The following is a 72,089-nucleotide window of genomic DNA, read 5'->3' as shown; positions in this document are numbered from 1 at the left end:
TAAAGTATTGACTTCTAGAAGTCCAGCTGTTTTCTGGATACATGTCAAAGCTAGTGAGAGCATGAGTGTTATGCTAATAATCATCATGTTAGTGGGAGCATGATAATTATGATAAGTATTGCAAGTTAGCAATGTTAATTATAGAAAACAAAAGTTTCAATTCGTGAGGTTGCAGGGGTTGAAAAAGTTGTTTTGCTATAATTAAGGGAGAAGATATTATACTTCATGTCAATTCTAAAAGGCTTAGAGTGAGATTTTAAGCTTAGATTGAGATTTTAATCATCTTTAGTCAAGAATTATATATATATATATATATATATATATATATATATATATATATATATATATATATATATATATATATATATATATGAATTTCATGTTGGATTGGTTCAACTTAAGGAAATTCTATATATTGCGTTCTCAAAATTCGATTATGATTACGACATCCCTGTTCATAGTCAAATTTTGAGAATATGGCAAACAAAAAATTATTATGGCAAAAGACTAGAACCATGTCTTTATGTGAAACATCATGAATCGTGTCCCATTTACTTTGGGTACAAGATCGATTACATGTGCTATAATATTTACCCTTTCTGAATTTTCCAAATGCCTTGGGGAATTAAGGGGAACAATGTCTAGAATTAGATATGACTAAAGTGATTAAGCAATTGTCGAGGACAATCTAAGGTTTACCAAAGATTGGTTGCTCAAGGACAGTTGGAAGTATACTGTTTAATATTGGAAGGACCATATTGACATAGTCTGAAAAGAGGCAACTCTTGTTCAGAAGCGGTAGTCAAAATGGGAATATTGAGTTGTCTTCATAGGTGGAAGCAATCTGTGTAAGGTTAAAGAAACTTAATGCAAGAAGCATGTTCAAAGCAATGCGCTTTGAGTTTGAGACATCGTTTCCATGGAATTGATCTCCATTGGGATACTCTGTAATGATTGTTGCCAAGCCTTTGTAGCTTTGTGCATAATCATTACAAGAGGAACATTGCATATAAGTTTAAAATCTAAACAGATTTCGATAAATGATAGGAATTTGGAATTCTTACATTTAAGACAAGGATTTGGGAGTGTGAAAAGAGAATCATTGAAATTATGTTCAATTGATCTAGTTCACAAAGAAAAGGATCATAGACAAACATAGAGTTCATACTTGGTGTATGGCAAAGCTATTGTTTAAGAAAAACATAGTGTACATGCTTGGTGCATGGGACAACTAGTGTTTTTAATTCAAGTATAAAGTTGATAAAATCGAAACAATGAATAATGAGTAATCGGTATGGTGATAAATAAAAGTGTTTATTTATATTCATAGGGTTTGATACCATATTTGATTCATTTATTCTTGTGTTTCACTTTGCATGTTTTGACTTCCAGAATAACTAAGTCGCTCTTCCTGAATGATTAAGTTATTCAAACCATCCACAGTCGGTCATATGTTGGAAGTAGATATGAATCAAGACTGTCATGGGTTGGTTTGTAGAGGTCCAAGTTGGTGGACAAAGTGGTGCTACAACACTCATGAGTGCTCATAAGTTCTGAGTATTGGATTCAACCCACACTCATTTGAATCACTTCATGGATTTTATCACGAGTGATCATGAGACGATAATATCTTATATTCTTCAAACCTAGAGATATGAGTTGTTACTATGAGTTGGTTATACATTGATTGCACGAAAACGCATTTGGTAACTCGATGCTATAAAACGTGCCTTTGTGTATGATTCAACAAGTAGTAGAACAAGCCATATGAGTCGAAGTTTATCCATTCCTTTTACCTTCGGGATAAAAGCGATATCTGTGGGCCCCTCGATGATTTAGCGATGACACATGTGAGTGCTTGGCCAAGCCATGACTGATTTGATTTGTTCAATCAGTCAGTCATCATAAATCGAAAATCAGGAAACAACAAATGGACAGAGAGAATGATTATAATCCATGTCTCAGTCCATATGATATCTAGAATGGAGGAATATATGATCCCTTATCTAATGGACAAGTCATTGACAAGGTCAGAGTTCGACAGCGGCTTTAAGAGCTACGATTGCCAGTTAGGTTTTGAAGTCATACTCAATAATAGTTTTAGACTTATCCAAGTGGGAGACTGTTGGATTAATGTCTAAGTCCATAACTATATTTGGTATGTACTTGACCCGACCCGGCATGGTCCATTTGGGTTGCACTTCACCGGCACAATTTATATGGATAGTCTTTTGAGAATAGTATATTTATGATTTATATTAATATATTATAAGTTCTAATATATTAATATGGAATCATATTATTTAATTAGTATTGATCAAGAATTAATTTAGAATTAATTAAGCGATAAAAAAGAACTAATTAAATATGGACTCTTATATATATGGAATGGGCCAAGTTCATTTAGGTTGGGCTAAGCTTTCATGGATGGTCCATGGAGCTTTTAACCCATGGATCCTATGTAAATGAAAGGTCATGGGTATTAGGGTTTACATGGATGTAACCTTAATCCTCCATAATATATAAAGGGGTCCTTGGCTCACAAAATTGGACAAGTGTGTGAAAATAAGAGTGAGCCGATTTTAGTGTGCATACATATTCTCTCAAGTTCTTCCAAGTTGTTTTGGTGATTTGTGATTCCATTTGAGGCTTCCACACTATTGGGGCTAAGCTCTTAAAGCTTGAAGACATCAAGCTACATCAAAAGGTATGTCATCTAACTAGAACTTTGTAGTATAGCTGCTTCATAATATGCTAGTTAGGATGAAACCTTGGAATATTTAATATTTGCATGTATAATAGAGAAAACATAGATCCAAGGTTTTTAGGGTTGCATGTACACCATAGGAGTGTTAGAATGCTCAAAACACAACAGAGGTTGCTGCTATGTTCCGGGCTCAGTTTCCGGAGATGTTTGGGTCTATCAAGACCGCTATGGTGGAGTACTTTGATAATCGATATGCAACCCTCACTGTGGCGGCTGCCGCAACAGCTGTATCGGCGGCAGGGTTAGGAACCGGTCGGGCTTTTCAGTGTCGGGACTTCGACAACACGAAGCCCCCTACTTTTGATAGGACTCAGGATCCCATCAAGGCTATGAGGTGGTTATTTGATGTGGAGGGGTGTTTTCTTCACATGTTTATGTCCTACTGACAGAAGGTCAGATGTGCCCTCAACCTACTGAGGTCTGGGGCAAAGGACTGGTGGAGGTTGATGACTGGGTCTTACACTGATGATCAGAGAGCTGCGGTTACTTGGGAGCAGTTCAGGGATATGTTTCGCGCTCGTTACATTCCACGAGTCGAGCGGGAACAATTAGCTTAGGATTTTCTGGATTTGAGATAGGATCGGGAGACGGTGACGTAGATCACCTGCATGTTCACCGAGAGGGCGATGTTCTGCTCGGAGTTTGCTTCTGAGCAAGCTTAGATGACTCATTATCTGAGCATGCTCAAGACGGATATTCGACAGTTTGTGGCAACCCAGCGTTGTGATACACTTCTGGATTTACAGGAGGCCGCCAGGAAGAGGGAGCTTAAGATTGAGCTACAACTGAGAGAGCAGGGTCGGGCCCCGGCATAGACACAGATGGCGCCAAAGCGGTCTAAGACCGCTGATTCCAGGTCTGGGGGACATCAGGGCCACACTTTTGGCAAGTGCGGGAAAGGGCATTCAGGGGTTTGTAGGTCTGGTAGTAGATGCCGCAAATGCGGCCAGGAGGGGCATTTTGCGAGGGATTGTCAACAGAAGGCCCCGGTTCAGGATATGAGGATCTGCAACCACTGTCATCAGGTTGGTCACGTGAAGACCAACTGTCCACAGCTTGCAGCCAGACCGTCACAGGCTCCAGCATTGGCTACATTGAGGAGTACTGACGGGAGTCAGGGTCGAGCAGTGCCCCCGAGGGCCCAGGGACGCGCCTTCCAGCTTACAGCCGAGGAGGCCAGAGCAGCACTGGATGTGGTTGTTGGCATGTTTCTATCCCTTCTCGTATTGATTATATTTGTTTTATGCTTATATGTTGTACCTGTGATTAGGTACGTTTTTAGTGAACTCCTTACCTGCTTTGGTATTATTTGACTCGGGGGCGAGTCGGTCGTTTGTTTCTCAGACTTTTAGTAGGGAGTTCGGGTTACCAGTGGGAGAGTTAGAGTGTCCGTTGCGAGTCTCCATCGCCAACGAACATGGAATTTTCGCTTCTTCGGTCTATCGGGGTTGCGTATTGGAGATTTTCGGAGTATCCTTCCCGATAGACCTGATTCTGATTCCCATGGGGGATGCATGTGTGATCGTGGGTATGGACTGGCTTAGTCATTTCGGTGCCATGATCGACTGCGAGGGTCAGCGAGTTGTAGTTCGAACCCCAAGTGGGGGAGAACGGATTGTTTATGGCGAGCGCACCAGGTTGGGATCAGGGTTTTGTTCAGCTGCCAGGGCTCGGCAGTACATTCAACACGGGTGTGCGGGTTATCTAGCGTACGTGGTGGATACGCGGGCCAGAGATCAGGTTTCAGTTTCAGAGGTTCCGATGGTCAGGGAGTTTGCTGATGTGTTCCCGGAGGAGTTACCCGGAGTACCTTCGGAGAGGCAGGTCGAGTTTAGGATCGACCTAGTGCCAGGTGCGGCCCCTATCGCCAAGGCGCCGTACCGGTTGGCACCGCCAGAGATGTAGGAGCTGTCATCACAGCTGCTGGGAAAGTAGTTCATTCATCCAAGCAGTTCCCCATGGGGAGCGCCGATACTCTTCGTCAGGAAGAAGGATGTTTCACACTGGATGTGCATTGATCAACGGGAATTGAACAAGTTAACGGTGAAAAACCGTTATCCATTCCCAAGGATAGATGATCTTTTCGATCAGTTGCAGGGAGCATCTTGGTTCTCCAAGATAGACCTGAGGTCTGGGTACCATCAAGTCAGGGTTAGGGAGGAGGACGAGGAGAAGACCACGTTCCGAACTCGTTATGGACATTACGAGTTCGTGGTGATGTTGTTTGGGCTCACCAACGCGCTAGCAATATTTATGGACCTGATGAATCAGATATGCAGACCGATGATCGATCGCTCGGTCATAGTGTTCATAGACGATATCTTGGTGTATTCCAAGACCCGAGAGCAGCATGAGGAGCATCTGCGGGAGTTATTGGGAGTTCTGAGTCGAGAACGGCTTTATGCCAAGTTCTCGAAATGCGAGTTTTGGTTACGAGAGGTCCAGTTCCTGGGACACCTCGTTAACCAGGAGGGGATTTTGGTCGATCCGGCCAAAATCGAGGCGGTTATGCAGTGGGAGGTTTTGAAATCTCCCTCAGACATCAGGAGCTTCTTGGGATTAGCAGGGTACTACCGGAGATTCATACAGGATTTCTCCAAGATTGCAATACCTCTCACTCGTTTAACGAGGAAGGGGGTGGATTTTCGGTGGGGCCCCGAGCAGTAGAGGGCGTTTGAGACCCTCAGACAGCGACTATGTGAGGCTTCAGTATTGACTCTTCTGGAGGGAGTTGAGGATTTTGTGGTGTTCTATGATACATCCATCACGTGACTAGCACCCCGTTCCCGAGTTCAACTTAACGAGAGAAAGGAAAGGAAATGAGTGGAAATGAGAAGAAAATAAAAGAAATTGGTGTTCCCGAGTTTCATTAAATGAGGGAAGTGGAAGGAAATGGAGAGAAATGGGAGGATCACTTTCCCTCCTAACTTTCCTTTCGATTTGGGAGGATTTGGAAAGAAAGAACAAAATGATTCATTTTCCTTCCACTTCTCTCCGACTCGGGAACACAAAAGAAAAATTTGTTTTCCTTTCCTTTCTCTTCTTTTCTCTTCTTTTCTCTTCTTTTCTCTTCTTTTCTCTTGTGACTTTCTTTTCTCTTCTCTTATGTTCTTTTGTTAAACTCGGGAACGAGGCGTAGGAGCGGTCCTCATGTAGAGGGGACGGGTGATAGCCTATGCATCGCAGCAGTTGAAGCCGCATGAGACGAGATACCCTACTCATGATCTGGAGTTGGGAGCGGTGGTATTCACTTTCAAGATTTGGAGACATTACCTCTATGGGGTCTGTTGTACCGTCTATACGGAACATAAGAGCCTGAGACACATCATGGATCAGCCGAAACCGAACATGAGACAGCGCAGATGGTTAGATGTCGTCAAGGACTACGATTGTGAGATCGTTTACCACCCAGGTAAAGAGAATGTGGTTGCGGACGCTCTGAGCCGCAAGTCAGCTGGATCTTCTATTCCAGTGACATGAATGAGGATTTCAGTAGATTCTCCACTTGTGGGCTTGATCAGGGAAGCCCAGACTAAGGGTATACGTCAGGAGAACTGGAAACTTGAGAGGATCAAGGGTGAGAACACCCGGTTTGTGCAGGATGGTCGGGGATTATTGACCCGTTGCGGTCGGGTCTAGGTTCCGATGTCTGGTGGGGTCAGACAGACTATATTGGAGGAGGCTCATAAGTCTCGCTTCTCTATTCACCCGGGGGCCACCAAGATGTACCGGGAATTGCGATTGAGTTACTGGTGGTCGTGCATGAAGCGAGAAATCATTTGGTATGTTGAGAGGTCCTTGACCTGCAGGATGGTCAAGGCCGAGCACCAGAGGCCGCATGGCAAGCTGCAGCCTCTGGAGATTCCCATGTGGAAATGGGAACAGATCACGATGGACTTCATCACCAAGCTACCGAGAACGACGAAGGGGTTCGACACTATTTGGGTCATCGTGGATCGATTGACCAAGAGTGCTAATTTTATGCCCATTCGAGAGAGCTCATCGGCCGAGAAGCTGGTTGATGTGTATATACGCGAGGTTGTCGCTCGCCATGGGGTTCTGTTGTCTATCGTCTCAGACCGTGATGTTCGTTTTACCTCCCGATTTTCGCAGAAATTCCACGAGGAACTGGGCACACAGCTGCACTTCATTACAGCCTATCATCCGCAGACGGACGGCCAGAGCGAGCGGACTATACAGACTCTTGAGGACATGTTGAGAGCCTGTGTTATTGACTTCGGTGGGAGCTGGGACTCCTACCTACCCTTTGCAGAGTTCTCCTACAACAACAACTTTCACTCCAGCATTGGTGCTCCACCGTATGAGTTGTTGTATGGGCGGAGGTGTCGCACCCCAGTCTGTTGGGGCGAGGTGGGTCACAGGGTGATGGGTCGGACGGAGGTAGTCCTGCAGACTACCAATATAATTCAGCAGATTTGTGACAACCCGAAACTTTTCCCGTTATCCTTACCCAGTTTCCGTTAATAAAATTTGGGTTTTTATTTAATTCCGTCAAATTTCTTAATTTGGGAAGGACCTTAAGTTTTAAATAAATAATATGTATTTTATACGATTCGGAATAAACTGGGAATCATGCGAAAAACTTGAAACTTCCTCGAAAATCACCGAGTTCACGGTCAGGACGAGTTTACGACCGTAAACTCGTGTAGACCGTAAACCCGTTTACGGTCAGGACCCTTGAGTTTACGGTCAGGGTGACCGTAAACTCCCTCCTATATATATATATATATATATATATATATATATATATATATATATATATATATATATATATATATATATATATATATATATATATAGGAGGGAGTTTACGGTCACCCTGACCGTAAACTCAAGGGTCCTGACCGTAAACGGGTTTACGGTCTACACGAGTTTACGGTCGTAAACTCGTATATATATATATATATATATATATATATATATATGTATATATATATATATATATATATATATATATATATATATATATATATATCATGATCATTTTTTATCATTTCTTCCATTTCAAGCCTAGAATCTCGAAAACTCTCTCAAGTATCACATGATCTTCTTGCAAATCCCCGAAAATGTAAGTGTTTCCTTCCCTTTTTGAGTTAATACATCTCTTCTTCTTGATTCACTCTTGAATTCATCCACAAATCTCATCTTTTGAGTCTAGATCTTCAAGATCCTCAAGAACATCAAGAACACTTAGGTGTTTTTGGGCCGAAAACACCCCCATTTGCCTCCAAATCGTAAGTACCATCCTCCTTTACATCTATCTAGTTACAATCCTTCATTTTGGACTTAAGATCATCACTCTTTGCATGAACAAAAGAGCTTACGGTCCTATGAATCTTCATAGACCGTAAACCCTTATAAAGGGTGTTCTTATAGCCTTTACCCTTCCTAAGGCTAAGCATGGTCCCTAGAATCCGATGCCTTTGAATGAAGCCCTTGAAAACCATCATTTGTGCAAGATTGATGAGTTTACGGTTGAATCTCCTTAGACCGTACACCCTTCAATGACCGTATATTCATGGACCGTAAACCCATGGACCGTAAACGTTATGACCGTAAGGTCAATGGACTGTAAACCCATTGAACCGTAAACACATAGGACCGTGAACCACTCTGACCGTAAACTCTTATGGTCATGCCACTTGGACCGTAAACTCCTATGTGAGGCCATACTTCCCTTAAATGCAACCCTATGTGGTGTAACACTTCATTGCAAGTGTTTCCTAGTCCCTAAGGTGGTTTCCTTCCATAACAAATAGTGTTATGCCTTTACTTAATACATGTATGTGCAACCATATATTAAATAGGATCCAATTGTGTCCGAGGCTTCAATTGACACTCAACATTACTATCGACCTACATCCAAATCCCACGTCAAACTGTGAGTTCATACCCATACGCTTTTTCCGAGTTTTTCATGTTTTCAGGGGGGGAATACAAGCAAAAGTACAAGGAAACTTGTGCTCAAAATATATTATTTTGTTTAAGATAATTATATTTCTAGTATGCTTTTAACATGGAAAACAGTTTTTACCAAACGATTAAGAAATCAACTCGTGAAAACAGTTTTCAAAACTAGAGCAATGAACTTATGAATCACGTAGTAAAATGTATCATTTTATAAAGAATTTATGTTAATCATAAAAGGATTTTTGTTTATATTATTACTTGTAAATTTGTTAGTCTAAGTTGGAGACACGTCCTTGGTAACACTCCCACAGAATCAGAGTGTAGGACTAGCACTTGTAACCAGAGTCTCTTGTAGGGAGAGCGTGACTGTTATGTATAGATCTATACGGGACTGACAATCCCGCACCTTGCTGCTAGCTACAGTCGGACCGGCAGGTCTACGGGTGACAAAGTCATTAAGGATATCGGCCGTTGCGGGCCATATCCAGTCAGTTATGGTCATGACACTCACAATGTAGATAACAGAGATTTGCTTTTGTAATAATGAATCAAGTGAACTAACCTCAAAGTAATAACCGATTTAATTACTGGAGGGTATTAATAATAATATCTTTAGGACTTAGTTCATCACGGTTTTCTTTTATTTAGTTTTTAAAGCTAATGTACCTCTCTGGGTGTAAACAGGGTTTTTAAAAGAAAACTGCTTTTATTAATACGAGTATGGTAGATACTTGCATACCTCAGTTTAAAACGAATAATCAACCATCAACCTTTAGGGAAAATATAGGATTTTCCCGGGATCAACCGGCTATTCAAAACGGATTTTTTTATCATGTAATCAACGGATATTCATATTCATTCCACGACACCTTGAATTGTACGTATCTTGGTACGAATCTGGACGTCATGGAAGGAATGGGTTTTCAAACATGTTTTTATTAAGAAAATATAGGATTTTCTTGAGGAGCACTTTTCAAAAGGATCAAAGAACATTTTCCACCAAAAACTAAACGCTTATGAACTCACCAGCTTTATACTGATATTCTTTCAAAACTACTTGTATTCTCAGGGGATTAGTAGACAGATACTTCCAGGAATTTGGAGAAGTCGGAGCGTTAGAGTCACGTCTTTCCATTTTACTTTTGATATGATCAAAACTATGTATTAAACAATGTAAACCTTTTTCATATATGTATTCAATGTCTGGTTGTGATTACTATGCTTGTTATGATACAATTGTTGTGATACTACGCATGACGTCAACCACCCCCAAACGTTTCCGCCGTTCCGGTTTGGGGGTGTGACAGATTGGTATTAGAGCCCTTGTTTATAGCGAACTAAGTATACCGAACCATACATGGTATACAACTATAAATACTAAGGGGCCTAAGTGCTCTAAACTAAAAGTATACTTTCAAAAATATAAGTATTTTATTAAAAAGTATACGAACATATATACATAACAGAACCAGAGTCGTAGGTAGAACAACACAAAAGTATTTGGATGTTGGGACACTGCGGTTAAACCTGGGCAGTTATGTAATCATGTCTAGGATCAATATAGCCTGATCAACTATATTCATTCGAGACATGACCAACATGTGCTTGGGAGTGACTGTGGTGTTGCAGCAAGCCTAAAACTTACCTAGATACCAGAAGAGTTCTTGAACTGAACATAAGGATTTAAATACTATAGGAGTATTTTAGGATGAAATAACGACCGAACCGGAAACTTACCCAGGAGAATCAATCATGTAACTATAATACATTGGAAGTATTATAGATTCGATGCCTATTAACTATCCCTTTACCATCACCTCGCGTAGATAGCATGGTTGGATTCCATCTTCCTGGCGACCCGTACTTTCCCAACCAAGGAGATGATGGATGGATCGAGTCCGAGCCAGAAGGGAACCATGAAATTCCTTTGGATGATGACTTTGCCGAACCATTTCCTGAAGAGACTGACTCGGAACCCAAAGTCGAGAACCTACCTCAGGAGGCCCCAATACCAAATCCTAACCCTCGAGTTGGATTCCAAGGTCCAACGCTAATGTGGGTCGAGAGTTTGAATAGGTGGAGCCACGAGCAAGACCAACCCCTCCCATACGACGGAAACCGCAACTTCTTCAATTTGAACGAAGGAGGCCCCGCGGACAGGGCCCTTCTAATCCTGATACGCCGAGTGACTCGCAATGAGGAGCTGGTTATGGCAACCCTTCAGCGAACTATGGAGCTCGAAGCGGATTCGGACACCAGCACAGATCGCATTCGCCTCCTCGAGATTGCTCATGCAAGAGCTGCAAGGCACAATGAAGCTCTGCAACGAGAATTAGCTACGACCCAAGCCGAAGTCACAGAGCTCCGAGCACGTCAGTCAGGGTACGAGAGACGCCTGCTTGGTGTGGAACGCCAGCTGGCCGAATTAAGGTTTCACTTGAGGAGTACCCGTCGCCGATAAAGGAATACTCTACTCGTTCTTCCGTTTTGGTCTAAGGAATAACTTTCATATGTATGTTCTAAGTAGCTCTTTTCCGTAAACATCTCTGTCCTTCATGTTGCCAAGATTCTTTCTCGGTTAGAATGACTTAGACATATTTTAGGTTAAGGGTTCGGGAATATGGGTAATCTCAGTTTCAGTTATGATGGCAACAATCGTATTTCAGTTAAAGATTAGCATTGTCAGAAGTATACCTTAAGTCGATAGCATGCAAATTAAGCAACTTTATCAAGGTCCTATCACTGTTTTGTCTTCAAACATGTATCATATGATGTACTTCGACGATCATTCCTTTTCCCCATCGAATTCATATCAGTCTTCATGAAAAACTTCGATGTCATAATCGGCATGAGATGGTTGAGCCCCAAATCGTGCTGATGTCCTTTGCTCCGAGAAAGCGATTCGTCGTAATCTTCCCTCTAACGAAGTCCTCACTGGTTACAGTGGTAAAAATTTATTCGAACCTTCGTAGCATTTCATGCGTCAATACCCAGAAGTATCTGCGAAACAGATGCTATGCATTCCCGGCACAATTGTCAATGTGACGCAAAAAGTTACAGACCTCGAGAGCATCTCCAAAGTCTGCAACTTTCCTGATGTCTTTCCCAGAGACATTCCAGGAATTTCTCCCGAGCGTCAAGTTGAATCCTGTGTCGACTTGATCCCCAGAACTACCCTTATAGCTAAACCTCTATATCGTCTAGAGTCGACGAAAATGTGAGAGTTATCCAGCCAGCGCAATGAGCTGAACAACGAGGAGTTCGTAAGTTTTTTTTTGTATGTGAACATTATTGCATTCAAATATTTTTCTAATCATGCTAAGACCACATCCTGGGGATGTGGGTCGAATCAATGAGAGTCAGATAGCAAAACGGGAAATCTTATTGCATATATAAACATTTAGGATACATCCAGAGGCAACCATAGTTGCTCACAAGCTTCTTTTCTTGACGTGTAGCAGATCATGCCTCCGAAGAAACGTAACCAACCCACCGGTAAGACACCAATCCTCCAGATGGACTCAGCTATGTTCCAAGCTACCGTCACAGCAGCGGTGACAGCCGCCCTAGCTGTTCTTAACGCTAACAACACAAATGTGGGTGGAAGGGTTAATGGAAATTCAAATCTTGGTGTTAACCAATCTCAACAACAAGTGACTACTAGAAAGGTCACACCTGATCTCCAACCTAACATCCTGAAACGAAAGTTCCAAGGAAGTTGCTCAACCCAAGGACCCACTGAAAGGCAACGAATTGGGGCATTTAACACCCCAACCAACCTTGCTGTTCCAACACCAACCACACCCTACTTTGGAAATCTTCCGCACTGCAGCAAATGCAATTACCACCATCAAGGAGTCTGCCGAGAGATGCATTGCACTAGATGCAACAGGAAGGGGCACACCTCCCGCAGTTGTAGGACCCTAGTCAAGTTCATCACTCCGACTACAAAATTTGGGACAAGTCCAACATGTTACCTCTGTGGTAGTGTAGGACATTTCAAAAGAAATTGTCTAAAGGCTAAGGATGGCCAGGAAGCTCGCTTTGCGAAGACCCCAACCCAACACATCACTTCCACTACCGATTCTAGCATAGTTCAAGTGTGCGGTGCATGTGGCGAAACGGGACATTTCAAAAGAGACTGCCCAACAGAGAAGAACAATGAGGAAACAGGAGGAGTCTGACCCCAGAGGATGAGGAAGTGTCGAAGGACCCTGCCATGTTTTGGTACGTTTTCGAAAACCTCAATAATTGTTCATAACTGTGATTACTTTCTCGTCGGAATTAAATCACGAAATCCTTATAAGGTTTAAGGTCCTAATGAACAAATTATGATAACTTAGTGAATACATTAGGGTCAGTTGTAGTTATGCCTGGCTTGTATACACCGAACGATCATAGAGGGATCTAGTAAGAGCCATTTCATAAAAGTTCATGGTTTCAAAACATCAGAACCCTCGTGTTAGTAGTACCCATTAACTTCGAATCAAACGCAGAAAACACTAGATACTTTCATCTAGGGATACCAATGTGCTAACAAAACGATCCTCCTGGATTAACATAACGCACGATTCTACGACGTCACCCTGTTTAGTCCGACTAAGTCTACGATATACCAAATCCTTTGGCCTTAAACCGTTCAATCACAAAACTCTCGTCGCTCGTATCGACGAGCTAGATGTGAACTTCGAAAATTCATCTCTTTTCGAAACCTGAAAGTATTCAAGCGAAGAGTATCATCCACAAAGAAATGGACAAAGTAAAAGAACAATCCGGACAATTGTAAATACGTCGTGGGACACTCATCTACCCTTAGTGGAACTTTCTTGCAACAACGGCGACCTTTCTAGCATCAAGGCTGCGCCGTTCGAAGCCCTCTATGGCCATAAGTATAGACCCCTTTATGCTGGGCTGAGGTGGGCGACACGCAACTAGACAAGAGTCAAGTCCCCGACAGCACCCTCACAAGTCCTGAAACCATCCGAGAGACGACTGAAAAGGATCGTCCAAAAGGGGCTACGCCGATAAGAGACAAAAACCATTGGAGTTCCAGATTGGAGGACGTGTTCTTTGCAGGTCTCACCCTGGAAAGGCCTGATGCGTTTCTGAAAGCGTAGAAAGCTAAATCCAAGATACGCTGGACCATCTGAGATCCTTGCTAGGATCGGTCCTGTAGCGTACAAACTCCAGTTACCTTGAGCGCTTAGCAACGTTCATCCCGTCTTCCTCGTGTCGAACCGAAGGAAGTGTCTGTCCAATGAGACACCTGCGATTTCCCCTTGACAACCTCGAGTTAGACGAGAGTCTACACTTTGTGTGAGAATCATCTGAACTCACAGATTGAGAAATCAAACGAACGAAACAAAGTCCGATCCCGATAGTGAAGGTTCGCTGGAATGCCAAGCGGGGACCTGAAATCACTTGGGAGCGCGAAGATCAGATGAAACAGAAGTATCCGCATCTATTTCCTAATTCATGATTTGTATTCTATGTTCGAATTTCGGGACGAAATTCCCTCTAACGGGGGGATGATGTGACAACCCGAAACTTTTCCCGTTATCCTTACCCAGTTTCCGTTAATAAAATTTGGGTTTTTATTTAATTCCGTCAAATTTCTTAATTTGGGAAGGACCTTAAGTTTTAAATAAATAATATGTATTTTATACGATTCGGAATAAACTGGGAATCACGCGAAAAACTTGAACCTTCCTCGAAAATCACCAAGTTCACGGTCAGGACGAGTTTACGACCGTAAACTCGTGTACACCGTAAACCCGTTTACGGTCAGGACCCTTGAGTTTACGGTCAGGGTGACCGTAAACTCCCTCCTATATATATATTTCATGATCATTTTTGATCATTTCTTCCATTTCAAGCCTAGAATCTCGAAAACTCTTTCAAGTATCATAGAATCTTCTTGCAAATCCCCGAAAATGTAAGTGTTTCCTTCCCTTTTTGAGTTAATACATCTCCTCTTCTTGATTCACTCTTGAATTCATCCACAAATCTCATCTTTTGAGTCTAGATATTCAAGATCCTCAAGAACATCAAGAACACTTAAGTGTTTTTGGGCCGAAAACACCCCCATTTGCCTCCAAATCGTAAGTACCATCCTCCTTTACATCTATCTAGTTACAATCCTTCATTTTGGACTTAAGATCATCACTCTTTGCATGAACAAAAGAGTTTACGGTCCTATGAATCTTCATAGACCGTAAACCCTTATAAAGGGTGTTCGTATAGCCTTTACCCTTCCTAAGGCTAAGCATGGTCCCTAGAATCCGATGCCTTTGAATGAAGCCCTTGAAAACCATCATTTGTTCAAGATTGATGAGTTTACGGTTGAATCTCCTTAGACCGTACACCCTTCAATGACCGTATATTCATGGACCGTAAACCTTATGACCGTAAGGTGAATGGACCGTAAACCCATTGAACCGTAAACACATAGGACTGTGAACCACTTTGACCGTAAACTCTTATGGTCATGCCACTTGGACCGTAAACTCCTATGTGAGGCCATACTTCCCTTATATGCAACCCTATGTGGTGTAACACTTCATTGCAAGTGTTTCCTAGTCCCTAAGGTGGTTTCCTTCCATAACAAATAGTGTTATGCCTTTACCTAATACATGTATGTGCAACCATATATTAAATAGGATCCAATTGTGTCCGAGACTTCAATTGACACTCAACATTACTATCGACCTACATCCAAATCCCACGTCAAACTGTGAGTTCATACCCCTACGCTTTTTCTGAGTTTTTCATGTTTTCAGGGGGGAATACAAGCAAAAGTACAAGGAAACTTGTGCTCAAAATATATTATTTTGTTTAAGATAATTATATTTCTAGTATGCTTTTAACATGGAAAACAGTTTTTACCAAACGATTAAGAAATCAACTCGTAGAAACAGTTTTCAAAACTAGAGCAATGAACTTATGAATCACGTAGTAAAATGTATCATTTTATAAAGAATTTATGTTAATCATAAAAGGATTTTTGTTTATATTATTACTTGTAAATTTGTTAGTCTAAGTTGGAGACACGTCCTTGGTAACACTCCCACAGAATCAGAGTGTAGGACTAGCACTTGTCACCAGAGTCTCTTGTAGGGAGAGCGTGACTGTTGTGTATAGATCTATCCGGGACTGACAATCCCGCACCTTGCTGCTAGCTACAGTCGGACCGGCAGGTCTACGGGTGACAAAGTCATTAAGGATATCGGCCGTTGCGGGCCATATCCAGTCAGTTATGGTCATGACACTCACAATGTAGATAACAGAGATTTACTTTTGTAATAATGAATCAAGTGAACTAACATCAAAGTAATAACCGATTTAATTACTGGAGGGTATTAATAATAATATCTTCAGGACTTAGTTCATCACGGTTTTCTTTTATTTAGTTTTTAAAGCTAATGTACCTCTCTGGGTGTAACCAGGGTTTTTAAAAGAAAACTGCTTTTATTAATACGAGTATGGTAGATACTTGCATATCTCAGTTTAAAACGAATAATCAACCATCAACCTTTAGGGAAAATATAGGATTTTCCCGGGATCAACCGGCTATTCAAAACGGATTTGTTTATCATGTAATCAACAGATATTCATATTCATTCCACGACACCTTGAATTGTACGTATCTTGGTACGAATCTGGACGTCATGGAAGGAATGAGTTTTCAAACATGTTTTTATTAAGAAAATATAGGATTTTCTTGAGGAGCACTTTTCAAAAGGATCAAAGAACATTTTCCACCAAAAACTAAACGCTTATGAACTCACCAGCTTTATGCTGATATTCTTTCAAAACTGCTTGTATTCTCAGGGGATTAGTAGACAGGTACTTCCAGGAATTTGGAGAAGTCAGAGCGTTAGAGTCACGTCTTTCCATTGTACTTTTGATATGAAAAAAACTATGTATTAAACAATGTAAACCTTTTTCATATATGTATTCAATGTCTGGTTGTGTTTACTATGCTTGCTATGATACAATTGTTGTGATACTACACATGACGTCAACCGCCCCCGAACGTTTCCGCCGTTCCGGTTTGGGGGTGTGACAAGATTAGACAGCGGCTGCAGACCGCACAGAGTCGGAAGAAGAGCTACGCCGACCGACGTCGATCTGAGTTGGAGTTTCATGTCGGTGACATGGTACTCCTGAAGGTCTCACCACGGAAGGGTGTGATCCGCTTTAGGAAGAGGGGGAAATTGGGTCCCCGATACATTGGATCGTTTCGAATTATTGCCAGGGTTGGCAAAGTGGCATATATACTCGAGCTACCAGAGGAGCTTAGTCAGATCCACAGTACTTTTCACATTTCGTAATTGCGGAAGTGCGTTCTGGACGAGGAGGCAGTGGTGTCATTAGATGATATTCAGGTCGATGAGCGCCTGAATAATGTAGAGAGGCCGGTAGCCGTTCTGGAAAGGAAAGTGAAGGTTCTACGAAACAAGGAAGTTCCTTTGGTAAAGGTATAATGGGAGCATCGAAGGGGATCTGAGTGGACGTGGGAGCCGGAGGCTGAGATGCGGGAGCATTATCCGGAGTTATTCACCACAGCAGACTTCGAGGACGATGTCTAGTTCAAGTAGGGGAGAATTGTAACACCGCGACTCTCAGGTACAACTTTTAGTCTTATATTTCCATTGAAAATGGTCGACTCGACGAGTGGGATGCCCTGACTCGTCGAGTAGGCATGGTTTTGGTCGCGAGTCTTAAGTGACCGACTCGACGAGTCGGAATACGGACTCGGCGAGTTGGAGCTGGAATGAGAAACCCTAATCCTCGGGGGTTTTCACCCTATTTAAAGGATCCTTTGCCCCTTAGCCTCCCCCTTACAACCCTTGTGAGTCCAGAAACCCTAAATCGTCGTTTTTCTCTCTTTTTGTATGATATTAAGCCTTGTGGTGAAGTGTGGAAGGAAAATCTTGAAGTACTGATAGTTTCATTTTATTTACTTCTTTTTATAGTTTATTTTAACATATTTCATTCATAATTTAGTTAATTTTCATGCATATTTTCCTTTTTGTTATTTTATGACCATTTCGGGTACTTTCTAGTTTCGTGAGCTTTATTGCAGATTTCATGGAGATTAGTGGAGCGGGAATGTTTGGGACCTATGGAAAGGGATTGGAATAAGAGGACATCGAGGATTTTGGGCTTGATGTGTAGTGAAGATGATGCATGGAGCGAGCTTGATGATTATTTGAAGGCTTGGAGAGAAATAAACTTTAAATTTGCAAGATGCGGGAGAATATTCAAGCGTGCGTAGATTATTAATCGGGCAAGTTTACAAGCTATGGAGGATTTAGAGAAGCCAAATTGGGCTTAAAATGAAGAAAACTTGAAGAAAAATGGGCTAGGAGCTGATTGGACTCGAATTGGGCCAAGTGGGCTAAGCTATGGAGACCCAAACCTCAAAGAGGCCACATTCAGGAACCATCCACGCAACCCACCCGTGCAACAGCACGCGGGTCGCGCACACACTGCAGGGGCAAATTCGGAATTCATTTGGAAGGCTATTTGAGGAAGGTTGGTGCCCATCTTTTGGAGACTCTTGGACATACGATTTTGGAGCATTCTCTATGGAGTTTTGAAGACTTTTGAAGGCCAAGAACACCTCAAGAACATCATCTTTTCATCTCTTGAATCTTGTAAAATGTTTGGTAAAATCTTTTCTAACTTTGTTTCTTTGAGTTTAGCCATGCTTGGCTAAACAAAACTTGGTTGACTTTTGTTGAATCCTTTGAACTATTGTTGAATGTTGAAGAATCCATGAACTTGTTCTTAAATCTTTATGGGAATGTTTTGTGTTTTAACATCTTATCACTACTTGTATATTTTTATTCATGAGTTTAAATGTGTTTGTGGTGATTAGTTGGCTAATTTCTTGATTAAGTAAAGGATCCTCAAATTAGCAAGCAACAAATGATTTTTGTGTTGTTTTTGCTTCACACAATCATAAAAACATTTCCTCCGACATGGTAGTGAAAGCATTTGACTCCTCTTGGATTTGGTGACTTTTTGGTTCTTAATGCTAGTTGACTTTCACTAATTACATGCTTCATGGAAATTGTGACTTTGACTAAGGAAATTGTTATGAGCTTCTCTAACCATTTTAACAACTAAGAAAAGTCTAGGTAATCTCAAGCTTCTTGGATTACTATAGCCAAATTTAGGATTTAAAACAAGTATTGCACCATTGGATTCTAATGATATGTTCATCAAAAGTCAAAGTGAGGAAACCTTAAGTCAACCATCCTTCCCTTATTGATTTTACATCAAACTCTTATTTTTGTTGAAATTGTCTATTTAAATCTTAGTTTAATTCTATTTTATTTCAAATATTTAAAAAGACCAACCCCCACCCCCACCCCCCATTTTTAATTTATTGTTATTTTACAAGTATTTTTACAAAGAGATTTTTCATAGAGTTATAAAATTGAACCAATCTCCGTGGATTCGATCTCTTTACCACTATACACTATTTTAGTGTGTAATATTTAGGGTTATTAATTTTGTTGGCCTCGACAACCACCAAATTTTGCCCCTTAGCCTCCCCCTTACAACCCTTGTGAGTCCAGAAACCCTAAATCTCTGTTTTTCTCTCTTTTTGTGTGATATTAAGCCTTGTGGTGAAGTGTGGAAGGAAGATCTTGAAGTACTCAAGCTTGGAACAAGAGGAAGGCTGTGGATCCGAGTTCTACTTTATCTCAGCATCACTTGGAAGGTAACAAGTTGTTACCTTGGCTTTCCATTAGATAGATCTCTTGTTTCATGGGTTTAGAACCCTTTTTAGGGTATTGTGGTGGTATTTTGGATTTGGGGCAAGATCTGAGGTTTCAACTTCAGACCTGGACCCCTTTAGCCCCTTATTGTCATAAAGTCTCAGCCTTTGTCAAGCTATGGCCCTTCTATTGTCTTAAGCTTCTTCTTTAGCTTGGTTTTGACTCTTGAGACTTTACATGCACGTAAAGTTTGCAACTTTATGTGATAACTAGGCCCTATGAGGCTAGATCTACTATTTGGAGCTTTGGAATGGCTCAAAATCATCTGGACAAGAAATGAACTTTATGAACTCGACGAGTCGGATAAGGGACTCGATGAGTTAGGAAGGGTTTTTCCGTTGTTTGGTTTCTGCATGGACTCGGCGAGTCAGCAGAGGACTCGACGAGTCACTTAGTGTTTCCCCGACTTCTGAACATGCATAAACTCGGCGAGTTGGTCGGAAACTCGGCGAGTCAGTGAGGGTTTTATGAACTTCTGAACTCTTAAGGAACTCGACGAGTTGCTAGCTGCACTCGACGAGTTGGGTCAACATGGACTCTTGACTTGGACAGTTGACTTTGACTTGGACCAAGGGTTGACCAGTTTAACCTCTGGGGGGTATTTTGGTAATTTGGAAATGTATGGAAATGGTTTTATGGTAACTATAGGTGGTGGAGTTCGTGTCGGTGATTCGAGAGTTTGAGCTTATCACTTCAGTGCGACATTTTTGAGGTGAGTTCTCCTCACTATATCAACAGGGTCTACGGCACCAAGGCCGACCCTTTATGATTTACATCCTGGTTTAGGATGGTTGTTATGTTATTGGTATGTTTGATTTCATCCTAGTTTTAGGATGGTTACTATGCTAGTAATATGTTAGATTGATATCCTGGTTGTAGGATGGTTGCTATATTGGAGATAGGTTAGATCGGTATCCTGGTTATGGGATGGTTGCCATGATAGTGATCTGTTAGATCTGTATGACTATCTGTTATTGCATGCTAGCGTATGATATTTATGTGCACATTTTTATTGGTTTGGGGAAAGGGTTGAGGCAGGTCCTGCTGTGTGCAGTAAGGCAAGACACCCTGGGAGGACCGGGTAGACTGCAGACCCGGGCCAGGCAAATCTAGTCAGGGCGAAGACCCAACAAGCGGTCCGGATAGGCTGAGGCCCCGAGGAGGGCGGTCCAGACGTGCCGAGGGTTCGGAGAGCGGTCCAGATAGACTGAGGATCGGGATTCGGTCCAGTTAGACTGATGGCTCATTATGCATGTTGTTTGCTTATATGTTTATGTGATATGGTTATGATTATATGGCGTTGGTATTTTGGGGATAACTCACTAAGCCTTCGAGCTTACATTTATCGATTATTGTTTCAGGTACTTCTGATGATCGCAAGAAGGCGAAGGCGTGATCGTACTGGGATACTCTGACGATATACTATTTTGAAAACAAGTTTTGTAATAATCATGGGTTTTGAAATGTTTTTAAAAGTTTAAATTTTGCATGATTTTTACGGATGTTACACTTATTGCTCACGCCGTGAGCAGCGACAAAACAAAACCAGGTTTCTTTTTCGATTCACCAATTTTCAAATACATGAAAGAAAGCCATATACTTTGATACCACTGATGGGTTATTAGGGTTACAACTACAATGCTCTAAGCGGAAAAACATTTAAACAATTATATGATTAGGGCACATGCAACCTAATAAGGATCTATTTCTATCACATATAGGCAACATACTATGTATTATCAACCTACAAAACTTTCTTATGAAAAACTAATTCATAAGAACAAGAAACTTACCTTGAAGATTGTTATAGCAAACAATCTTGAATTCCTTCTTCAAAACTTTTGGCAGCAAGCACCACAAGTGTCGTGCCTCTGATGGTTCACACCCTAACCCTAGCAACCAAGGAGCTTGAAGAGAGAGATGTGAGAGGTGGAAATTTCAGCCAAATCTTCTTAGGGAAAGGAGTGCCAAAAATATGAAGGGTATGGTCCTTTATATAGTTGAGTTAGCTTAGTGCCAAAGCTAGGGTTTAAGGAGGAAACCCTAATCCCTTTGCGTGGGGACCAAGCAACCCATTCCCTCCTCATTCAAGGGCTTAGACGAAAACTCATTGGGCTTGCCCAATTGATTTTCGTCCACCTCATCCAACGAGGTCCATGAGCTCCTTTCCTCAACTTTCAATAAATAACCAAACAGACCCTGCATTTTTAATTAATCCAATTAATACCAAAATTAATTCCAATTAATTTCTGATTAATTATTAATTAAATAATACTATTTCCAATTAATATATTATTCTCATAATATATTAACAAATTATTTATTTTGATTTCTAATTAATTTATTAACCATATAATAAATTAATAAACCAGTCTCTCTCTCTCTCTAAAGGCTATCCTATTCAATTGCTCAGTTTGAGGGCAGCCCAAAAGGATTGTGCTATTATCAATTCAAGTATATACCGATTATAGTTATGGGCTTAGACACCTAATCCAATAGATAATTGTATATCAAAAGATCTTTGGGATGAACTGGACAAATTTTTCCTCAACAACAAAATGTCTCACATGCTTCAGTTGCAAGATCAATTCAGAAATACAAAGAAGGGCGCCTCCTCCATCACATAATTCTGTCACACATTGAAGAATCTTGCTAATGCATTGTTTGATGTCGATTATGAAATCACAAAAATAGAGCTTGTTATGCAGATATTAAGCCAACTACCGCCTTCATATCACAACATTGTGGATGTCATCACCAAAACAAAGCCATTCCCATATTTTCTAGAAGCCAAAAATTTGTTATTACTCCATGAGGCTCGTGAAGAAACTACTGATGTTACTCTTGATAATTCCACCACATCTAATGCAGCTCTCTACTCAACATCGACTAGTTCTGGAAAATCTAAAAGTAAATGGAATAACAATCAGGTTGCTTCTTGGGGGGGGGGGGGTAATTCTAGTTCGTATGTTAATATTAATCATGTTGTGGGAAATGTTACGGGTCAACAATCTCATTATGCAGGTGTTCTTAGACAACAACCATCAAATCATAATTTTTTTCAAGCTCCTCAACAAGCATATGTCTTCAGCACTGCACCGTACCAACAACGTCCTTGTTCAGTCCAGCAGCCTATGGAGCGCCTCAAGCCTAGCCGATGTTCATTCCTCCTGGACCAACGTCCTATCTACAGCCGGCTCGGCCCATGCATTCGGCCCAATTTATTTTCTCGGTCCACAACAGCCTCTTGGTCAACCCAGCTTCGCTCACAACATGCCAGCTGCCTTCGGCAATATCTCACTTCTACTCGTCCAAATATTGCATATGTAGTTCAACAAATATGTCTTTATATGCATGTTCCTCGTGAACCTCATTTCTTTGCTCTCAAGCATATTCTTCGCTACCTTCATGGTACCATGTCTCGTGGTCTTTACATACGTTCGTCTCATTTCGATCGTTTGGTTTCTTATTATGATGTTGATTAGGCGGGTTATCCTCAAACTCGTCGTTCCACTTATGCGCTTTGTGTCTATCTTGGTGATAATCTTATCTCTTGGTCTTCCAAGCATCAACACGCTGTTTCTCGATCTAGTGTTGAAGCTGAGTACAGGGGGTAACTAATGTTGTTACAAAATCTGTGTGGCTTCGTGAACCTCCTTCTTGAACTGTCATGTCCCCTATCTCGTAATATAGTCATCTTCTGTGACAATGTCAGTGTTGTGTACGTGTCTTCTAACCCAATTCAGCACCAACGAACCAAACATGTGGAAATAGACTTGCATTTTGTTAGGGGACACGTTGCTATTGGTCAAGTGTATGTGTTATATGTTCCATCTGCTCATCAATTTGCTGATATTTTTACAAAAGGACTTCCTACACAGTTATTTCTAGACTATATAACAGTTTAAGTATTAGTGACCACCCTGCTTAAACAAAGGGAGAGTGTTAGTTTATGTTTATTTATTTATCTTGTATAGTATATGGTCCTTATTGTAAATACCATATACTCGGTTGTACTATTTATATAGATGGAATACACAGAAACTCAAAACGGGTATTTTCACTATCAAACAATCACGTTAGTTTCGTAGGTTTTTTTTGTTGTTAACAATATTTTAAAAATAGTCTAAAATGAAAACTCCATTAAAACGCAAAAAACTTGTCTAAAGCAGATTCAATTTTAGGTTTAAAAACTTAAAATATGTTTTTCTTAGGTGTTCTAATGTTGTTAGGGTATATTCGTTGTTTGTTGCATGTGCTTTATTGTTTAATTGCTAAATACATACTATGCAACGTGATTTTCATACGTTGAAAGTTGAATTAATCTAAAATTCGAGTACCTAGTTTGAAACATGAATTTGTACCGGTTCTTGGTGAAGTCTGAAATCCACAACCAATAAAGTCAAAATGAAATTAAGAAAGAAACCATAAAGGACGATGAGAATTAAATCGAGAAGATATACAACTCCTGAAATTGGGTTTGGTTTCACCTTTGAAAAGGCAATTATTTCATACTAGTGAATAGTTAATGCTATGTTTTGCGTAGAACATTCGGTCTTCAAATTAATAGAAACCAAACCTTTGTTATCCACATGTTCATAGACGAAATCTTTTATGATAAATTCCATGTGGGTTTGTAGACAGATAACCTTTAGTCTTAAATTAGTATACGCAAAAACATTTATATAAATCTATCCGAGTTAGCTAATTGAAGAACCTTTCTTTTTCATATTAGCAAACACATATACAAAATTGAACCTCCACCAAGAACACCATAACAATAGCAAGAACATGAACAAACGAATTATGAAGCTAAAACGGAAAATTTTGGTCCAAAATAAACTTTTTGTCAAATATAAGGGTCTTTTTGAAAATGAATGTTCAAACTTTCAACTAAGAGAAAACATCAAGAAGCACATAAGAGTACATAGCAAGGTCATTTTAGACCCAAATGTTTGTCTAAAAGTATAATAACAAACACAAAAGCATCAAGATTACTTAAGAAATGTTCAATTTGGTACAAAATAAGTGATCAATCTCCACTAGCACAGCCTTTGCACCCACAATGCACACACTCTATCACCTTTTCCTCCCTCAGATGCTTAGGCACTCTACAAACACACGTTGTTTGAAAGTTGTGATCACGTGGTTGAATGCATCTTAAACAGCAAAGTCTTTCATATCCAGCCTGAAATCATGCATTATCATTGTGGTTACAAAAATAACATGCATAGATAGATTTTAAGAAGGGTATCATATAAAATCATGAAAAGCGAAGGAAAAAACTAAATAGAAAATCAGTTATCTTTCTTGCCTTTTTCCATTTTGCAATAATGTTACGATCAGCATACCCTTGATCCAAGCAAAATTCATACAATTCTGGAGAAATTTCCTTCCTACGATGATAAAGATCAAAGATATAGCGACTTTTCTGGTGTGCAATTTTGAAGATTGGCCACAGGGTCTCACATTTTCTCTTCCCATCATGTGGATCATTCTCAGCTGTTCATATAAAAAGGGAAGAAAAAGAAGATATTGTTGTTAAGACTTTAAGAGCATTATAGCCTTTTGGAATTTGCAGAAAGTGAAGTAGTTGCATATCAATGTGATCAGATAATGAAATTACTGCTATTTTCGAGGGAGTTTTACCTTCTCTCATTTTTGCCTGTAATTCGAGAAGAGTTGGCTCTATGAGTTCCCAGCCCTCGGGGTATTTCACGCGGTTTGTCTTCACTTTAGGCATGTTTCTGACTGCAATGATTATTCAATACCATAAGTAAACACAACGGATTCCATAACTAAGATACCAGAAGAATTTACTATTTATCTAATGTGGGTTACAGACAAAAAGCAATTGGGGGTTTCAGATTCACACTTAGGGTTTTCAGCAATCAGCTTCAAATTCAGTGTAACAAGTTTAAAATAACATATAACTTAAATTTTGAATAGCAAGATTCTAATTTATAGATCAGGAATAAATAATCGGGAAACGTTGGAGGAATCGACATTGTAGAAGTTCTCGAAAGATTGGGAGGAATTAAGAATTACTTGTTATTGGAAGAGGAGACGTTGGGTGGAAGCAGAGGAAAGAACCTTCACCGGAGAATGTAGAATCGGAGCTGCAGTTGTGGTCGTGGTCGACTCACCAGACTGTGTTATAGGCGATCTTGAAGATGAGAATCAATACATGCGGATTGAGGAGAAGAGAGTAAAGGCGGTTTATGTTCAATTTCAAAACCCAAACTTTGAATAACGTTTTAACTTTTAATGGATTGACCCGTTGATCCATACAATGGCCCCGTTTATTACAAATTTTGAGACTTGAGTCAGTAATTTTTTTATAGAATCATATAATTTATTTTTAATGAATGATCACTGTAACCCTATGTATTCTATTTTGGTTCAATAATAATCGGGTTTTTTTTAATTCGACTGAACTGAAGACATGATGGATTTCTCGTTCAACCAGTTGAACCCACCGATCCAACCTTGTTTTCAAAATGGAATATAAACATGATGAAAAACTTCTACCATTAAATCTCAAGATTCCCGGATGGATAATATAAGGTTGGCCCATTAACTTTTTATTAACGTATGTTGATATTTAATAATATCATTCGTTATGGACATTTTTATTGACCCGTTTATTTTTTTTATTTTTTTCCGACATATTATATTAGGTAAACTTTCTAAACCAAAAAGAAAAAAAAAATAGACTTCAGTTATCATTAATTTGATCAGAATCGTTATCATTTTATAAATAAACTTTGTCCTTTACTTAGTTCGAAAACAATGATATTTGAGTAATTGTTAAGAGGCTTCTAATTTAGCATTTTACAAAATATTGTTTTACATTTGATTTCATAGATCAAATATCTAGTTTTTTTTTGTTCTTTTTAAATCGTGAAGATGGTGGAACTGGATGCAAATGGGTCTGAAATTTCATAATTCTAAGCAATAGTTTGTACAAGTGCGCCGATTATCGATTACAAAACTCGGGCAATAACTTTTTTAACTTCCACAATCTTAAAATAACTCAAACTCCAGACCCCCTCCAGAACCCCCATTATAATCCAAATACTTTTTCGCTTTCTCTAACGCCGCCGCCTTAGACACCGCCACGTCATACGCCTCCGGCAACTCTGGTGGAGACGCACACCGTATCAAAGCCCAATTCAGCCCATCAAAAAACGGATGCTGTTTAATCTCCGCCGCCCCTCTATGAAACCCCAACCGATTCTCCGGCTCTTTCGCCAACAACCCTTTAATCAAATCCCTCGCCTGAAAACTAACCAGCGGCGTTTCCGGAAACCTAAGACTCTCCAAAACAACATTCGCCAACGTCTGATCGTTCCCTGGACCTTTAAACGGCGTTCTCCCGTACAAAAGCTCGTACAGAAAAATCCCAAACGTCCACCAATCAACCGCACTTCCATGTCCGTCTCCTTTTATAATTTCAGGCGCCAAATACTCATGGGTCCCGACAAAGGAATTTGACCGAGCCTCCGTCGGCTCAGCCACCATCTGTGGAAGTTTCCGGCGTTCTCCGGCGAGGTCTTGTTTTGTTTTCCGACCTTTTGGTGGCCGGAAACATGAGACTTGAACTTGACAGGTGGGTTTCATACAGAAAGGATCAATACAGCTGGAACCAGCGCATGGGCCCGACATCCTAGGTGCCTCTGTGGGTCCCGGACCCGTAGAAGGGGATCGGAGGAGAACCGGGTTCACGGAGCACCGAAGAGAAAGGTCAAAATCAGTCACCATGATGTGACCATCTTCTCTGACTAAAATGTTTTCGGGTTTTAAATCTCGATAAACGATCCCAAGCATATGAAGGTATTCAAGAGCAAGAAGGACTTCAGCAACATAGAATCTACATTCAATTTCAATGTCTATTTTAGTAAAACTGGTAAAATAAATCATGTTAAATTGAAATTGCACAATGCTATAATTTGCATACCTTGCAGCTTGTTCATGAAAGAATCTAGCGGGTTGTTTCTGTCTTAGAACATGAAGATCGCCACCTGGACAATACTCCATAACCAGACACGATAAGTTTTCAGAAACAAAATGAGCGTAGAGTGTAGGGAGAAACGGGTGATCAAGAATGCTTAAAATCTCTCTTTCCATATGAGCTCTAGGCATCTTTTGTCTTCTTTCTAAAAACTCATTATCCATGATTTTAATGGCAAAAGGGTAATTTGTCGAGATTAATTCAGCGAGATAAACAGTACCAATATCCCCACACCCGAGTTTCTTCAACAGATTGAAATGTCCTAACCCTAGAAACCCGTTTTGTTTCATGATATGGTTAATCGCTTGCCATCTTATGTCTTTTGACATGTGAGGTCTGTTTATGATAATACACCCACTGAGATTTCTGTCTTCACTTATGCTAGTACTTGAACTGTATTCACAAATGCTGCTATTTGAGCTTTGAGTGAATTCGCCTTTATCTTTGTATTTTGAGTTCTTATTGCTTATCAATGTGATGGTGGAAAGAGGTGATTTTGAAGAGTCTTTATTCGGTTGTTGTTGTTCTCTTTTGGCTTCTTTCATAGTACAATGGCATTTTTGGCATATTAGATTGGTTTTTTCAGGAGATGAGGTAAAATCTTGCTTTGACTTTTTCTTCACGAGGTTCTTGTTTCGAATTACAGTCTTGACTACACGAGTTGACTTTCCTTTATAGCGTGACTTTGGGGTTGACTTACTTGGTGTAAGATTATTCTTTATGACATTAACTTCGGAATTGACCGATTCCGATGAACTTTCGGCTGGAATACGCGAAGGTGGAGAAGGAATGGAATTCTTTTCTTGTATTGGTTCTTGACTACTTTCCGATTCCGGTACAAGTAAAATCTCATTCAGCTTTTGTGGAGGTTTTACTTTTACACTTTTTGTTGACTTTTCAAGATTCGGAATCTTTGCTGAAGTTCTTGATGTGCTTTCTTGATTCATGGAAGAAACGGAAACGGAAACGGAACCGGAACCGGAATCAGTGCCTTTAACAAAGGACTTGTAGAAATCGGTCAACTTACCGGAATCGGAAAGAGCGGGAGAGCCTGGAGGCATTGAATGTCGTTTAATGGCAGCCATTTCTGAAGCTTGAGAAATACATAAACCCCGTAAAGCTTGTTTCAAAGACACGGGTTCGGAATACCCGATTCCGGAGGAAGATGAATAGCTCATTCTCATTGGTTTCTTTGATGGGTTTTGGTTTTTTCTTGGTGTGTTGCCACCTGTTTCATCTGAATAACTGGAGCCATTGAATGAAGTTCTGATATTGATACCTTCAAATAGCTTGTTGATGTCATCTTCTATATATCTACTGCACCCTTGAGGCTTTTTCTCTTTCTCTTTTGCTCTTGATTGGTGATAGCGATTGGAATAATCACTCACTTTAGGTTCATCATTTAACTCAACAATCTCGTGTGTGCCATAAAGTGAACCCATTTATGATAATGTTTGCCTCAATGTGATAATTACACAGTGCAATGGGTTAAGGGGAGAATCCAGGTATGAAGAACATACTATTAAAAGTTTCTAGGAAAAATATATGTGGAAGGAATCCTGCAATGGGACCAATGGAAAGCAAAGTCAGCCAGATCGCCTTTTCTGCTTTTTTCTTTTTCATCATCATTTAATGTTATAAAGAATACCAGCACAGCTCACTGTTAGGAAAAGAACTCAAGAAAATGAAAATGCATATGAACAAAGAAAAGGGTCCCGAAAAGTGCTTTTTTGCTCAAGGTCCCCACAAGGAGGATTCTTTCACTTCCTTTGAAAATATATTGAAAACAAAATCAACAATGTGAAAATGGTGCACGTTTTAAGAGTGTCATGGCACATAGTTTGTTTTTACTCAATTCCCTGAAGTATTAGGGTTTGATGTTCGTTTTCCAGCTTAATTCCAGGTGATTAAGCCATTAGGTATCAACATTTCAATCAAATCAAATATGCAGCAAAATATGTGATCTAGCATACTACAAAAATCTTGAGAAACCAAATTCACAACAGGCAAAACAGTATTTTTCTTATGATTCGCTCTGGGAGATCAAAATAGATTATTAGTTGTATATACCAAGAGGAGATCTACTGAATTTAAATAACTTCTGTTTTGCCATTTCATCCGATACTTACCAAACGAAAACTCGAGAGCATAAAAACAATCGAAAACGAAATCTCACCATAAGCACAGACATTAAGCTAAAATAAAGCATCAAAATCAACACTAGAATGCACAGCGACCCAATCAATAGAAAAACTTGCCTTCTAATTAGTTGATGTATCAAGCAGATTCGCACATACAAGGTAAAGATTTAACAGTTAAAACAGATAAGATAAGAACGAAAAAATATAAAAACATTGGGAGTTCAAACGCGGAGTTTTCGATGGGAGGCTGGGAACAAACTCCGACATCTGATATTAAATAAGTTTTAAGTACAGAAAAAGAGATAAAAAGTGGATCGAGAGTAGTTGAGCACTTACATGAATATCACGAATGCAGATTGAGACTTGAGAGATCTAGGGTTGGTTTATTTGTTGAAATGAGAGAGAAAGAGTTTTGTGTGTAGCAGTGAGAAATTGAAACGCTAGGTTAGGGGTTTGGAATCTGAGGTAAAATCGCAGAGCATCTGTGGACTGTGGTAGCAGATGGGGGGACTGAAAGGCCATGTTTGAGTGTGATGGATGTAGGCGTATAACGACAGTATCCGATTTGGACGATGGACCCTCAACATCTCTGTATCTGGATCCCTATCAAACACTGTTTGGGTCCCACTTCCTTGGATTAAAATGTTAGATGTCTAATGCCTTGCCTTCCTTATTCCTTGAATCTCGTTATTTATAATTCTTTGGGTTGAGGAGATGTGATAATTTTTTTTAATAAAAAACATATATTTAGCTCCTTCCTAAAAATAAATGAGAAAATGAGTTATAAAGTGATAATGTTTCAAAATCGTTTAAAAAACATTATTTAAGGTTGTATTTGGCGTTCCACAGCTAGCTGATAAACTAGTTCGTTTTTCAAACTTTTTTAAGTTGTTATGTTTGACAAATTAAAAAATAGTCTATGAGCTAGCTTTTTTTTAAAGTTACATAGACTAGTTTTTCAAAAGGTTTTTTAAACACTATCCCTTAAGCTATTTTTTTTAATAGAAAACACATTCTTTTAAATACTATTCTATGTCATTTTATATCTTTCAGTTAGTTTATTAATTAGTTTTAACAAACATCATTTTTATAGATGAATGCAAGATATTCCGGTAAAAAATTAAGGGGAAATGACTCAAAATTGTAACTATGTTTTAAAATCGTTCAAAAAACATCATCCAAATAACATCTTAATATAAAAAACACCAACCCAACTCCCTGTTTATGGGTGACATGACATTAATTGATACATTCTTCCTTTATAAATCGATTTAGGGCTTCTTCATGAATGAACGATGTCTTCTTCCTATTTGATGGCTTCTTCTTCTACTAAATCGATAATCTCCAACTCAAGCTCACACATTTCAAAAGCACAGAAGATATTTGATGATGTAAATCCTTGTGGCTATAGGCACACTTCTCGAATTTGAAAATTAACCATGCTGACTAATCCTGGCAAAAAGTTCAAGTTTTGTCCCTACCAAATGGTAAGTTTAATTGAAAACTTTATCATGTTCTTCTCTTATATATTTGCTTGGTTATGTGATTTTTTTTTTGAATATGAAGTTATTTATGGACATTTAATGACATTGGATCCTTCATATACAAAATATTAATCGCACAACCATGCAAATATATATGATAAGTGCATGATAAAGCTTTCAATTAAACTTGTCACTCGGTTGGGACAAACCCTAAACTTTTTTCTAGGATTAGTCTTCGTATTAAAAAAAAATCACATAACCAAATAAATATATAGGAAAATAACATAAAAAAAGCTTTCAGTTAAGCTTACCATTCGGTTGGGACAAACCCTAAACTTTTTTTTGTCAAGATTAGTCATCGTGTGTTTGATGTTCAAATTCGAAAAGAGTGCCCACAACCACAACGGTTTGCATCATCAAATATCTTCGGTGTCTTTGAAATGTGTGAGCTTGATTTCAGGATTAACGATTTAGTAGAAGAAGACGTAATCAGAAGAGAATAAGAAGTCATTCGTTTACGAAGAAGCCCTAAATCAATATATAAAAGAGGAATATATCAATTAATTTCATGTCACCAACTATTAGGTGGAATAGTTTTGTTCCTATAAAGTTCAACTTTTTTGTTTGACGGTTAGTTATTGATCGTCTTCCTACTCGAGTGAAATCGGATAAAATAGGGATTAAGGTTGACTCAACTCTGTGTCCTATTTGTTCTAGCCATTTACAATATGTCGATCTTTTTCACTTGTGATTTAGCTCGTGAGATACACAAAAGAATGCGGGTTTGGATAGACATGGATATTCCTTATTTTTCGAACGTCACATATATGTTTCAATGGAGTGATTTGCATACGGTGGTCCAGTTCAAACATAAAATTTTGGAATCGGTTTTTATGACACTTTGTTGGGTTTTGTGGTCGTATAGAATGCTATGGTATCCTGGCAATAACAATATAGAAAAACTATCATGCTTGATAATATTGTAGCTTTTGTATTTAAATGTTTTTGTTATAGAAATATTAAGGCCAATCATAGTTAGACTGCATTAGTCAAAAACACAGTCATGTAATTTTGAACTATTGTGTTCTTTTTTGCTAGCATCTAGCAAGTATTTTTCATTTAAAGTGTTGACGTTCAAAAAAAAAAACATGGAGTCGGTTAGCAGTGGGAAACATTTGAATAAAACATATAGTTCGTTGGTGTTTTTGTACAAACATGTTATTTGGATGATTTTTTTGAACATAAAATACTTGGATGGTGTTTTTTCGAACGATTTTGAAACATAGTTACCATCACGAGTCATTTGCCTTTGTTTTTTTCCGTTAATTAGTATTTACCAATAATATCATGCCCTTCCCTTACAAATGTCGATTGCTATAAGGTGTCTTTTGAATAAAGTGTGTAGTTTGTTAATGTTTTTTTGTATATAGACACTATTTGGATGATGTTTTTTTGTATATAGACATTATTTGGTTGATTGAACAAATGAGACTCGGATGATGTTTTTTGAATGATTTTAAAACATAATTACCATACTAAGTCATGTTTTCCAAAATAAATTTATAGATGTTTTATGCTTGATGGTATAAAAAAGTTATATCTGATATTTATTTTCTCATTTTCTGATATAACTATCGTAAAATACGATTAAAAGTCATTTCACAATGTATAAGTAATTTAGTAGAATAACTAGGTTATAGCCAGTGGTAAACACGATAACAAAAATAATTAAATTTATAGTAAAACTCATAATTATTAATTTTAAATAAATTATTAATTAAACATGATTTTGTGGGATTTTCAATATATAAATACAATTAAGTATTGGAAATCATAACCGAAACTTATTCAAGACGAATTTAAATTTCTCCTAAAAATCAGAAATTAAATAAAATTACTGCCTAACTTATTATTAGGGATGAGTAATGGGCTGGACCCGGATCGGACCGACCCGAAGACCAAAAATCGTTCATTACCTTATCCGAAAACCGACCATTTTTTTGTGTATCAGGTCCGGTTCGGTCCGGTCCAATTCCAGGTACTAAACCGGGTTTCGGGTTTTGGACCGAATTACATTTAGAAAACATAAAAAATGCACTTTTTATAAAAAAAAATTCATGTTTGTTTTTATTTGTAAAAAACTGCACCATTTATAAAAAAACTGCATTTTTTATTTAAAAAAATTGCATTTTTTTTAACAAAAAAGCACTATTAATAAGAAAAACAATACTTTTATTTATAAAAAACAGAAACAAAAAAATATTTTTACCTTTAATTTCATATTCAAAAAAAGACATCTTTTAATAATTCAATATCATTGTCTATATATTTTAAATTTATGTTGATATCTATAAAATGAATTAAGGTGAAAATGTTTTTCGGTCCGATCCGGATTAAATCCCGAATTCTGGGTACGGTCTGGTCCAAACCCGAAACCTGATTATTCGTAAAAATAAAACTCAAAAACTGTACAAATCCCTTTCCATTTAAAATAGTTTCGAGAGAAAATGATAATTTCGTAGTATAATATCCTTGATGGGAATCAACGTAGATAATTTTCATATGATTAATCAGGTGTTATATAAGTATATAACACGACAAATTTGCTCAGCAAACCTTTTTTTTTTACTCTTTCCGATCTAATTGAAAAGACATTTTTTTAATAAGATAATTTTCATAGGATTCGTGTGTTACTCATCCTATTCATAGGATCCCGAATCCCAACGAAGGGTTTTAGACATGTTGAGTATTTAAAAGAAGATTTTAGACATCAGCTGGATCGATTTTTTTTTTTTTTTTTTTAATGAGTGGTAGAGAAGCCTATACTTTCACTTTCGAGTGTACTACCGATTGGGAGAGTGTATGTTTTTGTTTATAGTATATTAGTATTATTATACCATCGTATTTGGTTGTTTAGGTGATGTAATGTAATAATATGTTTTCTAATATGTATTTTATGATAATTAAATTTTTATTAATGTTTATTTGCACATGCTTAATTATATAATAAAGTAATCGTTTATACTTCATACATTATTGTGATTATTTCATTATTTGTTTCTGAATTATTGGAATAGTTAACATTTTTGGCATGATAGCAACTCGCGTAAAATATTTTTATTCGACACATTTTCATCGGAGTTGTCATCGAACCAAGAAGTATATAAAAATCTATAAATAGTTGGTAGTCGTGTTGTCTTCTCTATTATTTGTAAATATCAGTCCAGTTAACCAGTTGTTTCTTGATCTTCATGTTGTGTTTCAACTATTGGCCAAATCATAAATAAGAATTGCCCCAAAAAAGTTTAATCTCACACAACTCTATCATTAAGACAAGTTTCTGCAATTCGTGAATTTGACATTGCAGACCACATGTTACAGTTCTTTTGAACTGAATAGATCTAAAAAGCTCGATGTCAGACAACTCTCTCATTAAGACCGAGTTTCACCGGGTTGTGAGGCAGTTGTTCAGGTTGACATTGGTTGCTTTCAGGTTTTATGCTTGACCAAATGATATCAACGTCGTCAGAAATCTTAGAACGTTTTAGTGACCACCCAACCATTTGAGAAAATTGAATACACGTTGATATTGCTAAGGTTGGACGGAGTGGGAGCGGGAAATGGGTGAGAGAAACTTCCCTCACTCTTGAACACCACTCCTTGGGTGAGGGAAGCATCCCGCGGGAAAGAGGTGGGGGGAGGGAGTGCCGCACTCTCTCTCTTCATGCTATTGGACAATTTTTTTTTCTTTTTATCCTTTTTAATATTTATAAAATTATATACCTATCAAAAAAAATATAAAATATATATTAAAATTCATGGTTTTTAATTCCCTACAAAATGAGTATAATATATGTATGAAATATATTTTTAAAAAAATATAAAAAAATAGTGAGGGAAGCTTCCCACCCATTCCTTAGGTTTTAGGTGAGGGAAAGAAAAGTGAAAGAAAGAGTGGTGTGACCCACAAAAAGTGAGGGAAACATCTCTCCCACACCCTCCAGTCTAACAATGCACTATAAAAATAAACTAAAAAACATTATGTAAGTTCAAAAAAATTATCATGTTCGAAAATTTCACACTACCTTTTATAGAAAAGGTATTTCGAAATTCACAAGTGAGTTATATATTTTCTGAAAATTGATTTTCAAAATACCTTTATGTTGGAAATTAGATTTTTGGAGATTTACTAAGTTCTGAAAATCATATATGAGTTCGACAAATCTGAAAAAACAATTTTTAAAAGATGACTTATTTCAAAAAACCAAATTTTAAAATTTTTGAGTTGTTTTCAAAGATCCTTTTTTTCGAACCTTATTCGAAAATTTCTATCCAAGTTCGAAAATCCATATTTTTTGAATATTGCTTTATGTCAAAAGTCAGAGTTTCAGAAATTCTAATTAGAATGTTCGAACATAATGATCATGAGATATTGGTTATTATTTAATAAAAAACTAATAATTTTGGTTATTGAAATGAGTATTCCTTTTTTTTTTCAATTAATTTTTTCTTGACAATGAAGAACTCAACTGAAAATCATATCATTGAAATGTTTAAGCAAATGATAACTTGAATTTTCTCTCTCCAACTCAATTGAAAACATATCATTTAAATGTAATTGTTACATCTCAATGAATCCAATTAAATTCATCCCAAGTCCCAACCCGTTTCTCTTTCTTTCCTTTTTTTCTCAAACTTCATTTTCTATTTTTAAAGCTATTATTTTTATTGTATAACTTTTTAATCTTTTTATTTTCAAAATAAAATACAAAAATAAGAAATATACTTCGACATCAGAATTTTAAAAATGTCAATTGTGTGTTTGGCGATAAATTTCAAAATACGCTGGAATTATTTAAAAAAAAATCTTTCAAAAGTAATTGATTTTTCGTTGATAAACATTTGAAAGTATTTATTGCTTTTACTATAAATCCTTAAAAATGACTTGAATTTAAAGCAAAATAAAAATTAAATGAGTCGGGGTTATATAACAATGGGCAACCCACTATCTAGCAAGGGGTAGCATAGATTATTCCTCAAATTTTTCCATCAACTGTAAATTCGTCGAAATCCGTCACAAATCTGTCACAATTCAATCGAAAAGTCCGATAAGTGTAAAATTGCCGATAAAAACCATTCAGTAACGGAAACTGTCGTCGGAAATAAGTTTTTTCTAGTAATGCAACCTCTGATTTTTCTTTATGGGTTCGCCACTATGTATAACTATGTGTATTTTAAAAATATTTTACATTCATTACGAAATTCTAAAGTATGAATAAAACATAAATGATTTATATGGTTAAACTTCTTAAATAGTTAAATGTAAGCAAGCACATAATTTCAAATTCCAAATTTTACCATAAATTGAGTTATTTTGCCTTTTAATGTTGTGGTTATATGTTTAAATCTTCAACTAGGAGATATGCTGAGGTCCCTCCCTTATGAAACTTAAACTAGGGAGTCCATTCCCTATAAAAATAAAACGACGAACGTGATCATTTATGATTTATCTGATCCACCTTCATAAATGTTTAAGTAATAGTATTACTATTGTACTTCTATCAACGAATACATATGAAAACAATGACAAAGATACATTTATTTTGTAATGCCAACTGTAAAAGAAAAATCGATTATCAAGTAATGAGTTATATATATATATATATATATATATATATATATATATATATATATATATATATATATATATATATATATATATATATATATATTAGTTGTAATAAGTTTTATAGAAAATATGGAACTAGATAAAAAGTTGCAATGAATCTGAGTGGTGATAAGCCATGGCATCTTACCATCTAGTTGGAGATGTTACTTTCTTTCACTTAGAAGATGAACACATCTAGGTTTTCATTTGATCATATATATGAGTACGTAATTTTATAACATCTTCTAATGGAGAATTCAAATGAGACCACATGTAAGATGCAAAGGTGAAACGCTAAAACCTATAAAATGTGAGATTGAAGTCTCAAACGAAAAAATATAGCCATATGTATCGATCTATTTGGTATGATGAAATGGACAAGATAATAGAAAGAATGAGGAAGTGAAATAAATTTTAATCGTGTAAAATATGCTACTAAACATCAAAACACGGTTTTAATATCATCATCTTGACATGATATGTTGTTTTAATCGGCTTCGGTGCCTACATGACATCCACCTTGCCATCTTACATGACATATTTAATGAATATTTCCTTCATGTTCCCCATGTATATTTTCTTCTTTTTAATATTTAAAGGGTTCAGTAAATTACACGGATGGCCCCTGTAATTTGGGGAAATTTTCATGTTTAGTCATTAACTTCCAAGTCTCTACTCTCTAGTATATGTTTTTGTTGCCTACCTCCCATACAAAAAAAGACTACATTACCTTTACCTGTATTTTATTTTAGTTAAATTGTTATTTATAGATTTATTTATTCATTCTTTAAACAATAAAATAAATTAAATAAGCCCCACCCCCACTCCCAAACTCATATTCACCCCACCCATACCCACTCCACCACTCCAGGTCACCTCCTTATGTCATGTTTGACCAAAAACTGCCCTCCTTTCTCCACCTCATTTGTCTTCTCCGGTGAGCTCAAAAAATCAATCCAAAAAATTTCAAACTAGCATGTTGCAACCTTTCTAGTGGCCCTCGTGAGAAATTAATAAGTTTCATCATAACCACCATCGTTGAATTTTATATCGTAAAACCCATAAACACAAAAAACTCAACGAATACCGATATGTTCCACTCAAAAAAACTTACCGGAGACTGATATATAGAAAATTGATAAGTTAAACTAGAACCACCATCTCCGACCAAAAGTTGCCCTCTTCTCCCCACCTTATATGTCTTCTCTAGCGAGCTTAAAGAAATCAATAAAGTGAAACTCATACACACAAAAAACTCAATGGATACATATTTGTTCCACTAAGAAAACGAAGACCATTCCTCCTACCATTCTTCGCAGATGGTGGAGGAGAAGGGTGCACGCCAATTCCATATATGTTCCATCCATCGCCGGAGATCGAGAAACACCGAAAAAACGCATAGATCTATTTTTATCTCTAGAAAAATATGCCCCACATCATGGTCGAAAAACTCACAAATCTATTGTTTACCTCCAACATGTTTTAATTGGTTGCGGAAATGTCACACCCCCAAACCAAAACGACGGAAACGTTCGCTGGCGGAGGACGTCATGTAAGTATCACAACACATGCATTATAGTAATCAAAGTACAACCAACCATTGTATTAATAAGTATAAGTTTTACATAAGTGTTTAAACATTACATAGTCAAACATCAAAGTAGATACAGTAGAAGACAAAAGACGCATTACGGTACTAGGCAGTCTTCTCAAAAGCTTCGGGAGTGTACCTGTCTACTGGATTCCTGAGAATACAAGTTATTTTGAAAGAGTAGATTAGAATTTAAGCGGGTGAGTTCATAAGTATTTTAGTTATATAATGTATACTCTAAGTACTTGGAAAAGTTCACCGGTTCCTACAGAAAATCCTATATTTTCTGATGTGATAATATGATAACCACAGTAGTTCATTCTGCAATCACTTAGTTTATACTAGTTATATATAACCTAATATCGAACTGACAGTTAAATGTGTGAATCTGCCCTAAGCCCACAACCAAACAAGGAACGGGAAGTAAGGCGGAAGTCACACATTCCACTGTCAGTCGGATATTAATCATGTATAACTATGGTGTATAAACTAAGGAATTATAGAATTAACCATTTAAATCCTTTATGTTATACTAGTTTTAAGAAAATGACTGATGACGTTCCAGAAAATCCTATATTTTCTGCTTTACAACTGATAAGTAGTTTTAATTTCATAAAACCGTTCCATTAAGTTGTTTTAAATACCCATAAAACCGTTCTGATAAGTAGTTTTAAATCCCCATAAAAACGTTCCGATAAGTAGTTTTAATTCCATAAAACCGTTCCATTAAGTAGTTTTAAATCTCCATAAAACCGTTCTGATAAATAGTTTTAAATCCCCATAAAACCGTTCCGTTTTGATTATGGAAAGTGATTACTATAGTAGTATTTCTTAAAAAGAATAAACTACTGGTGAATAACTACCCTAATATTAACCTGGTTAATTAGGGTTAAAATGTGATAAAGTTGTAACCATGCTGGACTAGAATGAACATGACGACCTACTGGCGTCGAGACTGAATATGTGACATTTGTCACCCCATGGCTGGTCTGTCGGACTGTAGCTAGCAGTCGGGATGTGGGATTGTCGGTCCCGTATAGATCTATACACACAATGCCCGCTCTCCCTCCAGGAGACTCTGGTTACAAGAACGTAACATAGCAAGTATTGCTATGTCCTGAATACGTACCATCACATTTTAGTTTGAGTAAAAATTGAATTATACTCTTTTCTTGACAAAGTAATTTAGACCTCGTATACTTATCTAGAAAATAGATTTCTCGTTTGTCTCATAAATTATACCAATTATAATTTATACGTTTTATCTTATTAGCATGATCTTCTCATGAGTGTACCCCTTTGCTCAACATGAGACAAAGGTAATGATACCGACTGAAGTAACCATTTATATACATATATGTATAATATACATAATTAAGAAGGAAACGACCTTCGTACAAATAACACCACCTTAGGTCCACATCCAGACAAGGAAAAGGAAATAAGGCAATTTATTAGTTCTAAGCCCTTTAAGTCTTATTTATATATCTATACATATGTAAACATGATTTTGACAATTATAAGTTTTAAATAGTTATAAAAACATTTAAAAGAGTTTATGTGATTTTGAAAAGAATTCACATGACTTTAAGTTATTATGGAAGTATTGGGTAGTCGTTTATTGTAAAAATAAAGATTCAAAGCATAAGGAAATCTTTTATGTGATTGATATCACATGTATTTACTAAGACAATTAAATTGTGTTCAACTTGTATTCCCCCCCCCCCCTAAAAAGCATTTAAAATCATTTAAAAGGTAGATTATAGGGGTATGAACTCACCTGATAAAGTGGTGATTCGGGCAGCGTTTCGTTTCTATAATTGATTTTTCTTGATGAAACCGCGAGTTTTTGATGAAAAACCGAGCTCTACGCGGGCAGAGTTTCGACTGGAAAATATTATTTTCTCGATGGCTTCGGGGCGTCGGGGCTTGCTTCAGGTGATAGGGGTGTTACTGGGGCTTCAGGGTGTTTTAGAGTGGCTAGAAAGGTGTTTAGAATGAAAGGACAATCCAAGAATGTAAACCAAACCCGGAGACCTCGCACTCCTTTTATACTTGGCTGAACCCTCGCACTACGTTGGGCGTACCTTCGTACGCTGCGCGTAGTAAGAGACGTGGCATGTGTTCGTAATCCGAGCTTCATACGTGTACGATACGTGTATGCATGCGACGGAGGGGCGACGTGGACGATCCGAGGCCTTGTATCCGAGTACGCTGGGCGTACTCTTGTACGCGGGGCGTACTTGTATTTTCCAAACTTCAAAATTTCATATCTTTTGTATATGAGCTCCGTTTTTGACGTTCTTTACATCCACGCGTAGGTGAGATCAAGCTCTACAACTTTCGTTTAGACTCCGTCGGCTAATTTTGACTTTATTTTTAAAGTTATATTTTTAACAGGCCGGGACAGAAAAAGTCCGTTAAAAATTCATAACTTTTTCATCCGACGTCCGTTTTCGTCTGTCTTTTTACTGTTGGATTTCTTTTGATAAGATCTCCAATTCTCGTTTAGGTTGTTTTGGCCAAAAGTTTCTCGATCTAAATTTCGAGTTTCGGGCTGTGTACTGCTATGCCGATTCTTAGAAAAATCATAACTTCCTCATACGAAGTCAAATTTGGACGTTCTTTTTATGTAAACTCTCGGTTTAATGTATTCTACGACTTTCATTTTGATTGTTAAGGCTAAAAATCATTTGATTGTAAACTCACTTTTTACGTCGCACAACGTTGTGCCGGTTCTGTCGCGGATCTTCGATTGGTCATAACTTCTTCGTTATAACTCGAATTTCGGCGTTCTTTATATTTTTGGAAACCTTGTGACATATACTACAACTTAGATAAGGTAATTTATTCTAAATAATCATTTATCAAAAAGTCATGTTTGACGTGAAATAATGGGTTGTTACAAGAAAGGTTTCATGGCTTTATTTTTTTTCGGAAAAAACCAAGGAGACAGTGGCGGCAACGGAAAAGGGATGCCAGTAAACTCTTAGGTGGGTAAGTTGTGAAAGACGTTAGAGAGATGCATTTGGGAGAGCCTGAGAAGTGAGAAATGAACCTTTCGTATTATAGGTGGGTTATATTTATGTTTTTAATATGTATAAATAATAATGAATAAATAAATATATAAATAACAATTTAATTTAAATAAAAAATAGGTAAAGGAAATGTAGTCTTTTTATGTGTGGAAGGGACTAGAGACGCAATAAAAACATATAGTAGGGACCTTTCAAGTTGAAAAAATAACTTAGGGACCAAACGTACAAATTACACCAAACCATAAGGACCATTTGTGTAATCTAATCTAAAGGGTTATTCTACCGGTCTCCCCTTTGTTACTAAGGTTGGACGGAATGGAAGCGGGAAAGGGGTGAGGGAAGCTTCCCTCTCACTAGAACACTGTCCCTTGGGTGAGGGGTGCAACCCGCGGGAAAGAGGTGGGGGAGGGGGTGTCGCACTCTCTCTCCTCATGCTATTGGGCAGTTTTTTTTTTTTTTTTTTTTTATCTTTTTTAATATTTATAAATCTATATACCTACTACAAAAATATAAAATGTATATCAAAATTCATTGTTTTTAATTCCCTACAAAATGAGTATAATATATGTATGAAATATATTTAAAAAATAAAAATAAAAAAATAGTGAGGGGAGCTTCCCACCCATTCCTTGGGTTTTAGGTGAGGGAAAGGAAAGTGAAGGAAATGGTGGTGTGGCCCACAAAAAGTGAGGGAAACATCCCTCCCATACCCTCCAGTCTAAGGTTGTGTTCTTGAGTTTTTTTTGTAACACTTGAATTTGGTATGTTCCCTTTCAACCCTTCTATTTATGAGCATTTCACTTTTGGTCCTTATGGTTAGTACGCGAGACGTACCATTGCGTATTAGTGCGAGGTTGGATCGCGCCTTCGGGCACGTATGCACGGGGGGGGGGGGGGGGTGCGTTTAAATGAAACCCTAATTTTAGGGTGTTGCACCCTATATAATCCATATGATAGCCTCTTTTGGATATTTTTACTTAGCCTCCTTACCCTTGAAAACCTTAATTCGTCCATTTGCTTTGTGAGGTGCTCTTGAGCTTTGGTTTTGATCTTTGGTGGGTTTTGTGCTCCTTAAAGTGATAGAAGAAGTGGAAGACTCATTCCTTGGAGGGGAGCTTAGAGATCCAGAATTAGCTCAATCTTTTGGTGACTTTTGAGGTATAAAGTCCATACTTTGTCTACTCTTTGCTTTGATCTACTCTTTAGCTTGTTGTGGTTATTTTTGGTCCCTTTTGGTTGGTCTTGATGAGTTAAGGTCGTTTTAGAAGCTAAACCTTGTAGATCTGGATGTTTTTTGGCATAAAAATGCAAACTTTATGGTATTGGTGGTCTCATGCATGCATTAAGTCATTTGTTAAGTCCTTTTGAGCTTTAAGAGCCTCATTAAGCCATGCATGCACGTAAAGTTAGCAACTTTACGTGATAAACCACCTTAAGGAAGTTAGATCTAAGTGTTGGAGTGAAGTCTTAACCATTTACGAGTTGAATGAGAAAGTTGGCCAAACAGGGGGAGTACGTTGGGCGTACAAGTTGGTACGCTGCACGTACAAGCTCTAAAGCGAGTACACTTAGCGTACAAGCTAAGTACGCCTCGCGTACTCAGCAGTGGGCTGTGGAAGTTGGGTTTTTCGGTATTGGGCTCTATTTTGGACCTTAGGAGTCTAGGGCTTTATTTTGGGCCATCAGAATGTTATTTTGGGCCAAGAATATTTTTGGACCTTGGTTTAAGGCCCATGAAGGGGTTTGGGCCAAATTTGGAAAATTGGACCATAGTGGGCCTTGGGTGATTATTTTAGAATTTGGGCCTTTGGACAATTTGGATTAGGCTTGGGCCTTGGGCTAAATATAGGGAAGGGTAAAAAGGAATTTTACCCTATTTTGGACTCTAAGGGTAAGTCAGGATCCAATTATTAATTGGATGATGTTTTGTGATTATAGCGCGAAGATTTTTTTTAGTGGGCCAGCAGCCAGAGATTTATCCGTGAGATTCAGCAGTGCGATATGAGTTTCCTCACCATGTTTAGCGGGTCTAAGGCACCAATGTCGGCCCATCATCAATTATGCTAGGATTCTAGATGTCTGGGTGACTCTTATATGTGTATGTGCTTATGTGATTTATATGTTGGGCGGGGCCCGTTATACTCAGTGGGCGGGGTCCGATATGCGAGTTTGGGCGGGGCCCGTTATAGTCATTGGGCGGGGCCCGTTATGCGAGTGTGGAAGGGGCTCGTTACACTCATTGGGTGGGGCTCGTTATACGTTTATTTATGTATGGTATGTGGTATGTTTGGGGAACTCACTAAGCTTTGTGCTTACGGTTTTCAGTTTATGTTTCAGATACTTCTGGTTTCAAAGGGAAGAGCCCAAGATGATTGCAGAGCACATACCACCTCGTTCCACATTTTGTGATTTACTATGATATGATATGCCGATTGATACATTTGTTTTATTTGGATTTTTATGATGATACTTTTAGGATGTTAGTTTTTATTAATTTAAAAATGAAAATTGTTGGGTCTTATTTATGGGACGTTACATTTTTTAGAAGAAAAAGGGGAGGAAAGGAGAGGATTGAGAGGAATAGAGGTGTTCTTAAGTTTTTTAAGAAGAGAAAGAAAAGGAGAGGAGAAGATTATGAGGGGGAAGGAAGAAGAAGAAATGCATGCTCTGTTTCCGCTCATATTTGGGCGGATTGGAGAGGAAAAGACATAAGACCATTTTTACCCTTCTTCATTTTTTGTTACACGCTCAAGCCATTTTTAATTGGGGATATAAACTTCATTTGACAATAGTATCCCTCTCTTTCCTTTGCAACTAGAAAACGCAGCCACTAAAGTCTTCTTCTCCTTTCATCTTCTTTCCTTTCTTCCTCCTCCCCTCCCTTTCCCCCTCTTTAAAAATTAAACTCAAGAACACAGCGTAATTGCGTCCCATATTTAACTCTGGTTGTTCTTGAGTTTGAGTTTGAGTTTGCAGATCATAAAGTTATAAAGTGGTTGTTCTTGAGTTTGAGTTTGCAGATAAGAAAAATGGAATGTTTTGTTCTTCAGATCTGGAAAATTTATATTTGAATTCATCAAAGGTTGGTGGTAGTTCTTGAGACTGGTGGCAGACGGTGGTGTTAGTGATATTCTGGTAGGTAGTGGCAGAGTCTGGTGGCCGGTAGGTGGTGGTGGTAGTGGATAATGGTGGCAGCAAGTGTTTTTCATAAAGTGTTTTAAATTTGTTAGAGAGAGAGAAGGGGGTTTATTTCTATAATAAAAAATTAAAAAAAGAAAATACAAAGGGCAAAATCGACAATTTAAAAAATTCAAAACAAATTGGACCAAACTTGCAATAAAATGAAAACTTTGGATCTCTGGTGCTAGTCCAAATTTTTTTGGACCAAAGTGGAAATTTTCAATATACCACAGGGACCATTTGTGCAGTTTTGTCTAATAATAATAATAATAATAATAATAATAATAATAAGGAGATAAATTGTTTTTATTAATCATCGAATATTCTAACCGTTTGAGCATTACAATTGTATGGTACTTATGTTGAACATAAACATTTAGTTGAGTACTATATAAGGTTTCCTATCAAGTAAAAACGTTCTGATTTGTATGTACGTAAATATGACAAAACAATAGGCAGTGTATACGCTACTTATAAATCAACTATCACATAATGGTTAACATGAACGTAGACGACCACAAAAAATACATGATTTAGGATGTCTTGCGAGTCATACCAAAGTAGGAACCATGTTGTAGAGCCTTCTTTGATCAAATAATAAACAATAACACCATATTTCTTACTTGTTAGCAATGAGAAAAAAAATGTCTGACATAATCAACCAATATTCAGATGTTGTTGAACCCGATCCAGTGAAATTCAACAAATGACTCATTGCATTAAAATATTCACCATAAATGATTGCGTACTCTTCAGGGTGTGTTATTAGCTCGTTGTATAAATTTGACCTAATTCGATGATAATATTCTTCATTATAACCAAGAGAAAGACAATTTTCATCTCCTTATACATCTTTAACGTGCCCGGTGTATGGATGAAATTCATGTGGAATTTCATTCAAAAATGGATTTGAATTATATATTGACTTTTCTTGGTTAAAGTATGCATTGAACGAATTTAATGATTTATATACGTTTAAACCCAACTTTCCACATGAAAAAAATTCGAAACAACAAAAAAAGTTGGAAGAGAATTAATAATAATAATAAATTATAAAGAAAAGACAACAAATGTACAATTTTTTTTTTTAAAAAAAGTCAATTTTTTTTTTCTGAACAGCGTGTTGAGTTAATATATGTTTTGGATCAAACTCATAATCTTCTTGTTAGAAACACATTCTTAGAGACCATGTTAAGTTGTTAACTAAGTGGGAACCCAACTTAATCAAAACTTTTTTCGATGTGATTAATATTATGGCGATTAAGGGTTTGATGATACAATTAGTAATTAGGTACATAATAAGTTCCTATTTTAATTTATATTAATTAAAATTAGTAGGTTAATGTCATATATGGCAATTAATTGTCATCAATTTGGTTTTTTGAGCGACTAAAGGTCTAATCATGTCAAATAATTCACTAATGACTAAACACTGAATTTTATTTTAATATTAAGGATATTGATTAATTAAGGTAATTTCAATATCTATCCTCAATGTTGTGTATCCCATATATAGGATGTGACATTGTATGTTAACACAACCCTTAATTAAACATTATAAATGAGCAAGTAACAAAAAATAACCTTTTTATATCAGATTTCAAAAATAACCATTAAATGAAACACTTCAACATTATAAGCTTCTCATACTTTGTAACTTAGACATAGAAACTAATAAAAAACGTAAATAAGATATAATTTGACCTACTTTGTAATGTCTATAGTCTAAACTATTTAATGTAACGTAGTTTTGTGATTTATATTTTGTAATACGTAAACTCTTTAAATATTTAATAAGTTTTAATAAATATTGATTGTTATTTAATTATTATAAATTTTAATACTTATTTTTAATTTAAAATATAAATATTTATATAGGTTATAGAATAATTATTAATAATATTGAATTTTGATATTTGTTAAAATATATAAAATATCCATTACTAGATTTTTTTTTAGAAACGACAAAATAATATTAAAACAGCACCACGACTAGCAAGTGACTAGAACTTGGACAACAAAACATGAAGACATTTTACAAGCAAAGAAACAGAGAACAACTCTAACCCGTCCAACTAGTGTTCCCCAATCTACCCCTATATTTGATCCATATAAAAGATAAGGAAATTACATTATCAGCGTAGGGGAAAATATCAAATTATTAAACACCTTATTATTTCTCGCATTCTATATGAACTAGAGCAAACAGTAGCATATTGAGATAAATACATTCCTTTTCTTCGGACAGTTTTCCCGGTTAGTAGCACAGTCTAGAAATTATGATATACCAGAGAACCGTTGCGCAAGCCCACACTATTTGAAGATCTAATCTTTGGTAATAGATGCGAAGTTGCATCCCAAAAGAACATGATTAACAAATTTAATTTCACTACAACATAACTTGCACGTGTTGGGAAGAACCGCGACACCTCTAACACATAAAGTTTCAGCCACTGGAATTCTACCTAGGCAAGCTCTCCATACATAGCAGAGAATTTTTAAAGGGACAATTTTAATCCATCTTACATGATTCTCGCCAAACGCGGTGATCGTTGAATCAATAAATCTACGCAAAATATCGACATGAAAAAGATCATCGGGGGCTAGATTGAAGATGAATCTGTATGGATTCACTGAAAGATGGACCGAGCCCAATATTATCTCCAACTGAACTAACTCCCGCGAAGCCTCCGAAGAGGTGGGGGTGATTTCCAGGCCTAAAATCGATCATAATTAGAAACACGAGCATAAATGACAAAGGACTTCAATGATTCCAAGGAATATAAATTCGGAAATCGCAACTGAAAACAAAGGGGACCACACCAAGGATTTTTCCTGAATAGAATATTATTCCCATTACAGACACCTCCTGAAAAAATATCGTTAGGGTTAATATTTAAATCTCTAAGACCATGGATAGCCATAGTAATATTACCCCAAACACCAGAACTAGACAGTTTTGCGAAACAAGTGACAGGTTTTCTTCGGATGTTGTGGATGCTTTGGATAACCTCCCGCCATAAGGATCTGTTTTCTGACTTGAGTCTCCATAACCACTTAGACAACAAAGCAATGTTTTAAATGAAAATCACACTCATTCTGTCATGGGTGCTAGAACTTTAGACCAATATACCCAATGGATTTTAGGTGTCTCATCACATCCTCCCCAAATAAATCTTTTTCTGAGTATTTCTAAATGATTTATATCACCCAAGGGAGCACGAAAAAATGATAAATAATAGGAAGGAGGACTTCCTAGAACCGCTTTAGTGAGGGTTAGACGGTCGCCGAAGGATAACATCATGGACTTCTAAACCGATAAATTTGAGTAAAATTTCTCAATATTTGGTCTCCGATGTTTTTTTGATATTGATGTTGGCACCCATAGGGACCCCCTAAATATTTGAATGGAAGGCTATCTGCCATGCATCCAAGCAGACGAGCCCACCTTTTTTTTCTGGCTCCGTAGAGCAAACACCAAATACCCTAGATTTGTGAAAGTTGAATTTCAAGCCAAACATGACTTCAAAGCATCTAAGGATCCTAGCCAAGTTGAGAATGCAATTTCTATCCTATTCCCCAATAAATATCGCGTCATCCATGTAAAAAAGGTGGGATATAGGAGGACAATTATTAGGTAGATTTATGCTCTAGAATAACAGTTTGTTGTACGCCCCTTTTAAAATGTCATTAAGTACCTCCATGGCAATTATAAATAGAAACGGAAAGAGTGGATCCCCTTGTCTAACACCTCTAGTGATTGAGTATTCCTTGGTTAGTGATGTAACATCTTCTTTCCAATTATTCATTTATGGGATTTAGCTATTTTATTTTTATTATTTAGCATGGCCACGTCGTAACATTGGGGTGCCACGGTGTGGTACTCATTAATTGAGAAACACACATCCGCAATAGGCCACAATGTGAAGTTGGGTTATGTTTGACACGACATGACAACCATTTTGGGCCTAAAACCCTAATTTCGGTATTGGTGCCCTATTTAAGCGCACTAACTCCTAGGGTTGCCTCATTTGGCAGCCTCCACCCTCTGAGAACGAACCACATCCAAACCTAGCCTCCATTTTTTTGTTTTGAGTTCTTAAGCTCCATTAATGTACAGGTTGAAGGAAGAAGGAGCCCTTGGTGTTGCTTATGAATGTGGTTTTAGCTTAGATCCATCATCTTCATCTCATTTATGACTCACTGAATGTAAAAAGTCTCTACCTTGCTCATTATTTCTCTAGATCTAGTTCTAGGTCATTTTAAGAGCTTTTGGTCCCAAATGTAACACTCCAAATCAGGTATTACCTTTGGAACCCTTGAAATTATAAATATTACATAATAGTCCCTTAAGTATGCTGGGCGTACTTCAAGGTACACTTAGCATACCATGCATGAATGATCGCGGAGGGGCAGCACGTACGCTGGGCGTACCAAAGGGTATGCGGGGCGTACGTGACGACTGTTTAAACCCTAATTTCTGGACTTAAGAATTATATAAGCATTTTTATCTCATTTGAGCGTCACCCAAACTAGCCTCCTTCACCCTCAAACGTCCCTAAAGTCCTGAAATCATTAGAGTGTGTGTTCTTGAGCTTGTGAATGTTTAAACACCATCCTTTTTGGAGTATTAGCTACAAGGAAGAGGAGGAAACAAGCTTGAACTAGGAAGAGCTTCTGGATCTTGCATTTTGAGCAGCTTAGTAAGCTTGAGGAGGTAAAAAGCTTTCACCTTGGTCATCATTATCATTTCTAGAGCTAGGGTTTTCTATATGGTCCCTTTTTGTGTTCATGGACCACCTCTAGAGAGTTGGAGCAACTCCAGAGCTTAGGAAGAGTAGATCTAAGGTCCCTTGACTCATTCATGCCATAAAAATGGTGTCTTGATGGGTGTTTTGAACTCATGCATGGATTAAGACTCTTGGAAAGGTCTTAATGGGTTGTTGGGAGCATATGAAACATGCAAAGGCATAAAGTTGCCAACTTTATGCCTTAGGACGTCTTAACGGACTTAGATCTAAAGTTTGACGTTGCAACATCAAGTATTATGCACTTAATGGAAGAAGGTGCTTAATCTGCATGTACGTTGGGCGTAGTATAGCGTATGTAGCGCGTATAGCTCAGGGACTCAGTACGCTGAGCGTACAGGAGTGGTACGCAAGGCGTACGCACTCAGATGGGCTTGGACTTGTTTTGGGCTTGTAAGCCCTTTGGGCCGTAATCAGTCATTGGGCCTGGTCATAATTTGAGTTAGTGGGCCAATTTATCTGTTTTCGGCCATGGTTACTATGGTTGGGCTTTGTTGGGCCATGAGGCCCATTAATGATTTTAGACATGGACTTTGGGCCCATTAGTAATGGGAGACTTTTGGGCCATTATGAAAGGACTTAGGGCTTAGGTTATTTAATTGGATTATATTCAACCCTAAACTTGGGTTAATGGTATTATTGTTCAGCACGGGTGGTCACGAACTGTTAGGAGAGCAACTTTTGGATTCAGCAGACAGAGGTGAGTCTTCTCACCATACCAATGGCTCCAAGGCACCAAGGCAGGCCCATTACATGATATATGGATTGTTAGTTGATTATGTGATATGTCGGTATGACATTTGTATGGAAGCCCATGGGGGGTTCCCGTGGCAGTAGATTAAGACCACGAGGAGGTTCCTATGGCATTTGGTATAAGTCCTTGGAGGGTTTCCACGACTTCCTAGTATGTTCACAAGTTTAGCTCGTATGTTATTTCTATGGATGGTGAAGACCGTGTGGAGGTTCCCACGGTAGGTAGCCAAGACCACGTGGGGGTTCCAGTGGCAGCTAGCAAAGACCATGTGGGGTTTCCATGGTAGATAGTTAAGACCACGTGGGGTTTCCAGTGACACTTGGTATAAGACCTTGGAAGGTTTCCATGGCATCCTTATATGTTTGTATGCATGGCTTATGTGATTTATGTAGCTTATATATCTAATATGAATTATGTGATTATGTGGATTGTGTGGGGTATGCTCTGGGGAAACTCACTACGCATTAGCTTACAGTTTGTTGATTGTTTCAAATACTTCAGAGCCTAAGGGCAAGGGTAAGGTTTGATGGCGCGGTGTGCACTCTCATGCATTTTTATGGGGACACTCTGATATTTGAAATAAAATGTTGATGTTATAGATTTTGAAAACAATTTTTATTGAGATTTCATATTTTATTGGGATGTTTTGATTAATTTAAAAATGACAAATTTATTTCGAAATTTGGGTTGTTACAAGTTGGTATCAGAGCCTTGGTTTGAGGGATTCGGGCACAATCTCGGGTGTGTGAGGAGTCAAACTAAGGAAATGGTAAAATTGTTTTCAAAAATCAAAAGTTAGAAACTTCTTAAAATGGAAAAAGGGGAGAGTGCAATGCGCGTGATCGGCCGAGCCCTAGTAAGTAGTTCCCCAATATGTTAGCCATGCTATACTGATATTTGGATTAGGATAATCGTATGGACCTTGCTATGTGTATGCTTTCAAAGTTATATACGGTTAGGGTCTTATGCCTCAGAATGATTGATTTGGCCTTATTTCCTGATCCTTGTCCGATTGGAGTTTTAGGGTAGAGTCTGTTATTCGAAAGTCTATTTGATCCTGTTCTGTGTATAATTTTCATGCATAAGGCAACCTGTTATTGTTGAGTTCTGGTTTGATATGGATGGAGCAAATCTTAGGATAGCCTAGGATTAGATCTATGCGGTAGCCTGTGAGATATGTTTTGTTTTGGGACGAATTAGAGTTATCAGGTAGACCCTTGGGGAAGGTACAGGTAGGTGTGGAAGTTAGTATTGGGCCCGTACTACTGAAAGCACATAACCTGTACCCAAACCAATGTTAGATCTGGAAGCTCTAAGGAGAACCGGTGTGGAAGGATCCCCTTTTTGGACATCCTAATCATTATGTTTTATGGTATTGCAGTACAGTATGGTGGTGACACGACATGGAGCAAGGGGATCAGGATCAGGATCCAAATCTGGGTCGGGCGATGGTACCGAGCCCATTGATGAGAGGCTGTGCGAGCTTATTGCAGCCGAGGTTACGAGGGGCATCCTATACGCTACCCCAGTGATTTTTGGGACGGTCAAGGAAGGGATGATGGAGATCATGTAGGAACAGCTCATGTCCTTCTGAGCCGAGATTGCTGTGGGCCAGGTCGGGGCCCGAACTCCCTCATTCAGAGAGTTCAAGGCGTATGGAGAACCTGAGTTCTTTGGGGTCAGGGACCCGATAGCTAGTCAATTATGGGTGGCAGACATGGAGAATGCCCAACACACGAGCTTTAGCCCTGATGCGGAAAAGGTGGGGTTTGCCTCGTGTATGCTCATGGACCGAGCTAGGGATTGGTGGGAGGGTGACTAGCCAGGTGGGAGCAGCCGGTGTGGCTGAGATGAAATAGGCCGAGTTTGTCAGACAATTTGATCTGGAGTTTGCATCATCTATTGAGGTGTGAGGGAGTTTCAGGAGCTCCAACAGACCACCGAGACTGTAGCGGAAATCACTGCAAAGTTTCGGGAACGAGCACTATTGATCCCACAGTATGCTGTGAATGAGGATATGAGGAGGACGAGGTATCATTCCATGCTGAGGGATGATATCCGTGAGTTCGTGTGCTTTAAAAGGTGCAAGACCCTAAATGAGATGGTGGAGAAGGCCTGAGAGCGGGAGATGGAGTTGGAGCTTCGCACTAAGTGAAAGCCAAAGCAGGTTCAGGCAGCTGTGGGTCAGGCTAAAAAGCCTAAGACCTCTGATTCTTCGGGTAGGGGCCAGCAGGGCCATGGCCGATGTGCCAAGTACGGGAAACTACACAGTGGAGTTTGGGGGACGGGACCGGTATGTTATACATGTGGTCAGACGGGCCACACGAGCAGGGACTGCCCCAAGAAGGGCATGATATGTTTCCACTGCAATCAGGATATGTCTCCACTGCAACCAGGCTGGCCATAAAAATGCCGATTGTCCGATGTTGCAGGGAGGAGGAGGAGGAGGAGCAGTGGCGGTAGGATCACTGATGGCCGCCCTGCCAAGGCAGATACTTCTGCAGTGAAGAGCTGCACATTTCAGTTAACTATCGAGGAGGCTCGGGTAGCGCCAAACGTCGTGGCTAGTACGTATTTTTTTCCTGCTTGATATTGATTTGTATTGCTTATGTATGTATATATATATATATATATATATATATATATATGTGTGTGTGTGTGTGTGTGTGTGTGCGCTCCTGTATAGGGACCTTTTTGGTCAATGGTATGTCGGCTCACATTCTTTTTGATTCGGGAGCTACCCGATCGTTCGTGTCCCTTGCACTTAGCAAGAAGTTCCGAGATGCTACGAGAACTTTGGATTCCCCGCTCGAGGTTGAGATAGAGGATGACCGCACTGTGAGTGTTGCGAGGGTTTATCAGGATTGTGTCCTGAATGTGCTTGGGGAGAGGTTCTGTGTCGACCTGGTTCCGATACCGTTGCGAGGGTTGAAGGTGATCGTTAGGATGGACTGGTTGGGGGCCAACAGGGCCATGATAGATTGTGAGCGCCAGCTGGTGAATGTTCGAACCCCAAGTGGGGGAGAACTGGTTATTCATGGAGAGAGGGCCTCGCAGGGGCCAACCCTCTGTTCAGCTGCGAGGGCTAGGAGACTTCTTCATCAGGGTTGTTTAGTATTCTTGGCGTATGTCTCGGATACGAGGGTTGAGGCCCCGACAGATTTAGGAAGTGTACCGGTTGTATAGGATTATCGGAATGTCTTTCCCGAGGGGTTGCCTGGGGTGCCTCCGGAGAGGCAAGTAGAGTTTCGCATTGATTTGGTGTCGGGTGCCACTATGATAGCTAAGGCACCGTACCGGCTAGCTCCGCCCGAGATGCAAGAGCTGTCTACGCAGCTTCAGGAGCTGTCTACGCAGCTTCAGGAGCTGCTAGACCGAGGGTTCATTCGTCCGAGCAGTTCCCCGTGGGGAGCACCGATCATGTTCGTGAAAAAGAAGGACAGGTCACACAGGATGTGTATCGATTATAGGGAGTTGAACAAGCTAACGGTGAAAAACCATTATCCACTCCCGAGGATCGATGATTTGTTCGATCAACTGCAGGGTGTGTCTTGGTTTTCCAAGATTGATCTTTGGTCAGGGTATCATCAAATGAGGATTAGGGCTGAGGATATACCTAAGAGATCTTTCAGGACTCGGTACGGACACTATGAGTTTGCGGTGATGCCATTCGGGCTCACCAATGCCCCAACAATGTTCATGGATCTCATGAACAGGGTGTGTAGACTGATGTTGGATCGGTCAGTGATCATTTTCATTGATGATATCCTGGTCTATTCTAAGACCAAGGAGCAGCACGAACAGCATCTGAGGGAGGTATTGGAGACACTGAGTACGGAAAGGATTTATGCCAAGTTCTCAAAGTGTGATTTCTGGTTGCGAGAGGTGTAGTTTTTGGGGCACATCATCAACCAAGAGGCTATTTCGGTTGATCCAGCCAAGGTTGAGGTAGTGATGCGGTGGGAAGTACCAAAGTATGCATCTGAGATCCGTAGCTTCTTGGGTCTAGCGGGGTATTATCGGAGATTCATCTAGGATTTCTCCAAGATCATTGTGCCATTGACTCGCTTGACCAAGAAGAATGTGACTTTTCGGTGAGGCTCGAACCAACAGTCAACTTTCGAGACCTTGAGGCAGAGGTTATGTGCGGCCCCGATTCTAGTATTACCCGAGGGGTTGGATGATTTGGTGGTGTATTGTGATGCATCAATCTCGGGATTAGGGGCGGTTCTGACGCGGAGGGGCGTGTGATCACGTACGCATTGAGGAAGTTGAAGCCTCATGAGGCGAATTACCCCACTCACAACCTGGAATTGGTGGAAGTGGTGTTTGCCCTCAAAATACGAAGGCATTACTTATACGGGATGCGGTGCATCATCTATACTAACCACAAGAGTTTGAAGTATTTGATGGATCAGTAAAACCTCAACATGCGACAGAGGAGGTGGTTGGATGTATTGAAAGATTATGACTGCGAGATCTTATACCATCCAGGGAAGGCCAACGTGGTGGCCGATGCTTTGAGCCGCAAGACGGCGGGTTCTCCGATCGGGAACGTTTGTTTGAGGATGACGGTGGTCTCTCCACTGTTAGATATGACCAGGAAGGCTCAAGTGGAGGGTTTGAAGAAAGAGAATTGGAAGATAGAGCGGATTCGGGATAAGTTTCCCTTGTTTTTACCGGATGGTCGGGGACTCTTGACACAGTGTGTCCGGGTACGGGGTGCCGGTGTCAGTGGTATCTGACCGGGATGTCCGGTTTACATCCAGATTTTGGAAGAAGTTCCATGAGGAACTGGGCACACAGTTACACTTCAACACTGCATATCACCCCCAGACAGACAGCCATAGCGAGCAGACGATCCAGATGCTCGAGGATATGTTGCGGGCATGCGTTCTGGATTTCGGAGGGATTTTGGATACATACCTCCCACTAGCAGAGTTTTCATATAACAACAGTTACCATGCTAGTATCGATCGACCCCCGTTTGAGATGTTGTATGGTCGGAGGTGTAGGACCCATGTTTTTTGGAGTGAAGTTGGGCACCGAGTCATGGGAAGCACCGAGGTGGTGCTTAAGACTACCGAGTTGATCCAGCAGGTGTGCAACCGGCTACGAGTCGCACAGAGCCGTCAGAAAAGCTATACAGACCAGTGTCGATTGGATCTTGAGTTTCAGGTGGGGGACTTTGTTTTGCTAAAAGTGTCGCCATGGAAGGGAGTCATCATGTTTCGGAAGAGGGGCAAGTTAGGGCCCCGATATATTGGTCCATTCAGGGTTTCTGCCTGGGTGGGCAACGTGGCTTACCGTTTGGATCTGTCGGACGAACTTAACCCGATTCACAACACCATCCATGTGTCTCAGCTTCGGAAGTGTGTCACTGACGAGGCCACAGTTATTTCATTGGACAACATTCAGGTTGATGAGAGCCTGAACTACATTGAGAGACCCGTTGCAGTTCTGGATAGGAAGACTAAGGTTCTTCGTAACAAGGAGGTGAAGCTGGTGAAGGTTACAATGGAAGCACCAAGGAGGCTCTGAATGGACATGGGAGCCGGAATATGAGATGCGGGAGCATTACCCTGATTTGTTTGCGCCTGTGGACTTCGAGGACGAAGTCTAGTTAAATTAGGGGAGAGTTGTAACACTCCAAATCAGGTATTACCTTTGGAACCCTTGAAATTATAAATATTGCATAATGGTCCCTTAAGTACGTTGGGCGTACTTCAGGATACGCTTAGCGTACCATGCATGAATGATCGCGGAGGGGCAACACGTACGCTGGGCGTACCAAAGGGTATGTGGGGCGTACGTAACAACAGTTCAAACCCTAATTTCCGGACTTAAGACCTATATAAGCATCCTTATCTCATTTGAGCCTCACCCTAACTAGCCTCCTTCACCCTGAAACGTCCCTAAAGCCCTGAAATCATTAGAATGTGTGTTCTTGAGCTTGTGAGTGTTTAAACAGCATCCTTTTTGGAGTATTAGCTACAAGGAAGAGGAGGAAACAAGCTTGAACGAGGAAGAGCTTCTGGATATTGCATTTTGAGCAGCTTAGGAAGCTTGAGGAGGTAAAAAGCTTTCACCTTGGTCATCATTATCGTTTCTAGAGCTTGGGTTTTCTATATGGTCCCTTTTGTGTTCATGGGCCACCTCTAGAGAGTTGGAGAAACTCCAGAGCTTAGGAAGAGTAGATCTAAGGTCCCTTGACTCATTCATGCCATAAAAATGGTGTCTTGATGGGTGTTTTGAACTCATGCATGGATTATGTAAGGTCCCGAATTCTAAGATCCAAATCAGTGATCAAATGATATTGCAATCAATCTGAGTGTAGAAGGAGTAGAAGAAGAATTAAGCCAATCATGCACACATTTATATCATATAAACGTCAAATACACCTTGGAAAACACACACTTGCGTCACCCTAAGACTGACACAGACACCTACTATTTATAGCACTCCCAGCAATACACGAGAGTACAGCCGCACACCCCGTGTACGGCCGTACACAGCCACACAAAGGTTACAACCACCATAAAAAACCCCAAGACCCTACCAAGACCTATACAAGATGGATGCCTAGTCCAAACCACTATATTATGACCTATCAATCTCTCCCTTGGTTTGAGGCTAGCATAGACTTGGTCTTCAATCTTTTGGTTTCTCGAATAGCCTTATGTCAGATTTTCCCATAGATCCCATCCAAAGTCTTTCGTTGATAATCGTGGCAACCATTCCTGTGAATTCTTTTGCAGCAGCCTCCATGACCTCCCTCCTACATACGATTTGATGACGGGCCAAAGTGTGAATGTCTCTCTCTCTGAATCTCAGAAGATCCTTAGCACTAACGAGCCTGAGAACTCCTTCTCTGTTTTTGAATTTTATGGCTGCAGTTGCTATTTCATCATCAAAGGCCCAAAATTCTATATCATCAAAATATCCATCATGAAAATGTTGTGGAATTGGAATCTCCTTCAATTGGTTAGTAGCTGGCCACAACATTATCTTCATCGGTTGGTTAGTTTCAGGACCAAGAATATCTTTGTCTTTTCTAACCAAAGCTTTTGTTGTCTTCATCATGGGAAAATTATCCCTGACCTGTCTATCTAAAAATTGTTTGAAGTTGAAAGCACAAGGATCTTGTGAAGGATTGTGGAATGGATCCCTTGAGAGTTGAGAGAGATCAACCTTTGTCCAGGAGTTGAAGTCATGAATGCTTTTGTAGTATTCTGGATTTCCAGAATTTCTCTTAACCACCCACAGTTTAAGCTCATGATCATAGCTTCACATTTTGATCCCTATACGATCACCATATTGATCACCAAATTTTCTCTTTTTAAGATCTGTCACAGTGAGTTGAGGTTCATTTGCTTTACGATTCTCATTTGAGCTCTTCATGAAGAGCAAACCTTCTTTCTTCTCAACTGTGACTGTTCTTTTGCCATGTTTAATTTTGATCCGGGGATTGGCATTTACAGGCTCTTTCTCAAATCGATTGACAACTCTTGTTGTTCTTGGGGGTGGTTGGGCAACAATAATTTCGTTTTCGGAAGGCTGGACGGGAGCAGTGGGAGGATCTTCAATACTATGAGGCTGTTGAAACAAGGATTGGAACTTATCACCAAAAGCTTCAAACAATTTGTTCTTCAAGCTGAAGTAGAAAGCAATCACGGATCCAAGATTAGTTTGCAAATCATAAATCTGTTTTGGCTTCAATGCATTGTCTGCTTCAAGCTCAGCGATCATGACATCATGTTTCCCAATCAAAATATCCTTCTCAATATTTTGCTGTTTGAGAATGCCAATTTCTTCTTCGAGCTTGGACACAACAGTATCATCATCCCCTGAACGACCTTCCTCGATAGATATTCCTTTTCCATGTGAGGAAGATTCTAGACTATGTTGAGCCAAGTGCCTTGCTAGCCTGATGGAGGCTTCATCTAGCGAAGGCCTTGTGGGGGAGTATTCTGGGACAGCTGAAGATCCTCCAGATTCATATATAGAGCTTGGGCCTTGTTGGGTAGGTACAAGTGGTGCAGTAACTGTTGTGGTGGTGATTGTGGATGAAGCTGGGGGTGTTTGATCTTGAATGAACATTCCCTGCCTCGGATGTAGACGCCTTCTTTTCACAGGAGGCAGAGAGGTCTGTGTCTGTGTCGGATCACTAGAAGATGGCACAGATGTAGGAATAGCTGTATCAGGGGGAGGAATCCCTGAAACTGCATCCTTATGGATTGCCGTTTCTACCATTGATCTAGACGTAGGAGGCATAGTTTCGAGAGTCTCCTCAGCAGCCCTAGTCTCAGTTGCTGATTGAGCAACTTCATTGTAACGCCCGTGTTTCTAGTCTAGGCATTAATATTGACATAACGGTCTAGGTTAACCTTTGTAACTCATTTAGAAGAAATGACAAGGAATTATGTAAATATTATGTGAATTATGTGTTTTATGCTTAATTATTAGGGTTTAATTAATTAAGAATAAAAATGAGCGTCAAAAATTAAATTTTAGATAAAGCCGATATCTATTAAGAAACTTGTAGTGGGCGTGACAAGGATTACAGATATATAAAGAATGCCGAAATCCGAGTTATAACGAAGAAGTTATGACCTGTCGAAGTTTCACGATAAACCGGCACGGTGCCGAATGTCGTAAAAAGTAAGTTTTTGATAAACTACTTTTTAGCCTTAGTGATCTAAACGAAACTCGTAGTGTTCGTTAAACCGAGAGTAGGTATAAAAAGAACGCCCAAATCTGACTTCGTATGAGGAAGTTATGATTTTTCGAAGTTTCAGCTTAGCAGTAGATAGCTAAAAACTCAAAGTTTAGATCGATTGATTTTTAGCCGACACGGCCTAAATGAGAATCGAAGGTCTCGTCATTAGTAGCACAATGGTAAAAAGTATGACGAAAACGGACGTCGGATGAAGAAGTTATGAATTTTTAACGGATTTCCTGTCCCGATCTGTTAAAAATAATAATATAAAAATCAAAGTCAAAATTAGCCGACGAAGTCTAAACGAAAGTTGTAGAGCATAACTTTACCTACACGTGCATATAAAGAACGTCAAAAACAGAGCTCGTATGCGAAAGTTATGGATTTTATAAGATTTGGCGCGAAAATCGAGAAAAATCCCCAAAACCGAGGAATTTCGCACACGTGGACTTCAGTCACGTGTCCTCGCTTCGCATCCGACGCGTGTCCGGGAATGGCTGAGTCATCCAAGCAGCTGGCAGACGCGTGTTCGAACCCGGAGAGCTGTCCGAAGCCGCCTCACCTACGTCCGACGCGTGTACAGTGACTCACCGCATCCGAACCTTCGCATGAGCCACGAGCCCCCTCCTCGGATCCGGACTTCGGTCCAATCAGAAGCTGCCACCGGACCCCTCGCATGTGCAGCCCACGTGACTCCTTCTCGCATCTGCTGTCGCGTGGCTTCTCTCCTGACCGTCCGATCAGCTCGCAGCCCATAAATAGGAGGGTGCGAACACTCCTGGCTAGAATTTAGAAATTGGCAATTTTGGCCCCTTTTTCACTATTTTGGCTATTTTCACATCCCCCGATGCCCCGAGATCATTTCCAACGCCCGGAACACGTCCCGGAGTGCCCGAGAAGCCCGAAAAATTTATTTTTTCGGTTTCGAAGTCCGACCCTCGCAGAGTGCGGTTTCTCAATAAAACTCCCGGTTTTATTAGAAACGATCGTTTTAGGAAACGAATTGCTGCCCGATTTTCATTAAATCAGGTGAGTGTATAGTCACTTTCACCTTACACATAAATATGAAGTATTTACCTTAAAATGTGTGCTATGTGTAAATATATTAATTGTTTATTGAGGTGACTGTTGAATTGATGTTTTATACAAGTTTTAAACTGTATATATATTTTTATCTACAAATATGTTGGGTAAAACATAGGTAGATAAATTAAATGATGTGTGATGAAATAAAAGTGATGAGAGGTATCGATGTTTAAGATGATCTAGTCATCTAGCAGAGTATAGACAACAGCCACAGACTATTTTAGATAGTCCAGTGGAACGTTAGTAGACTTGTAATCAGTACGTATGTTTGAACTATATGTTCATAAAGTGTTCTTGAACTATATGTTCATTAGGTGTTTTTGAACTATGTGTTTATCTGTTAGTTCTTCTTTTTGACATTATTACGTGTCGGGGTACGGGAGCGTACGGGAGTACTTTATCAGTATTTTCCCTATACTTTTATTTGGAAGAGCTTTGGAGTCTTTGTTTTTTTATGAAGTGATCGGACGAGCTTCATGAGTTAGTGATATAGATCATGAGTTAAATAGTGGGTGTGTGATGAAAAGTGAGTTGGATAGATGAGATGATCAGTGATATAGATCATGAGTTGAGAGTGAGTGGTGAAATATGGGAAAAGCTTTTACCCAAACGTTGGCGTGAGTGGTGCAATATGAGAAAAGCCCTTACCCAACGTTGACCCCCGTCATTCAGCAGAGTAGGGATGACAACCATGGACTGTTCTAGACGGTCTGTGGAACACTAGCAGGCTCGCAACCTGTAGGTGTTAATGGACTAGAGTGTTCATTCGATGTACTCTATTCCCCTCATGAGTGCCTGTAGGGCATGTATGGCTGGGGAAACCCCTTAGTATGTTCATCAGCTGTATGGAAAACCCATTGACATGTATTGCGGGGGGGGGGGGGGGGGGGGGAACACCCGTGGGAAATACCGTCGATGAATAAGAGCTATGGACTTAGCATATGGAAAACTCACTGACATGTATTGCGGGGGGGGGGGGGGACTCATGTGGGAAATACTGTCGATAAATAAGAGCTATGGGCTTAGCACATGGCAACGATGTGACTTCATGTCTTATTTGACATAAATTGAAGAGGGAAGCAATGTTGTCACTTTATAGGTTGTTTTATGTTAGGATGTCTTGTTTGACATAACTTGCTGAGGGAAAGCAATGTTGTCACCCCGATGTTTGTTTTATTTGACATAACTTGCTGAGGAACCCCCAAAGCAATGTTGTCACCCCTAGTGATAATCCTTAGGCTAGGTCCCTTGTGATAATTGTTTTAGGGACGTAGAGTGAGGATAATGGGAATGGGTAATTAGGGTTATTTTGGTTGATGAAATTAATAAATTTATTGATTGAGAACTTAATAAGTTTATTATTTATTATGGGTTGAAAACCCTATATGCTCACCAGGCTCCCAATCCTGACCCACTCAGTTTATTTGTATCACAGGTATTGATACGAAGTTGCTTTACACTGAGAGATTAAAAGAGAAGTAGATAACTAGTGTAAATGAATGTAAGTTTTGTTTATGCTTATGTTTTTGTATTGACAATGACATCCCAATGGTTTAAGTGAATAAAATACATTTCTTCGGAAATGATTTGATAACATATTTATTATGTTTTTCTAGGAACAAATTCCGCAACACTTTTAATCAAATGATTACTCTGAAATTATTTCAAAAGCATAAATTAAACCGGTCTTTTCTGGCCGTGAATTTGGGGATGTCACAGGTGGTATTAGAGCATTAGTTTAAGTGAACTAGGAATTTGTATGATTTCTAGACTTAAACTCAGAATTCTAAGTGATGATTGTGAGATGAGTGTCTACCATAATTTAGGCACGAGCACAAGTTTATTTTAGGAAAGATGCCTAAAATGTTTTATGTGTTAAATATTTTATGTTATAGCTATAAGGATGCCTTATATGCTATTATTTATTCGGATCTATGGTCTGCTGCCGACCGGATCTGGAAACATTATGTGTGTAGGATTCTAAGCGTATGATTACGAGATTAGAACTAACATGTAAACATTTCGAAGTGATAAGGATATTTATACGTTTATCGTAAATAAAGCTTTCCTATCTTAAATTCTCGCCTGGTACACCGAACGTCTGCTTGGGTGTACAAAACATTATGGTGAAGACTCGTAGAGAATTGAGTAGATGGAGGAAATGAAAAGCTTATGATAGTGAATGATACCTATCAGAAGATATCGTAAGAGTGGTATCTTGTCTTAGAATATGTTTGATAAAATAATGAAACGTTTAGAGGAGTATGGTACGTCTGAAGTACACATTCGATTGGCAGGATGATGGAACGATTGGTGTAATTCCTGAAGTTGTCCCATCATTTGGAATTTCCATCACCAACCAAGTTGAAGTAGAATTGATAACTGAAGATACGCATGGAAGAAGTCCTAGTAGAGTCTAGGAAAATTTTATGATTAATTGGACACATTCGTATGTGTTAAATTGTTTTGTGATTTTAGGACTTGGGGACTGCGAGACAGTACTTGGGACGAGTATAAGTAGGTGTGAATAGTAGTAGAGATCTATACTACTGGAAGCACAGGACTCACACTTGGATCAGGGAAAGTCACAAGGTTACCAAGGAACTCGTAATTGATTCCGTCTTATTCTAGTCTTTCGTTACCATCGTTTCGGTAATGACTAAGAAGATGATTGTTATTCCGACCCTAGTGGTCATATCGAATTGAGTCCGACTACGTTGAGTTTGTTATGTGGTTCAGAGAACCAAGTTCGATGTAGCAGTTGACTTAAGCCGAAGGCTGATCAAAGCGATCAATAGAAGTATCGCGTTCGTTGTTAAAGAAGTTGGGTTAGGTTGTGTTCTGACCCAAAGGGATAAAGTGATAGCATATGCATTGAGGCAATTGAAGGAGCATGAAAAGAACTACCCCACTCGTGATCTGGAGTTGGCAGTGGTAGTATTCGCCTTAAAGATAGGGAGGCACTATCTTTATGGTACTAAATGCAAACTTTTTGCTGATTATAAGAGTCTTCGATATCTCTTTAATCAGAAGAAATTGAACATGAGGCAACGGCGCTGGCTAGAGTTACTCAAGGAATACGACTGTGAGATACTTTACCACCCTGGTAAAGCAAGTGTTGTTGCTAATGCTCTCAGTCGGAAGGTGAATCTTGAAAGGAAGAGGCCAAGAGCGTTGAGAATTGAAGTTGTCTCTACAAATGGGAAGTATAAAAGAAAGCTCAGGAGGAAGCTTTAGAAAAAAAATGACCGAAAGGAGGAACGTTTGGGAAAAACGTTGGTGTTTGATACAAACGGTCAAGGACTAAAGGTATTCAAAGGTAGGATTTAGATACCTAGGATGGGAGGAGTAAGAGGTCTTCTAATGGAAGAAGCTCACAAAACCATGTACTCGATTCATCCCGGCAGTGCGAAAATGTATAGGGATCTAAAACCCTATTACTGGTGGTCGATGGTGAAGCTCGATGTTGCTAAGTATGTGGCTGAGTGTGTAACGTGTGCAAGGGTTAAGGCACAACATCAGAAACCATATGGGAATTTAGATCCTTTACCTGTACCCAGGGGTAAATGGGAAGGTATCACTATGGATTTTGTGACTAAACTGCCCAGAACAAGGAACGATCACGACATGATTTGGGTGGTCGTTGATCGCTTCACTAAAAGTGCGCATTTCATAGCAGCCAACGAGAAATGGTCTATGGATAAACTTGCGAATTCTTATGTGAAGGAAAGTGTGAGGCTTCATGGTGTTTCGTTAACGATTGTATCCGATCGTGACAACCGTTTTATCTCAAGGTTTTGGAGGAGTCTATAAGAGGAATTGGGTACCAAGTTGTGTTTGAATACAGCTTACCATCCACAAACCGATGGTCAGAGCGAACAAACAATTCAAACGTTGGAGGATATGCTGAGGGCATGTACCCTAGAATTTCCAAGGTAACTGGGGTAAACACTTACCTCTAGTAGAATTTTCCTATAGTAATAGTTTCCACTCAAGCATCAAGATGGCACCTTATCACGCTTTGTATGGGGAAAAGTGTCGAATGTTGTCATGTTGACTGGAAGCTGGGAAAAGCAGTTTATGGGACTTGAAATAGTCCATCAGACTGCTGAAAAGTTGAAAGTGATTAGGGAAAGGATGTTAGCTGCTCAAGAGAGCTATGCTGACAAGAAAAGATAACCGATATCATTCAAAGTTGGAGATTCGGTTTTACTTAAAGTCTCGCCGTGGAAGGGACTTATAGGATTTGGTAGAAGGGGAAAGTTGAGTCCAAGGTTTATTGGACCATTTAAAGTTCTTCAGAGGATCGGGAATCAAGCTTACGAGCTAGAATTACCGGAAGAAATGGAGGGTATTCATAATACCTTTTATGTGTGTTATTTGAGAAAATTTACGGGAGATGTGCTCGACATAATTCCCATTTCTGAATTAAGGTTGGATGAAAACAAGAGGTTGATTGAAGAACCTGAGGCAATCGTTGACTGTTAGACTAAGAAGTTGTGACACAAAGTGGTCGATTTAGTGCTTGTGCATTGGAAACATACGAATGGGCCAAATCTCACCTGGGAAACGGAGAGTGACATGATGAGTCGCTACCCGTATTTGTTTGCTGATGTGTGATTTCGAGGACGGAATCATTCTAAGGGTGAGAGAGTTTTAACGCCCGTGCTTCTAGGCTAGGCATTAATATTGACATAATGGTCTAGGTTAACCTTTGTAACTCATTTAGAAGAAATGACAAGGAATTATGTAAATATTATGTGAATTATGTGTTTTATGCTTAATTATTAGGGTTTAATTAATTAAGAATAAAAATGAGCGTCAAAAATTAAATTTTAGATAAAGCCGATATCTATTAAGAAACTTGTAGTGGGCGTGACAAGGATTACGGATATATAAAGAATGCCGAAATCCGAGTTATAACGAAGAAGTTATGACCTGTCGAAGTTTCACGATAAACCGGCATGGTGCCGAATGTCGTAAAAAGTAAGTTTTTGATAAACTACTTTTTAGCCTTAGTGATCTAAACGAAACTCGTAGTGTTCGTTAAACCGAGAGTATGTATAAAAAGAACGCCCAAATCTGACTTCGTATGAGGAAGTTATGATTTTTCGAAGTTTCAGCTTAGCAGTAGACAGCTAAAAACTCGAATTTTAGATCGAGTGATTTTTAGCCGACACGACCTAAATGAGAATCGAAGGTCTCGTCATTAGTACCAGAACGGTAAAAAGTATGACGAAAACGGACGTCGGATGAAGAAGTTATGAATTTTTAACGGATTTCCTGTCCCGATCTGTTAAAAATAATAATATAAAAATCAAAGTCAAAGTTAGCCGACGAAGTCTAAACGAAAGTTGTAGAGCGTAAGTTTACCTACGCGTGCATATAAAGAACGTCAAAAACGGAGCTCGTATGCGAAAGTTATGGATTTTATAAGATTTGGCGCGAAAATCGAGAAAAATCCCCAAAATCGAGGAATTTCGCACACGTGGACTTCGGCCACGTGTCCTCGCTTCGCATCCGACGCGTGTCCGGGAATGGCTGAGTCATCCGAGCAGCTAGCAAATGCGTGTTCGAACCCGGAGAGCTGTCCGAAGCCGCCTCGCCTACGTCCGACGCGTGTACAATGACTCACCGCATCCAAACCTTCGCATGAGCCACGAGCCCCCTCCTCGGATCCGGACTTCGGTCCAATCAGAAGCTGCCACCGGACCCCTCGCATGTGCAGCCCACGTGACTCCTTCTCGCATCTGCTGCCGCGTGGCTTCTCTCCTGACCGTCCGATCAGCAGCTCGCAGCCTATAAATAGGAGGGTGCGAACCCTCCTGGCTAGAATTTAGAAATTGGCAATTTTGGCCCCCTTTTCACTATTTTGGTTATTTTCACATCCCCCGATGCCCCGAGATCATTTCCAACGCCCGGAACACGTCCCGGAGTGCCCGAGAAGCCCGAAAAATTTATTTTTTCCGTTTCGAAGCCCGACCCTCGCAGAGCGCGGTTTCTCAATAAAACTCCCGGTTTTATTAGAAACGATCGGTTTAGGATACGAATTGCTGCCCGATTTTAATTAAATCAGGTGAGTGTATAGTCAGTTTCACCTTACACATAAATATGAAGTATTTACCTTAAAATATGTGCTATGTGTAAATATATTAATTGTTTATTGAGGTGACTGTTGAATTGATGTTTTATACAAGTTTTAAATTGTATATATATTTTTATCTACAAATATGTTGGGTAAAACATAGGTAGATAAATTAAATGATGTGTGATGAAATAAAAGTGATGAAAGGTATCGATGTTTAAGATGATCTAGTCATCTAGCAGAGTATAGACAACAGCCACAGACTATTTTAGATAGTCCAGTGGAACGTTAGTAGACTTGTAATCGGTACGTATGTTTGAACTATATGTTCATAAAGTGTTCTTGAACTATATGTTCATTAGGTGTTTTGAACTATGTGTTCATCTGTTAGTTCTTCTTTTTGACACTATTACGTGTCGGGGTACGGGAGTACTTTATCAGTATTTTCCCTATACTTTTATTTGGAAGAGCTTTGGAGTCTTTGTTTTTTTATGAAGTGATCAGACGAGCTTCATGAGTTAGTGATATAGATCATGAGTTAAATAGTGGGTGTGTGATGAAAAGTGAGTTGGATAGATGAGATGATCAGTGATATAGATCATGAGTTGAGAGTGAGTGGTGAAATATGGGAAAAGCTTTTACCCAAACGTTGACGTGAGTGGTGCAATATGAGAAAAGCCCTTACCCAACGTTGACCCCCGTCATTCAGCAGAGTAGGGATGACAACCATGGACTGTTCTAGACGGTCTGTGGAACACTAGCAGGCTCGCAACCTGTAGGTGTTAATGGACTAGAGTGTTCATTCGATGTACTCTATTCCCCTCATGAGTGCCTGTAGGGCATGTATGGCTGGGGAAACCCCTTAGTATGTTCATCAGCTGTATGGAAAACCCATTGACATGTATTGCGGGGGGGGGGGGGGGGGGGGGAACACCCGTGGGAAATACCGTCGATGAATAAGAGCTATGGACTTAGCATATGGAAAACTCACTGACATGTATTGCGGGGGGGGGGGGGGGACTCATGTGGGAAATACTGTCGATAAATAAGAGCTATGGGCTTAGCACATGGCAACGATGTGACTTCATGTCTTATTTGACATAAATTGAAGAGGGAAGCAATGTTGTCACTTTATAGGTTGTTTTATGTTAGGATGTCTTGTTTGACATAACTTGCTGAGGGAAAGCAATGTTGTCACCCCGATGTTTGTTTTATTTGACATAACTTGTTGAGGAACCCCCAAAGCAATGTTGTCACCCCTAGCGATAATCCTTAGGCTAGGTCCCTTGTGATAGTTGTTTTAGGGACGTAAAGTGAGGATAATGGGAATGGGTAATTAGGGTTATTTTGGTTGATGAAATTAATAAATTTATTGATTGAGAACTTAATAAGTTTATTATTTATTATGGGTTGAAAACCCTATATGCTCACCAAGCTCCCAATCCTGACCCACTCAGTTTATTTATATCACAGGTATTGATACGAAGTTGCTTTACACTGAGAGATTAAAAGAGAAGTAGATAACTAGTGTAAATGAATGTAAGTTTTGTTTATGCTTATGTTTTTGTATTGACAATGACATCCCAATGGTTTAAGTGAATAAAATACATTTCTTCGGAAATGTTTTGATAACATATTTATTATGTTTTTCTGGGAACAAATTCCGCAACACTTTTAATCAAATGATTACTCTGAAATTATTTCAAAAGCATAAATTAAACCGGTCTTTTCTGGCCGTGAATTTGGGGATGTCACATTCATTGACCTTTATAAAGAACCTGTCAATAAACTCCAAAGTTGGACCCAATTCATCATCTTCAAGACTAATGTTAAGAGGGATTTCCTCATTGTTAAAGCCATAGAAATCCATGTCTTTGAGAAAATCATCATCACCATCATTCTCTTCATCATCACCCTCTACATCGAAATTACTCTGAACCTCCACATTTCACAGTTGGTCATGCTCTTCTACCACGATTGCGACAGGGGAAACACGACCTTCTTCGTTTTCATGTTCTGAAACCGAGATAACGACATCCTCGGTTTCCGTGGGGCTAGAGAGATCATCTGATTCAGATTGGTTACTCTCTTCAGTAAAAATTCCAAACTTGATCAATGGATATTTCCCTTCAAAATTAAACTTTCCTGGTCGATTTTGCTTCGTCAATCCAAAGGCACTTGAGCCAACAAACTTAAGATCCAGGGTTTCTCCTCCTCTTTCGATTTCAGGGTGCTTGACATTGAAGATTAGTTGAAGGAATCTTGGGTACATGAAGAACTTATCCCTTTTGTTTCCTTCAATGTTCAAAATCATCTCATGCAAAATAAACTTTGAGAAATTGAACTCTATTCCAGAAGCGAAAGCAAAAATTGCACCGGTGTTGACCAGAGATATTTCATTAGCTCCTCATTTCATACCAGAGATACAACTCACAAATACACGAGCTAAATATTTCCAGCACGGAGGCAATAGCTTCTTGAGAGTGGGGGGGGGGGGGGGAAGTTCCTTCATAACTCATTTGATGTGACAACCGTCAAATTTCGGTCAAGTCAAAGTCAAACAAAGTCAACAAGTCAATCCGGTCAACTCCAATAACCCTTGTATGTTAGGGTTTACGTTATGTAATCACTGTACAATTCGCTATTTTAATGAGAAAACATCATTTCGAAAATTCATGTGTTTGATTTTCCTTAGCCTTAACAGTGCTAAACAACGAACCAAAGCGATAAAACACTATTGCACAATCATCGGGATTGTGTAGGACACTAAATCATGGCTTAACGGGGTTTACGGACCTTGCGTTTCAAAGCCAAACACTCAAAAAGGTCTCAAAAGAACTCTCTCTCAATCTCTTTCACTCAATCTCTCTCTATTAGAAATCTCTCCCAAATCTCTCTCAAAAGTTCCTTTAACTTTTTGTAATCATTCGGGTCATCACGACCCTTAACCGGGTCAAAAACCACTTGAAACGGGGTAAAAACGGGTAAAATAGCCTTAAGGACCCAAAACCGAAGCTTCAGGACCGAAGCCTCGCATCCGAAGTGCTCAGGACCGAAGCCTCGGACCGAAGCCTCAGGACCGAAGCCTCAGGTCCGAACCTCGGCCCAGGACCGAGCAACTTCGCAGATTCAGCCTTTTTTTCCGGTTTTCGACTACGACTTCGTTTTAACTCCGTTTTTCATTATTTTAACGTGGGATTTTCACCCAAAACTTTATTTTATAAACTAAGGCCCCAAAATATATAAATCTCCAGGGTTTTTATAAAATATATTAAAAGAATTAGTGGTTGAACTAATTATTGAGGGAATATTTGCTTTTCCTTAATTTATGGCAAAAGCAAACCACCACCACCTCACTCTATGATTAGCCACTCTTTCCCACTACCCCTTGTCTCCTTAGTGGACCTTTACACCCAATCTCCAGCTCTTCCCATGTTCTAAGAGCTGGAGGATTGATCCTCTCTCCTCATTCTCCATAAAATTCTTTCATTCTACACTTAGCAACCAAGAACACTCTCCAAAATTCTCTCATCTTTTCTCTCAACTTCAAGAACTTCAAGGCTTTCTCCAGGGATTTCTTTCTTCAATTAGTAAGTATATTCATCATTCACATAATTATTAAACTCCATTCTACTCAAATCATTGATATCTTACACAAGTTCCATCTTATTCGGTGTTAGATTCTCGAATCATCAAGACATCTTCTTAGTGTTCTTGGGTTGAACACTTCCTCTCTCTCACTTTCATCTACTGAAACCACATAAGGTGAGTTCATACCCCTACATTTACATGTTTTTCTTAAGTTTTAAGGGGGGAATACAAGTAAAATCATCAAGAACACAATTAAACTTTTTCTAACAGATTACATCAGAAAAGATGGGCTTTAATCACGGACTGTTTTGGTCAACTTAAATATTTTAGTTTTCAAAACTGTTCCAGGTGCAAGTAGTTCAAACTCTTAGCTTTAAAATGGCTACTTGCACATCTCCATATGATTTTTCTACAATTTATGGTGATTTTTACAAAACTGCCTGTCATTTCAGAGGCAAACCCGGACCAGTCTGTGATTATGAACATTTTCACCTCTGTTAGAGATCACTAAAAATCATGATAAAATTTACGAACAAACTAGACTCATATTCCAAACTCTCAAAATTTGCGGATTTGCATTTAGAGCTTTGATGATTTTTTTATAAATTTTCTAAGAACAGTAACCGAAACTGTTTTCAACGAAAGGTTGCTGTTAATTTCATTTCACCTTGTAACATGTTGAGCAAGGTGTATATCTTTATGTGATTATATGTTATTGCAATATATGACATTTTATCCTAATATTTAGACACACATCAGTTTACAAATGGATTTGGACATATAAAATATAAAGAATAACAAGTGATTATAATCAAAGTACAATCGATACATTCAAACATTTAATAAACTATTTTGAATATAGTTTGCATACATTACTACGTACTACCCTTGGTTGATAAACTATAATAGGTATAGTTTATGATACATTACATAACACATACATTTAAAAATGGTACATTTATACAAAGGATATTTTCATTAAGCAAGGTACGGCCATACGGTACCAAGTTTTCATAACACGTATTTCCGTTAACGATACATTCAAACATTTAATAAACTATTTTGAATATAGTTTGCATACATTACTACGTACTACCCTTGGTTGATAAACTATAATAGGTATAGTTTATGATACATTACATAACACATACATTTAAAAATGGTACATTTATACAAAGGATATTTTCATTAAGCAAGGTACGACCATACGGTACCAAGTTTTCATAACACGTATTTCCGTTAACGATACATTCAAACATTTAATAAACTATTTTAAATATAGTTTGCATACATTACTACGTACTACCCTTGGTTGATAAACTATAATAGGTATAGTTTATGATACATTACATAGCACATACATTGAAAAAGGGTACATTTATACAAATGATATTTTCATTAAGCAAGGTACGGCCATACGGTACCAAGTTTTCATAACACGTAATTCCGTTAACGATACATTCAAACATTTAATAAACTATTTTGAATATAGTTTGCATACATTACTACGTACTACCCTTGGTTGATAAACTATAATAGGTATAGTTTATGATACATTACATAACACATACATTTAAAAATGGTACATTTATACAAAGGATATTTTCATTAAGCAAGGTACGGCCATACGGTACCAAGTTTTCATAACACGTATTTCCGTTAACGATACATTCAAACATTTAATAAACTATTTTGAATATAGTTTGCATACATTACTACGTACTACCCTTGGTTGATAAACTATAATAGGTATAGTTTATGATACATTACATAACACATACATTTAAAAATGGTACATTTATACAAAGGATATTTTCATTAAGCAAGGTACGGCCATACGGTACCAAGTTTTCATAACACGTATTTCTGTTAACGATACATTCAAACATTTAATAAACTATTTTAAATATAGTTTGCATACATTACTACGTACTACCCTTGGTTGATAAACTATAATAGGTATAGTTTATGATACATTACATAGCACATACATTGAAAAAGGGTACATTTATATAAAGGATATTTTCATTAAGCAAGGTACGGCCATACGGTACCAAGTTTTCATAACACGTAATTCCGTTAATTACTTTGTGAGACATTTACTTCAAATTACCATTAAGTCCTGTATTGTAACCAGAGTCTCCTTGAGGGAGAGCGTGATACTTGTGTATAGATCTATATTGGGTTTGACAAACCCACACCTAAGCTGCATGCAACAGCTAGACCGGCAGGTCTGGGGTGACAAATGTCATAACATTTCCGACGCCTGAAGAACGTCGTTTTAGGCAACCTTGGTCATAGTATGGTTATAATAAACTCACATAAAGTATTAATAAACATTGGAATTTACGGGAACTTCATTAAAATTTAACGAGTTTATGTCGATTTAAACTTGCATTGTTTTACTATAAATATGACAAATTACTTGTACATTTC

The 72,089-nt window shown here is 38.8% G+C and overlaps 2 protein-coding genes across 3 annotated transcripts; both read right to left on the bottom strand.

Annotated features, from left to right (window-relative positions):
* Positions 1–24,358: 24,358 nt before the first annotated feature.
* On the bottom strand, positions 24,359–25,754 carry LOC145105611 (protein BUD31 homolog 2-like). Of its 2 annotated transcripts, none has more exons than XM_079042708.1 (4): positions 25,594–25,754; positions 25,144–25,245; positions 24,809–24,996; positions 24,359–24,682 (listed from the first exon to the last, which is right to left on the bottom strand). In XM_079042708.1, exons 2-4 carry the CDS (start codon positions 25,235–25,237, stop codon positions 24,527–24,529), a joined length of 438 nt encoding a protein of 145 aa, XP_078898834.1. In that variant the 5' UTR covers positions 25,238–25,245; positions 25,594–25,754; the 3' UTR covers positions 24,359–24,526. The 2 variants fall into 2 exon arrangements, with proteins under 2 accessions (XP_078898834.1, XP_078898832.1); XM_079042706.1 differs by having other exon boundaries at positions 25,543–25,751.
* Positions 25,755–26,413: 659 nt separating this feature from the next.
* LOC145151236 (serine/threonine-protein kinase D6PKL1-like) lies at positions 26,414–30,297 on the bottom strand. The gene is made up of 3 exons (XM_079075328.1): positions 29,986–30,297; positions 27,455–29,067; positions 26,414–27,367 (listed from the first exon to the last, which is right to left on the bottom strand). The coding sequence occupies exons 2-3, from the start codon at positions 28,948–28,950 to the stop codon at positions 26,521–26,523; spliced, it is 2,343 nt and encodes a 780-aa protein (XP_078931454.1). The 5' UTR covers positions 28,951–29,067; positions 29,986–30,297; the 3' UTR covers positions 26,414–26,520.
* Between the last annotated feature and the right edge of the window lie 41,792 nt (positions 30,298–72,089).

Source organism: Lactuca virosa, chromosome 1 (genome assembly GCF_052849685.1).
Source record: "Lactuca virosa cultivar CGN04683 chromosome 1, Lactuca_virosa_CGN04683_v6, whole genome shotgun sequence".
Classification (NCBI taxonomy): Eukaryota; Viridiplantae; Streptophyta; class Magnoliopsida; order Asterales; family Asteraceae; genus Lactuca; species Lactuca virosa.
The sequence above is the reverse complement of the archived record's forward strand: the minus strand, read 5'-3'. Positions and strand labels throughout refer to the sequence as shown.

Excerpts from the sequence above, each read along its gene's own strand:
- LOC145105611 (XM_079042708.1), bottom strand. The coding sequence starts at position 25,237 with ATGCCTAAAGTGAAGACAAACCGCGTGAAATACCCCGAGGGCTGGGAA. Across the intron at positions 24,997-25,143 it reads ACAGGCAAAAATGAGAGAAG|CTGAGAATGATCCACATGAT; the intron begins GTAAAACTCCCT and ends TTATATGAACAG. Across the intron at positions 24,683-24,808 it reads TTATTGCAAAATGGAAAAAG|GCTGGATATGAAAGACTTTG; the intron begins GCAAGAAAGATA and ends GCATGATTTCAG.
- LOC145151236 (XM_079075328.1), bottom strand. The coding sequence starts at position 28,950 with ATGGGTTCACTTTATGGCACACACGAGATTGTTGAGTTAAATGATGAA. Across the intron at positions 27,368-27,454 it reads TTTCATGAACAAGCTGCAAG|ATTCTATGTTGCTGAAGTCC; the intron begins GTATGCAAATTA and ends AATTGAATGTAG.